Raw genomic sequence first — 72,089 nt, 5'->3', positions numbered from 1 at the left:
TTGCCGAGCTCCAATCAGAATAGTAAAAGGATACGTCTCAAGTTATTATATAGGCAGTGTGGTTACAGTTCAGTGGTTACAGTTCAGAGTACCAATATTGGCGCAGAGAGGCGCGGGTTCGATCCCAGCTCTGTGCGTCAGTTTCTGGTCAGAATCGGCGAGGAGGCCGGGCGGTTAAGCACAGCAGAATTTGAATCAGTGAGTTGTGAGTTCGAGACCGCAACAAGCTGTGGATGTTCTGCGATGTTAAGAATCGGCGACAGGCCTATGGCCTAATAAACGCTGAAACCGCTATTATTATTATTATTATTATAAATGCAGGGGTGGGCAGTAGCGCGCTATGTAGAGAGTATGGTGGGCAGTAGCGCGCAGAGGTGGGCAGTAGTATGTAGCGGCCGCTACATTTTCAGTAGCGGTAGTGGCGCTACATTTAAGCAATTGTAGCGGTAGCGGTATCGCCCGCTACATATTTAAGTAGCGATTCGAGGTTTTGCCGCTACAGCGCTACCGCTACATTTATAGATAAAGCCTTTAGAGATTTTACTTAATAATATTAAATATTATTTAAAAATCAGCATGATACATACATAATATAAATTACAGAATAAAACTACCGTTACGAACAATTTCGGTGTAATGTTTTCAACCTCAGCCTGTTAATAGTGTCAACATGTTTGTTGTTAGTCCTGAGGTGGGCAGTAGCACGTACTAGCGCGCTACATGTAGCGGCCGCTACATTTTCGGTAGCGGTAGCGGCGCTACATTTAAGCCACTATAGCGGTAGCGGTAGCGCCCGCTACATTTAGAGCATGTAGCGGTAGCGGCCGCTGCATTTCAAAGTAGCGCTGCCCAGCTCTGTATAAATGTATGACTCATGTGGTTATTATTTGCTTGCGTAATGTACCACATGTGTCCCAACATTTTTATTGCAGCTATGCAAAGCTATGATGCCACAGAGCAGCACACACCTCCTCACGTCATGGCCAATGGCGCCAAACTGAAGCAGCAACCACTGAAAGCCTTCCGTGATAAGGGAATACTGGGGAAATCTGGATACGCGGGGAATGTGTTAAACTCAAAGTTTTTTGTATGATTTTCTGGTACTAAAAATAGATTACATATCTGAACCTTCTTTTTTTTATGCAATACCGTACCTTGAAGAGGTCAAGTCCCATTAGAGTTGACAGCAACTCGAGAAGCATTGACAAAATGATTTTGTTCATTAGATGCCACTTACGTCAGATGCCTTTTTTTGCATATTTTTAAATTATAATAAGCAGGGCATATGTTATATGACTACCTATGTTTTTTAATCTTGTATTGTATGCATTTTTTATTCAGGCTCTGTTTTCTGCTATTGAACATCAGTACTTGGCACAAGTGAAGAAAATAGTTCAAGCTAGAGAGAAAGCTTCACTCATCACAGACTGGCAAAAGTTACTGGAGCCCAAGTCTCTTGACACAGTTCTGCATGCAGCCGTCCGTGTCAAACACGAATCAATACTCAAGTGAATAACAACCATATATTGTGATTGCTTTAGATGCTGATTTCTAATAAATATGATGTGAAAACTTTTAACAATATTGCTTGTTTCATTGCATTATATTGGTTGTATGGTTTTCATCCAGATTTGATTCTTCTTTACAGTTTTCTTTCATATTAGGGTTTCTTATTTACTCATATAATCATAACTATTTAAAATCACATTTATATCATCCAAGTAATTTAATTAATAAAATAATGTATATCAAGTTAAAAGAAGCTTAGTGTTAATATTAGTATTCCTAATTATTTTTTAGCACTAACAATCTTCAATTATCAACTAAAAAAATCATTTTAATTTTCTTGCCACTAATTTCTTCTTGAACTTGCAGGTATTTGCTTGAGAATTGTTCCTCATGTCTAGAGCAGAGTAACAGCAGTAGCATGAGGCCTCTGCATGTAGCAACAGTTCAGTGTCACATGTATGCAGTCAATCTCCTTCTTGCAGCAGGTACCTAGGTAAACCTCATTTTGATTAATTCATATATACTGTTTCTATAAAAAATTCCCTTTTAATTTATTCTTTTTAGTTTAGTAAAAAAAACTACTTCTATGCAAAACTTTTATTACATGATTTGTTGATTTGAATTTATATTATATGTTACTTAAATTGGTCTAGAAGGGGATGTAAAATGTGAAATTAAAGCAATATAGATGTGTATATTTGGACATCTCAGAAGCATTGGTACCTTACAGGAGCAGAGGTGGATGCTCCTAGTGAGAACCACATGACACCATTGATGCTTGCATCAGGCCAGCAAGAAAGAGATGCACTTCACATTGTGAGGATGTTGTTAAATTCAGGTGCCAATGATGCAGCATGTAATACCGTGAGTTGAGCTACTGCATAGATATCTTATTTCTTGCTGAAGTGGAGACAGGGGATTACATATGCATTTCCAAACCTAACATGTGTCAATTGTGCAGGAGATAGGTAACTTGTTTTGTTCTTTACTGCATTTCCATTGCAGGCTGTCAGGTAAAAATTTGACTAGTAATTCATGACAATTATCTAATGTCTCACCAGTTACCTTTATAAAATGGTAAGAACACTGTTAATACCGAGTACAAAAGTACCTACCTACTAATATACCGGTGAATTTGGAGTCATCCATTGTGTATGTTCAAAGCTGGGCAGCGCGACTTTGAAATGTAGCGGCCACTACCGCTCCTGCTACATGATCTAAATGTAGCGGGTGCTACCGCTACCGCTACAAGTGCTTAAATGTAGCGCCGCTACCGCTACCAAAAATGTAACTGCCGCTACATGTAGCGCGCTACTGCGCACCTCTGGTAACAACTAACATGTTGACACTAGTAACAGGCTGAGGTTGACAACATTACACCGAAATCTTTCGTATAGTTTTATTCTGTAATTTATATTATGTATGTATCATGCTGGTTTTTAAATAATATTTAATACTATTAAGTAAAATCTAAAGGCTTTATCTATAAATGTAGCGGTAGCGCTGTAGCGGCAAAACCTTGTATCGCTACGTAAATATGTAGCGGGCGCTACTGGTACCGCTACAATTGCTTAAATGTAGCTCGCTACTACCGCTACTGAAAATGTACCGTAGCGGCTGCTACATGTAGCGCACTACTGCCCACCTCTGTGTATGTTTATACTTGTGTCAGAATATTATTGGGACATGAAAATTTATTCTTAGTGAGAGAAGAAAATAAGATTGCAAAACTGGAAGGACAGGATTAGATAAAAAATAGAAACTTGATTTTAATTGATAACCATGAATGTACCTCAAAAGAGGACGAATTTTTATAAAATTTTGAAACGAGAGTCCAATGTGTGTTTTATGTTCTGTTTGAATTGGAGTGTGAAGACGGCTGCCTTTGATTAACATTGATAGCCTTGATTATTATTAACGAGATTTGGAAACAAATGGAGGGATTCTACAATTGCTGGGATTATTAATCCCTGGCAATATCATGCCAACCTGCTAGTTTAAAATAAAGCATTGAGGCCTGACAATCATGCAAACTTTCTACAGATGTAGAGGTATACCTAGATTTCGTGTTCACAATCACTTGAACCCCTAGGTACTGTTTGCTTCATATACCCACTGAGTGTAAACTTCTTCAGGATGGTTGGAATTCTTCACACATTTGCTGCAGAAGCGGCAGTAAAAAGATCCTGGAAGCTCTTGTACAAGCTGACAGCCGACCAGTGCTGGCCTTCACACATGCAGGGGAAAGTGCCCTTCATATAGCAGGTACGTGTAACGCTGTAGGTGCTTCCTCGTGTTTATAGACATTATTTTAATCTACTAGTTACATTAAAGTAATGTAAATGTGTTATGAGGACACAATAGCTTATCAAATATTTTTTGCTTTCATATTCTACACATCTGTATATTTATTGGTTTTTATAAAATGAGCTGGAATGGTTGAGTTGAACTTAAAGTTTCTTGCTTTAATGACTTTATTCCTGAGCTAGAAGCTAAAAATACCATTGACTATTTTTTATTAGTTCTTTATGGATCAGTTGACATTAATTATGTATTGTATAGAATTCTTATTGAATTTGAAATAGTCATTCAGCATCCTTCCACATCTTATTATTTGTTTGACGGCATGTTAATATTAATAACTGCATTTACATTCTTTATGAAACTACCCTCAGATGAGATATAGACTAAAGCACAAGTCCAAATTTAAGAGTGCGGGGAACCTAAAGTGCCCACGTCTCATACTGACAATTTCAAATTTAACAATGACTGAAACGACGACCACAGATTCAGGTTTTATCTTAACGTGTACGGTACTGTACCACAGCCACCTAGATAACTGCGATTAATTAAAGCTGATCAGATAATACAATCATCAAGGCGAAATAATGGTCTTATTTTGTGACAACCACTTGTCTATTTCAGTGCAAATGTGGTCAACAACATTGATGTGGATTATCATAGACATGAAATTGTTATCTTTTTACCAAAAATGAAATGTAGTAGTCGTGAAGTTAATTCAATGTCTCAATATAGATTAAATTAAGTATAACTGTGCTATGGTTGGTCAGCCATGTCCAGCTTCAGCTTGGTACAAAAACCGCACTAAGGAGCACGGCATTTAAATATATGGAGCATGAACAAGATGCATACCTATAAAATCTGTTATCAAAAAAGTAAAATTTAGGTATAAAAAATGCAAAATAATTTAACCAACCGATGCACCTTTATATCATGGCGATGATTCAAAGTGATAAAGATTCCGCTTGGACTAGCATTAAAATTATAAATTCGACGTGGAAATAAAGTGGAAAGTGGAATAATCCATAACCTCATGTGTGACAACTATAACCATTATAGTAATAATGGTTGCAAACGAAAGCAAGAAAACTTATAAAAGCAAAATAGCTCAATAAATATTATTCATGAATACCAAAAATATAAGTTGCTAAGGATAGACACACTTAACGCATTCCATTCATAGTTAACAATGACAAAGCTGAATCAACTTATTAACTTAGTAGTGCTGGATGAATGGAGTTGGTGATTTAACTCAATGTACCTTAAAATAAATTTAAAACTAAAATAAGTAATAATAAGTGAAGCCAACGAAAATTCACGGTCTTCCTCTTTGGTAGAGAGACTGTTGAGTGAATAATTATTTAGAAATTAGTTAAAATCTTGCAATTCTGAAAGCCGAACGATTGGGCTACGAAAATAACTTGACTTCCTCTGCTACATCGCCGGCAGTGTTAATCTGAGCCCCACTACTATTTGTTTTTGTGGTAGTTAGTCGTTAGTCGACAATTTTTTTAGTAATTAAAGTTTTACATTTATTATTTTTTTACTCGTTTTGTGTTGGCATGTTTTCCAGCTGGGAACGGCAGAAGCGATCTACTTCCAGTGCTGTTCAAACACGGTCACTCGAGCTGCAGCTCGGTCTGTGCAGCCCACGGCCGCAGTCCTCTGCTGCACGCTGTGGCAGGCGGCCACATACGCACTGCACACGTGTTGCTCGGTATCTGGTCGGACGCGCGAGATCAGGAACTCGACAACAGAGGACGCAATGCTTTGCAGGTGTGCCGTGACGTTTTATTACTAGTGAATAGGTCTTTATTACTGTCAAAGCCGTAAAGTCATATTCGGAAAGTCGCACTTGCACGTTAATATTATTAGAAAATGTTTGAATGTATCCACAACGATCTTGATTTTTCATATGCTTCATTAGCTGGCAGTTGAAGCAGGCGACGTGAAGGCTGTTCGTTTTGCTGCGGATGAGTTGAAGCTCGATGCTCGCCATCAGGATAACAACGGTCAGTTATTAATACCGTTACACCTTCTCGATTATGATGTACTTAATACATGAGCTTAAAAGTATGTAGCCATGTGGTCAATGATCTTCTGGCTCTAAAAGCAGAGCGTCAGTTGGGTTATTTGGCTGCTCTAAGCTACTAAAGTTATCAAGTAGGTGGTGGAAACCCTAATATAGGCAGTGACAGTTTTTTTACATTAATCTTAACAGATTGAACTGTGCAGGAGAGATCCCTAAAACTACATCCTATTGATCCTAGATTTATATTTTCAACGAGTGTCTTGAAAATTTTCTGGTATGGATGCATCAACACTCAGTTCAGGAAGATTTCACTCGATATTGGCTCAATTTTAGGTGAGACGTGCGTGCACATCGCAGCAGCGAACGGCCACTGGCAGCTACTGCCGGTGTTGGTGCGAGACTTGAAGTGTGACGTGAGCGTCATTGATAAACAGGGCCGCACAGGTATGTACGTCATTTCGACTATAATACACGAAATCTTATTATAGTATACGAAATAAAGACGATACGGCTTCGGTGCTGAAGCTGATCCTCTACCGTGAATTTCTTGTGCCACAGAAACGTGGGTTGTGCCAAATCTGCTAGCCGCTTGGTATTTCATGATCTAGTGTAGAACCAGCATTATATATTGGCAATTATTGTATCTTTTTAACATCCGTTTTCTAAATCAAAATTGTAAAATACAGCTAATTTTTTCTTTACAGCTCTGGATGTTGCCCGTATATTTCACCGAGCGGAGTGCGAAGAAATCTTATTGAATTTGAATTCTCGGCAGTAATCATCTCGTGTTATATTTTGCATATTGCCCCTTTCTTTAGAGCAGTTGAAGGACTTTTGTTGCGATATTTACTTTTTATGTATTCTGTTCAATATTGTCATGTGTCCTGTCAGGCGCCCTTTGTACTAATACTTGTAAATAATAAACTGTTTTGTCTAAAATATATTTCTTTTATCATAACGAAACAATTATTCCTCTGCGCTAAATTTTGTTCAACTTCCATGTTTGTAGACAGCTTGGCAATCAAACAGCTAATCATTTGCATGAAAATTAAAATTTTTCCGTTCCAAGAACATCCGCAAGTGCGTCAATTGCAATATCTTCAAGGTCATCAAAATGACCAAAATCTTGTTGGATTAACTGTTTGATCCCCGTCCGGAAGTGAGGCGAGTGGTGATTGAAAAAACCAAGTCCTTGCAATGAATCGCAAAGTACACTTGATAACTGCATCATCTTTACGTTTTTTAAGAAATCCAAGGTATGATTCTACGGAGAAATGAGTACCTAGTTGATGCTTTCAAGTTTCGTGAGTAGGCTGTAGGTAGACCGTAGGCCTAATGTTAATGAGTCGGAGTAAATTGTTTCATAGTTACTTTAGTTAGTATGAAAATGCATCGTCTTCCTAAATTATGCTAGAGCTGGGCCATTGCTGAAGGCCTGAGGCTGACCCAGACCCTTAGTCCAAAGTCCTAAAAATGTTCTAAGCCCGTTTGTTATTGAGCATAGCAATTTTTTATCATTTTCCATTCATCACTCATCAGACCACTCAAACTGTTAAACAGAAAAATAGGTAATCCTAATTTTGAGATTTTTGGATTCAAATTTCTAGAAAATAATTAAATAGGTACCTAAGTACTAGGAATTAGGTAAATTAGCCTAACTTGATTTCTACAGAGATGTTAGAGATTAATCAAGAACAAAATTAAAATTTTCTACATGTACATCATTACATGTACTGAAATTTAGGTATTTGCTCCAAAATGATTTTTTTGTAAATTTGAAATTTTCGCTGTTTGACCAGGCACTTTTTTTTATTGTTAAATAGGAGATTATTCATCTAGCACCAATCCAAACTCCAAAGTGGAAACTTGCAAATAAATTACCTGTAAATTGAAAAAAATGTCCAGGAATCCAGGATTGGAATTGTCCTACTTGTTTCTGAAATCTCTTGGCTCCAATATGACAAACTTTTAATACATTTGGAATCACTTAGTCCAATCATCAAACAATACAGTGAATGCATTTTTGTTAACAATTACTTGAATTAGATAGGAGGAAATTCATCTGGCAGAAATCTTGCTGTTCCAGAAATGGCGGCTGGGAAAGCTCTAGACAGACTGTCTAGAGCTTTAGTTGTGGCTAAAGGCTGCAACTAGAGCCTCTAGTTGCGGCCCTAATCATCAGGCTAATGGTTGCAGAAGTTTTCCATGCTAGCAGGACTGCAGGAATCTGATTAATTTTACTCATTCCTATAGCATTTCCCCAATTTCTACTTAAAAATTTGAAACATGAGCTATTTTTACCCACATATTTAGAAAATAACCTATGAAACAATTGTTGAATCTTGAATTGCTATGCAATAAGTATCTACCTAACCTTAGTTTGCAATTCCGGTGTTCACAATGAGTTGAACTCTTCTGCTTTGATCTGACTCCAAAAGATCTTGTTATAATAATTAGTCAGTGGCTGTCAGTCATTGAGGATACAAAACAGATTTACACTAATTATTTACTTTATTTCACTCAATTTTTCAAGCCTTCCAAAAGTTGACAACCAAGTTTATTAATGTCATTTGCAACGTTAAAATTTTGCCATCATGAAAATCAATTTTGACTGGAAATAAGAGCTACGGGCGCCAGGCGGTAAACTGGCTACAAAAATGCACTGACACCAAAATTTGGTGCAAACAGAGAAATATTGGGCTATCATATATCTAACATAATTTTGACTCCACAAACTCCAAAATACAAACAAATGAAATCTCACAACAATCACAACATTCACATATTTTTGAAATCTCCTGTCTGATGGTCAGTGCCTTACTGCCCTTGCTCAATATTCCAAATTGGATTTTGGCAATCTGTATTCTGTAATATATGCAATAGGCAGAATTTCACATATATACTCTCTTTTCACAGGCAATTTTTTAATGTTGCCAGCCAAAATGTGCTATTTTTTCTTTTTACCAATGAAAGAAAGTGGGCCAAGGTCATAAATTGATTAATTGCATGCATAGGCAAGTCATGGAAAGTCATGGACCAAAAGGCATTTTGATTTTCCTCAATAAGGTTGATGTTGGTTACATGGCCAGGACTGTGATAAAAAACAGCTTGCAGACAAGAAGGCAAGTGCAACTGTTCTCACTTTCAAGATATGAGCGCGGGACTTCCATGCAGGCTGTAGTTGAAAAACTACTGAACAAGAGCCCTATCAGGTATGGCCTTGGTAGGAACCCAAGATTGCTGGTGCCAAAAGTCTCCATTAAGAAAGACTGTATGGAAACCGACAAGACACAGTTGAAGAACTGTCTCACTTTGCTTCTTGATGCCAAGAGATTCCCTAACATAGATGTGGATGGTATTGTGCAATGAAATGTGCAACTTTAGAGATAAACCACAACATTGCAGTGAACTGAACGCACAGTTTCTAGCATTTTCAACTTCTGATTGACTGGACACTTATGGCATGCCATTCTGTCAAAGTGCATCTACAAGAAGCTCTGGAATGTGGTGCAGATGCTCATGCTCCAGTCTCATGGCCAAGCCATGGTTGAAAGAGGGTTTTTGTTCAACAAGGAAATCATGACATGCAACATGAAAGAGCAAATGGTGGTTGCCCTGCATGCTGTGGTTGATCATGTTGCACATGTTGGTTGCCTGGACAAGATGACCATCACCAAGAGTATGTTGCTTGCAGCCGGCAGTGCCAAAATAGCCTACAATAATATTTATTTGGCGGCAGATGAAGAGCAGAATGCAAGGCCCAGAAAACCCAGAAGAGGAAGGCTTTGTTGGATGAGCTATATGAACTGAAGAAGAAAAGGTGTACAGAGAAGGGCATTAAGGCACTTGAGCAAGCAGCAGATGAATATGCAGCAGCAATGGAGAGAAAGAGGGATTTGAAAATTATTGCAATTTAGTTCAATGCCATGAGGCCCTTGAGGCAATCTTTGATAAGACAAAGGTAGACACTCTTGACCTGAACATTAAAGAAAATGTTGATGAAATAGCTGCCAGTTGAATGTTGAGGTAGTGGTGTTGAAGAGTGTTCTGAACTGTATTTACATTATCATGTATAATCTTGTGTGCATTACTCAATACCGGTATTTGTTGTGATTTGACAGTAATGAATCCGTAATAATACCAGTGTGAGCTTGATTTTCAGATGTGTCATTTTTGTTCCTCTGTGTCTGCCTGCTCTATGCATTCACACATTTGCTATTTATCAACTGTATAAGATGATAGAATATGCACTATTAGTCTTTTGGTCATGCTAAACATGTCATATACAAGTCTTGAAAAGATGTATTGATGGTCATGGAGAGTCATGGAATTTTTTTTCCAAATACCAGTATGCACCTTGTTTTCTTATTATTTATGGCTTATTTGGAAAATTGGACAAAGATTTGTGTAAATGGTATGTAAAAACTGAGATTTTATAGATAATTTTTAAAAATAACGGTGAACATTTGAATTTATCGTTTTCTTACTGTGGGCAGTTTGTGCCAGTGGGCAGTTGACAGTTTGGAGAACTGCATTCAATGTGTTCAGTTTAATACTGCATATTTTCACTCCTAAAGTTTTTGAAAAAAACACAATACAATTTTTATGGATTTCATTTGCAGTTTTCAGAAAAATCTCTCCGAGATTCCTGATTCCTCAAGAAAAAACAATAAGTCTGCTTTTGTAAGATTTTTTTCAAACTGAAAATCTTGATGAAAGTTTAAGTTAGAAAATTATATGCATTATTTTTTCAATAAAACTTGAGGCTGGCGATGAACAAAGAATGGAAAAGTTTGAACAAAAGTGATTCATCTCCAAATTTGTGTACCTATTGTGGGTAAATCTAAAATGTTGCAATTGAAATTAGAAATTGGGTTGATATTATTTTCAGACTGTAAAGTAAGGCCTTCAGTTTTGAGATATAGATGTCTCAATTAGCCTTCTTTCTTGACCTTGAATGGGCAACAATCAATTGAGCAACACATTACGGTATAGATTAGTAACCACCATCTATCTTCACTGGTAATGGGTCACCCAAATCAATCATAATGCACTGTAGTCTGTATTTGTTATTTGTAATTGAAGATATTTATGCACATGTGATGAATACCGGTATACTGATTTTTACAAACCACAATTTACAAAATGCCATCTGAAATGATCACACTATGAAGACTTTGAGTTTGTAAGCATGAATCAGATTTCTCAAAGGAGGAAAGTGATCTATTTGCCTGGAAACTTTGCTTGCTTAATCTCTAGAAATATCTGCCACGTTATAAAGAAAAGGTTTAGTTGTGGCATTTTAATATGATGAGATATTCTTCCATTTTCATGTGTTGAATGATTTTCAAAAATTATATGCTGGCTGTAACTGTAGTCATGTCAGACAAGATGCATTTTGCAATTAAAAGGTTAGTACCGGTAGTATATAAAATTGCCCTTGTGAAACATACTGGAACAAAAATCCAGTGCTGGAAGGTGAATCCATAGATTTGAACTAAATTCTTATGCTGGACTACCATTGCTAAGTTTAAAAAATTTACTACTAGCACAGAAAGTAGATATTTTCCCATAAATGGTAAATTTTGATTCAAAGCTCAATAAATTAATTTGGAGCAAGAACAAAAATTTGAATATGCAAAATTATATAGGTTGGCTTGTTTAATTAAATGCTTTATTTTGAAATTTCTCTTTTTCTTTGGAAATTGAATTATGTTAAGATTTACCTTGCAAGCTCTTTCAAATGGCCATGGATAAATTTTAATAGTAGTACCTATTATGACTAATATTTTAAAAGTTGAAAAACAAAGAAAAGAACTAACTGATTACCAAAATCACTAATGTTTGTAATGCTTGAAAACATTTATCTTTTAATTTAATTTTGATGTGTGTTGAGGTGCCTGCTGGGATATAAATGAAAAATACAAACTCTGAATGCTCTTGCATCACCACATCTCACTTATAACTACCGTACTACCTAAATAGAGACTGAATTAATGTCCTGTTAATGTCGGTATTCATGTTGAAGTTTAATTACCTATGTATTAATTTAATGGCCAAAATCTTCAATCTTGGCATGCTAATGGCATATTTCATACTAAATATTTATTGATTTTGATGTTGGCAAACTCCCAAACTCCATCCTATTTTTTTATGGATCCCGCAGCTGCTGGTGTCATCCACCCTTCTTATTGGATGATGGTGGCCAGAAGAGTGCACTCTCGTGTCCCTGCTCCCCTTATCATCATCATCACTCATTTACAAGCAATTCAGCATCTCTGACAAGAGCCAAACATGAAAACATACTTACTAAAAAGTCATCAGCTATTCCCTGTTCAGCTGATGATGACATTCTGCTCAATGAGGATAAATTACTTCCACCATCATCACCTCAGCACTGTAGATGGAGACGGTCTCAACATAGAAGGTATGGCATCAATCATACAAGAATGGCAACATCATTGCTGACTGTGAGCAGCCTACCTGACCTGCAACAGTCGTGTGGATTTTTCAACTTGGCTTCTGAAGATCGTGTGAAAGAATACTCAGAAAGAAGGTTATTAGGGTAAGTGCATGCAGGACTCAAAGATTACATACGTATTAATAAAAACCAATACTGCTTCATTCTCTTGTTCAGCTAATTACAAATTATTTTGGACTTATTCTTAATTTTTGTCTCAAGTGCAGTGAAAGTCTCTTTGTTTTCATCTCGTTTACAATTTTCTTCATAAGCTATTTTTATGGAATCAACCATTGTTTTCATCTCGTTTACAATTTTCTTCATAAGCTATTTTTATGGAATCAACCATTATATATAACTTACAGTATTTTCCTAAATACCATATTATATAATGGTTTATGAAGTAGATGCAGTAATGCAACCACTGTAAGCATGTTTAAGTAACTGGCTTTCATCTCAAAACAGGTACAGTATGCAGCAGATGTATGATGTTGTTGCAGGTGTGGAGCGCTATAAAGACTTCGTGCCATACTGCAAAAAATCTAATGTAGTGCAGCGCCGCAAAGGCTTCCTCAAGGTAAAAAATTTACAAGTTGAAGTTATTCCTTCTCTTTTACATTGATATGAATGAGTGTAATGCCAAATTTAATCACAGCATCAAGCATTATAACAATTGAAAAACAGCTGGTGCTTTAGGGCAAATTTTTTCAACAAATTTTGACCATTTTATATCAAAAAGAAAATGAAGAAAATGTATTTTTATAGCATCTACTCTACTCGGAAGCTTTTTTAGGTGCAGGGTCCCTCAATTTTATTTTTTATGTTGGAAAGAACATTTGACTGCTATTCACTGTAGGAAAAAATGGCAATTGTTGAAAATTTAATTTCTGTATATCGAATTTTATTAATTTTTTAATAACATCTACTGAAACCCTATACCCTAATTGACAATATCCTCATTTACAGGCAGAGCTCGAGGTCGGGTTCCCTCCTATTTCTGAGGCGTACGTGAGCAGCGTTAGCCTGGCAGCACCGCACATGGTGCGCGCCGTGTGCACGCAGGGCAAGCTCTTCAACCACCTCCTCACGGTCTGGCGCTTCTCACCTGGCCTCCATAATAAGGTGGGGCATCAGACTCATTCTAATCGTTGATTAACTATCAGAATAAAGTGCATCTCTAATGGGAAATATATTGCTTAATAACTAGCATTGTATGCTTTCACTTATGGTACTCCTGTTTAATGAGTTACTTGAAAACCAATACAAGCATTGAGTAAAGTATTAGATGTGCAAAGTTAAACTATATTCTGTGACAAGTTAATCTATCCCCTGAGAAAAGAACCCAAATTCTCTTCTGTTCCACCACTTACCTATATTTCGTTCACATAAATTGAAACTCACGAAATGACCAATATTGTTTGTGTGGAATGAACAAACAAACTAAAATTGAATTATTTGAACTTATTTGCAAATGATGTCTCTAATGATCTTTTTTCCATTTATTTATCATGAGTGAGAGACAGTTTACTTACAAAATTTCTTGTTCATGACAATGACTTCAAATTGTAACAATGGCTCACTGAACAAACTTGCTGATAAACCGCAACCAATCCTACATTCAACAATTTTCCATATGAAGAATCTCGCTTCCTTATCGCATTCAATTTGTGTATGGATCACTTGGTTTGTGAAACTATCCATTACATCATGATGTTTCTCATAAACTTATGTTTATTATATCGAGACTTTTACATTCAGTAGCTTATGTTATGTGTTCATTTCAGGCGAACACGTGCACCCTGGATTTTTCTATCAGTTTTGAGTTCAGGTCATCGCTGCACTCGCGCCTGGCGCACATGTTCTTTGATGAGCTCGTGCGTCAGAACGTCACGAGCTTCTTGACGGAAGCCAAGCGACGTTATGGATCGGGCTCCATCCGCTCTCAACAGCCAACCCTCGTCCATGTCACCAGTTGATACGCTCATTATTTAGACGCTACTTCACAAAGAATCATGTAACACTAAGCAACAAACACTTGTTAATGTAAAGTCACTCTGACAGGTGTCATTATATTCTATTATTGAACATATAAATGTATTTACATGGAGATATTGTGCGTCGTTTTAGTTGATAGCTTCTCATTTGCGACGTTTGTCGGTGTTGAATTCACAATCTAATTACAAACTGCCGATAAATCACCGTGATAAATAGATATTTTTTGTGCGCTTTGTTGCTGCATTTTTGAAATGACATCACGTTTTGCATGTACAAGTTTTAAAGGATATATTTCTCATTAGGTTATTGATTAAACTCCATTTATGAAATAAATGATAAATTTACAACGATTTTGTTCGCGAATGCTTTAACAAGAATTTGGATAATTATTATATGATAAAGCCCATTCATCGGAGTTTAAGTAACTGTTGTATTCGTATTTATTTTGATTAAAGTTTATTATATTTATTATTTATAGATGCTAGTCATGTGTTTGTGCTCGTGCCTTGAGCTGAAATGCAAAATGTTTATTGTGAGCGTACCTATAAAATCTCGGTTACAGAGGAGGGCGAACCACCATGCTAAACTTATTAAGTAAAATTACTTTTGGATCCCATATACCGCAGATGACCGTAAGCGTCTTTGTTTATTTCAACATGGGCCTCGTATGTGCCGAAAACACTACGAGGCAGGTGGTCATAGATCAAATATCGTCGGTCATACTTCTATTGCTACTCACTAATGTTTAACAATGTCTAGTTTCTTCTCTTGACTTGGTACTGACAGGCGGTTACAATTCTTGATCCGACGTTCATTGTGTCTCATTTTAAGCAATCGTTTCGGTGTGAGATTCTTCTCGACAAAAAAACTGAGAGTACTCTTCAATAGTTCCAAATATTCTTGTTTTGATGTAGCCTATCGATCGATTTTGGCGATTCCTCTTCTTATGTCTTCACTGTAGGATTAGAATTTCCGAATATCTAACATGGCCAACCAACTGCATCTTTTAACTCATGAACATATTTATCGTTTAAATGCCGCTTCATAAATTTATCTCCCTAATAGAAGATGCGTTGTTGTTCTCTTTAGATCATGACTGGCAGATGAATTTTTGCTTCACTGCAGCTACAATCATTGTACTAATTTCTAATTGTGAACAGTCTACAATATTATTGAGGTACATGTGGAAATTCATACGGGTTCATTTTAGTCATTTGACGCAGGCCACTTTGGCTTCACCCGGACGACTCCGAGTGGAACGATTTTTGAGCCAATAATAACCTCCTGTAATGATTATCTGGTGGCGTTTCGACTTCCACCTAAACATTTGATCACTCTTATATTTATTCTGAATAAATACTCTAGTAGTCGTAGAGGCTGGCGTTTGGTTTACCGGTTACCTTTTACTATTGTTGCTGTTGATTGTTTGCAATCTTCGGCTATATAAATCCCCATTATCTATGTTTTTTTTGCCTTGCTCTCTGGCTTGAGAAGCGGGGTGATGCCCGTCTTCTGAAGCATTTCTTATGCAGAAAATTTTTATCGTGAGCTCGCAATCTTTCCGGTAAAACTCGTTTAAATTTTGAAATACATATGGTTTCACAAGTTCAATCATCTCAGTTCTATTTTCTGAAAATTTTGATATATTCGTTTTTTTTCTTTTGATGATGAAAATCTATGGCTTCTTGATGATTTGTCGCGAGTTTGAGATTACTTATTGATGTGACAGCAATTGTTTCTTGACTCGGTGGAATATGATATTCTGATAAGAAGTCCTGTTCACTTGAACGACCCTGAGAGTTATCGTGGAAAACATGCATATCGTTTCGTGGAAAACATGCAGCTCAATTCTCGTTTATCTATAATTGCATACATCAAAAGCTATAATATTGGTATTATTTGCCAAACAAAATAACTTCTTAATACTTTCATATCCTCTGAAATCATAGTAAGCATGGAAGCACGTTTCTTCTCATTGACAATAATAGCGGTTTTAGCATTCATTAGGCCACAGGCCTGTTGCAAATTCTTAATACCACAGAACATTCACAGCTTTTTGCGGTCTCGAACACGCAACTCGCTGCTCCAATTCTGCTGTGTTTAACCGCCCGGCCTTCTCGCCGATTCTGACCAGAAACTGACGCACAGAGCTGGGATCGAACCCGCACCTCTGCGACAATCTTGTACCCTGAACTGTAACCGCTGGGCCACCCTATGAAAAATAAAGTCCAAGTGAACGCTATTATTATTATTATTTAAGTGAACACCGTTCCTCGGGAGCTCATCACAGGCACCTTCAACGATAATTCTACGTAGCTTTGACGCGAGAAAAATTTCTCCTAATATGTCGAAGGTACGAACAAGCATTTTTGAACTTTTTTAAGAAGAAATTATAAGTTCTCCAAAATGTGCCATGAATCTGTGAACAACTGTGTTGAAGGAACATATAATCAGCTGCAAATCCGTGTCATCCAGCCTCGCTTAAAACAAAATAACGCAGTATCACCTGCTGATAGAGAATGCCCACCTGACCGAGAATAAACCCAGTTTCACTTTCTGAAGTACAGGAAAATTTGGCCATGTACTCAGTTTTGTCAAATATTTTTTAAGCTTAACTTTGCTTGTACCTTTGGTGGCGACACGCAAGAAAAAGGGCTGCGCATGCGCGTCGGCAGGCGAGGCGCCAGGAATAGAAAGAAGTGCTCACCCTCTGCCAGTTGAGATTTGTCTGCAACAGAGTGAACATTGCTTCTTCTCTTCCTCTCTAGTACTTACTGCCGAACACAATGAAGAACAGGTAATTATTATTGTTAGCTGATTTTTGATCTCATACTAAATACACCTTGATGACAATTCCACCACAATCGCATGCAAACGTTGCCATCACTAAAGGAAACGTTAATAAATAACCCATCAACATGTTAAATAAAGTATAAAAGGACTAGAAGAGAACTGAAATAATTCATTTATGAGTTACGTTGAAAAGTAAGTTGGTATACACCGCCGCCATTTCGAGAAATCCAGTAGTGCGTCCCTCACTCTGTCGTGAGAATAATACAAACCTGCATGACAGAGGAAGATGTTCAAATATATGTCAAGAAAAACTTCTTTGATGAATAAATATGGCGATATTTAGTGATTTACTCATGACTTTAACGAAAGATTGGATACCTATATTCACACTTTCATTGTTTGGTGACATGAAATGGAACCAAATTTGGCCATTTTTACCAGAAATCGAGAAGTCATTTAAAAGAAAAGAATCCGCAAAACACTTAAAGTTGATCGGGAAAATTTAGTTTTTTTCACATTTTGAACGAGGCTTTGAATGCGTCGTTTAAATTTTAAGCCTTCGAAGATTGCTGGCGTCTGATAAATGTTTTGCTCTTTATTCTTGTGGGTTCAAAGTCTTTCTCTGTCGCTCAATCATGTGTGAGAAAGACACGTAAATATTGACACTGGGTGCTGTGAAACCGCATCACCTAAATCATTAAACCGATTAAATCATAATAAAAGTGTGATGAATATATGCGGCCATGAATATATTGCACGATTATAAACCAAAAGAAGCAATTTAAGGTAGCAAAAAAAGTTAGCTCTCCTGCTACACGATCTATATCTGACCGAAATGCATCACTTGAACTCAAATTGAATCGGTAAAATTAGTAACAAGTCTTTAAGGTCTTCTAGAGATTCGCCTCGATAGTTGACATCTGGAGCAAAATCGATTTAATTTAGTATTAATTTAATTTTAGGGAATATTTTTGTTTAAATCAGGATAAAATTCAACATAAAGTTGAATACTGCGATGCGAAAGGAAGATATATCGCAATGAAGTTCCTCTCTACAGAAGTTCTTCACCTGAACGCACTACCTTGCCAACACTGCGCTCGTGCCAGCAGCTAAAATACCTCAAAGTGGCTTGAATTGTAACGCATGTTTTTTACAATGCATATCGCTCCAATTACGATGGGTAGCCCGCTAGCTAGAGAGTAAAGTCTTTGTGCCACCTCAAGGTTAGTGTGGCTCAAGTTTTTAAAGAATATCTATTGGATACGTCCACATAAATTTCACTGCATCCTCTTGCTATATCGTCATTGAAACTTGTTATTAGTTGCACTTTCTTTGTTGGGATAGATTTATTTGCAATTAATCGCGAATTGCAAATAATATCAGAGCAAATATTTTAAATAAGTGGCGTTTTTATATCCGAGTGTTAGGTGGCAACATGCATCGACTCTAAGAAGACGAGTTCACAACTTAATTTGTCTAGCATACACGGCGATCAGTTTTTCAGTTTTTGAAGTACGCTTCCGGCATAAAGAGAAGCAGTGCTATTTTCCATTTTTTGTTATGATGCGAATTTGTTGGAATTGTTTATGCACGAATGGAAGAAGTAGCATTTTTGAGTCGTTTTTCCACAACACCAGTAAAAACAATATTATTATTAATCCATTGGCCACGATACGAATTGCAGCAATGGTGTTATGTGGCATTGTTAATAATGCTGAATTCAAAGTTTTCGAGACACACAAAGGCTAGGTACACCTAAACTAAAACGGAAAAAATTTATCTAACCAGGTTGCCAAAAAATGAGCTATTTCTTTAGTGCCTTAATTTAAGAAATTAGGATATGTTACCAGTTAGGTTGCTATAGCATTTATTACGGTACTACCATCTAAGCAGCTGTGGAGACACTATAGCGTTGCTCACGAACGTCTTGGCGCATTCCAAGCGAGCGCCGCGTCATGCCCGTCATGTGGTGGCAGGGCAATGCATATGGCTGAAGATTTTAATTGCATCTTCATAAGCTGCAGGGTATTTGGCATACAAATCGGCTAATAATATTAGCATCTTGTGTAGTTGTAAGCATAAAATATTTGAGGTTAAGTTGAAATGTATTGAAGGTTACTCAATTATGTTTCTGTTGACAATATTTTGCTTCTTTACTTGAGAGCGTTTTGGAATCAACCTTCTTCAAAACAGAGCACTACTTCTTACCGGCAGAAGAAATTCCGCTAAACTGCAAAGTTTTTAAAGAAATATAAATGTTTGCAATAGTTTCAAATTTTAGCATCTTATTACATTTTTGTTCATTCAAAGGACCTTTAAAAAACGTTGGATCTACTAGAGATTTTAACAATGGGAAAAACGTTCATGGTTCCTGTTACTGCAACTTTTCTTATGTTCAGGAAAATTTGATTATTGCACAGTTTATATTTTGCATCTTAATTTTTTGGGTCAAAACAATAGTTAAACTTTCTCACTTTATTATTACTCAAAATTACTCAAATGTATGCAATTATTAGTCGATTTCATCTGGGTAATTACTTGGAAGTAAAGTTCGTAACTGCTGCTGCCCTGTGTAAATGACTTGCAATTTTCTGGTTTGGTTAAAACTCACAGTCGTGCTAATTTCTCGTGTTTAGCTCTGAAACCGTCAAATTTGGTCGAGTTCAGAAAGCATGTAATGCTTCAAAATTGTCACGAATTTGCCATGTGATTTTTTTGTTTTTCGTCTGTTCTTGAAACTCGTTTTTATAGCAAGTTAAACATAAGAATGGAGAGCAATCGCGTTTTTTCGTTTTGCAAATATAGAACATGATAAATCCATTCAAGTTACACAAATTGTCACAAAAACATAATAAATATTGTTTTATGTCTTAAAACGGACTATCAAGGCTGCCAAGAATTACAAAATGACGTTAATCAGGCCTTAAATCTGTCCAAACAAAGGTCCTTTACCCGTGTGACAAGAGCCTAGCCAAGACGGTGTCTCGGCCAGCGCAGTTTAGACCTGAATATTGGCAAAATTTCAGAGCTCGCAGCGGTAAACTACCGGCCTAATCATAAGAAACTTTTTGCATAACCAACTGTAATTAATAGAGGGCAATAAATCTCAGGAGACAAATTTTTTGCTCCGACATCATATTTCCTTTCGACATTAAAGTTGGCTTAAAATATATATTCTACGATGCATTTTATGCAAATATATAAAATTAGATTCAGTACTTCAACTTTTGTAAGTTTTTTGTCAATTATTAAAGCATTGTTTGAGTTTTATTGAATTATTCGTAAAAATTTTTCTAAATAAAAGAAAGCGAAGCCGAGATACTTAAATACTGGTTTCAAAGTCCGTAGAGTTTAGTCCGTCTGCATATTGCGCTTTTTTTTTACTTTGTAATTGACTTTGAAAAAGGTTTATCGTTAATAATAAATACTTAATAATTTTTCCCTTCAACTGATAAGAAGCCAAATTTTTGAACTTTTGAAAATGTAAACAATCGTATCTAAAAGAAAACATCATTTACTTGAAACTTGTATCGAAAAAGTAGCGGTGGTTTCGTTTACCTGAAAATTCGAGTCCAACTCGAATCCAACTTTTGATGTAAATTCTGATTTTTAATTAACCTGTACGAGACTTTTGAGAAGATATTCATGCGTATAGGCTCAAAGTAATGATTCATACAAATTCAAATTAAAAAGAATTTCGTAAAAAGGTAGCAGGGTTAAGGAAAGAAGTTTTCAAGCTTGTCTGCTACATGCAATAAGGAAAATTCCAGTACAAGTAAATTCAAAGAGTCTCGCGTAGTGACAACCTGACTGTCGCCTTCTGGCGTACATGGCGTGTGCGTGCGTGCATGTGTGTGTATGGTGTGTGTGTGCGTGCACGGTGTGTGTGTGTGGCGTTTGTAAGGGAATATGGTGTGTGTAGGATGTTACATGCTGTGTGAAGGTTACAGGGTGTGTGCAAGTACATGTATGTGTATATGAGGCGTGCGTGTACATGGAATGTATGTACGTGTACACGGGATGAGTAGGGCACGAGAAGTTGTAAGTGCATGCGGTGTATGTTGTATATTTTTGTTGAGCGTGCGTGAATACATGGTGTGTACAAAGGATGAATTCAATATTTTTGTATGGTGTCAGTGTGCGCATAGCTGTGTGCGAACGTGAATAGTTTGTATTGCTGCTGTTCATGTATTGGTTGTGTGCGCGCACCTATTGTGTGATCCCCTATAGTATGTGCGTAACTATTGTATGTATTGTACACGTACATATTGTGTGCTTACCCATTGTTTTAGCGTACCTATTGTATGGGCGTAATTATCGTTCCTACATACCTATTGTATGGCAATGTCTATTGAGCATACGCACCTATTGTGTGTGCGTTATAGCTATTATATGCGTGCGTACCTATTGTATTTGTACCTGTTGTGTAGGTAGAGAGACAGAGCATCTGATAGAAACATTGTAGCAGCACAACTGCTAATCTAAGCGTCGCTGCCAAGTGCAGAGTTGCAAGAAGCACGCGTCGCTCTGTGCCAGGTTATTCTCAGCAATGCAGCTTGTGTTTTACCTCGATACAATTCACGTGATTTCATCATGATCAAACTGACAAACACACCTTGGCTTCATATTCATATTTACTCAGCGAGTTTGCTCTATGAAAATGTTTTGACTCAACCTTGTTTTTAAATCGACGAATATAGAATGGAACACGAAATAAATGTTGAAGAATCATTGTAGGTGACGTTGATCCAAATATAAAAGAGTTAAAAAATTAAAGAACAGTTTCAGGCAAAAATTGAGGAAGCTTTATAGATCCGTAACAATTAGAGTACACTAGAAATGATAAACAGGTATTAATTTCTAAAAAAAATATTGAAACGCATCCCTCATCAAACTCATTCTTTTGTGCATTTTTCGTTAAATGTCTGTAAATCCTCACGATAATGTGTTGGCATGGGAACTATCAAGATAATGTTATAAATGGCCTTTATAACAAACGTCATACTGAGCTCTCCCCGGTAAACACAATGAGGAAAATTGAAGCGAATGGCTAGAGATAAGAAAATAATTGGCAGTTATTATAATTATCATTCACTTTAGACTGACCCCTGGAGCGTGGTTCTAACGTTCAAATGATAGTCCATTTAATATTTGTTCTATTATAGCTTTTGCTTCATCAGGTCATTCTAGCAGCTATGTGAATCAGTGGGTAGTTCGGTAGTTATTTTTAACGCGTTGTTAACTGCAGATGGATTCATCATGCTGCAAACACATTAAAAAACTAGAGACTTCCTACCAGGAAAAAATCTAATTAAAAAATGTTGGGAAATATCACATTCAATTTTTAAATCTTACCCTTACTCCCATATTTCAATTTCTCCACAACGGAAAAAATGTGTGTCCTGGAAATATCCCGACACGATAGCCATCGTGGATACGCGCCCCAACAGCCCCTGTTTATTTACGGTGCCAGACTTCAAACATGCGACAGAAATTCTTTACAAATTGCATCTATTTTTTCGCTTCCCAAAGCGCAATAATGAGACAATTCTGATCATTTATCATCAAAAATTACACATATAATTTTAAAATTAAAAAATCCACTCATCGAATTGTGATGTAAGCATTCACAATTCTCGTTTTGTAATAAATTTAAATCCTTAAATTCGTCATTATAGTTGAGCATGCCAATCTGTCTTAGCCTAATTGCAATTATGTATCTATTACCAACAACCTTTGTAATGGAAACGGATTAGGTGCATCTGTCACCATCATTCTGAATAAAATGTTCTTATTATTATTGTATAAATATTCTGAAGTTTATACTAATCCACTAGCTGATGACATTGATTTAAGGAAGAACAATTCTGAGACGTTGTGATGTTGCAGAACGTTGCTAGCGCTGCTCCTGGGCCTGATGGTGCTGTTCGCACGCACCTCGGCATGGGACATGTTCGAGGGTGATGAAGATGAAGATGATGACGACGATGATGATGATGATGATAACCAAGATGATGATAACCAGGATGAGTGAGTAAAAACTTTTATGTTTCTTCAGTTTCCAGAATTATTGTCCTAGCCGTACATTGTGAGTAGTATATACCCTTATACAGTTGCCCATGTCGTGAAAAAATTTTCTAAGGAAAATTACTCGAAAATCACTTTTTGAACAACACTCGGCGATTTTTTGCAATTGAAGTTGCGTGTCACGATAAACTTTTTCACGCAATCCAACCTGTAAGCCATAAGCTACCGTAGACATTCGGCAGAGATTAAAGCTGCATTTGGAGTTACTATTTACCTCTACACGTTCAAATAGTGCAGCTAAATGCCTTAATTTAAACTAGTGTTTACTCCAACTCAATTGCAAGGATGAGGAAATAAAATAGTTTAATGTACTATAGTGTTTGTTCCCAATTCATTTAATGTATGAGAAAATCAGGAGGTCTAATATACATCTGAGTCTTAATATACACTCTTCTTCACTCCGACCTCCATTATTAAATCATGGTTTAATCTAGGGATCTATAGTTTATTATTATTGGACTTATAGGCATTAAAGAATTAACCGAACAATTTTTGGATTTTAATGCAAAACCAATAATTTATTGCTTTTTTTTGGCCTCTTTGGAGAACTTTAACTCTCTGTCAGGCGGCTCTGAATTGTGGCGTAAACTTAAAATGTAGCATAATTTCTGCCGCAATAGCGGAACAAACTAATATTTTTTTCAAAACTTAATAAAACTTTTCAAAACTTTAGTAAATAGACTAATATAGACACACTCAAAAGGGTTTTGCTAGATTTATGTGAACCTTTCGTGTCTGACTGCGGTGCGAGCCCACAAATTGTTATTTCTATGGTTTTGAAGATATATAAATCGTTCAACTTATTTACAGGGATTAAATTTAGTTGAGAGAATTAAGAAAGGACGAAATGTGCCGTTCCAGGATGAATTGCGTATGAAGATGAATGTATTATTGATCCTTTGGCGGATTTTGAGCCATAATTATATATCGAGAGTTTGGCAGTGAATTTAAATTGATATGAATACTTAATTGTTGTCTTGATAACTTGTTGATATCACTTCATTTTTCAGTGATAATGATGAAGATGATGATGGTGAAGATGATGAGGATGACGACGATGATGATGGAGATGGCGGGGAGGATGGTGAAGATGATGGGGATGATGAAGATGATGACAATGCTGATGACGATGAAGACGATGAAGATGATGGTGGTGATGATAACGCTGATGATGACGATGATGAGGATGATGAAGATGCTGATAATGATGGAGATGACGAGGATGATGAAGATGGCGATGATGATGAGGATAATACTGACGATGAAGATGACGAGGATGGTGGTGATGATGATGAAGATAATGCTGACGATGATGATGATGATGAAGATAATGCCGACGATGATGATGAAGATAACGCGGATGATGAGGACGACGAAGATAACGAAGACGACGAAGATGATGACGATGGCGAGGAATAATTCAAATCTTTATACATCCGCTTATTATTTTAGTTTTAAGTAACGCCCGTCCCACTTGTTCTATGTATGAATTGTATAACTTGTTGTCCTTGTATTGTAGTTCGTCCCTGAATATCGGCCGTGTGTTGATGCTGTTGAACTGCTGTATTTTGAATTGACTGTTGTTCTAGGTTGTGCTGTTTGCTGGTGTGTTGAAACTCAGCGCAATCAGCATTACTGTTACAGAATGTCAGAATACTGTCGATTTGATATAATACAGTCGATACAGTACAGCATTTAACTGCAATCTGTACAACTCTTCCCGCAATGTTAAAAGAAGTAATGGTCTCCATTCAACTTTAATTTTTCATTGAGGGTGGTAGTTCCTGTTAGTTCTTTGGCGACCCTTTATGTAAGCGCGCTTTGTGTCTCATTTTTTATTTCCTATTAAAGACCAAATGAAGTTTGTGGAAAGGAACGATCGTGTTAAAGATATTAATTAATTCAGTACCATCACTTCTCCAAGTGCACTGGAGTTGAGAAGAAATTCTTATATCATTCAAAATTTAAGATCTTATCATCGATAATCTTGATAATATACAATTAATTTCCAACTGAGTTTTATTTCTACGAGCGTTACTCTTCTTGCTGAGCGTACATGTGGTTCACGTTTGATGCGCTGCATTCTGGGGTGCAAGCATAAAACAACACTCTAAAAAATAATATTAATTAAAAAATCATTGGTACAAAAATCTATAGTTAATAATAAATGTGATTTACATAGTCTTGTCTGTAGTCTGTTACAGACAAGAGTTTGCAATCTTTCCACAGGTTTCTCAAAGTTACTTAAAGATTGCAAACTCTTTACTCGTTACTTTCTCAAAGTTACTTAAAAAACTCATGAGATAAACCGACATGTATGCAAACAATCTGAGGAAGAGTATGCATTTTCTACGTCAACAGAACAGATGAATAGCTGTTGGCTATAATATTAAATGAACGATTTAATGACATTGGTTCATCCGGTTTCCGAACTTTCGGGAAAATCAGACACTTTTTCACAAACTTTTCACTTAAAATTTTGTTAACAGATAGGACATGCCACGTCCTAGATAAAATATGCATCCTTTCGGCTGAACTCTACAGGCATAGGATAAAAAATCACTGAAGTATGAGATGGTGAATCGAAACACAAACATATATTTGTCAGGTTGTGATGTCATTACTGACTATTACGTCACCTTCTGTGACGTCACTACTCGTGGGTCACCGCGTATATAAGCTGAGAAAGGGTTGTGATGTCATTACTGACTATTACGTCACCTTCTGTGACGTCACTACTCGTGGGTCACCGCGTATATAAGCTGAGAAAGCGCACTGTTAGTCAGTCCCAGCAGAGTCTCAGTCTTAGGCAGACAGCCTTCAGCTGCAGTCATGCAGACTCCGGCACTCAGACCAATATGTAGTGTCGTTAACTCTATCTCCCAATTTTTTGTTATACGCAACGTTAACTTTATGCAATTGAAATGCCAGTCTTTGACGGCTGAATCTACTCATGACTGTACAATAATTGTTACAGTTTAATCAACTTCATTAAATCTACCGTATGAAACCACATGGATGTCTTATAACATCAACTCATTACTTTTACAGATAATGCAATAGTAGATAACATGGTAGAGAGAGTACAGAGTGCGGCATAGCTCGCCAGTCTCCATTACCAGCGAGCGGTGCACAGGTGTCGGTGCGTTGGAGAGTGTTCCTCGACTGTTGGTGTCGAGTGATCGTTGTGCAACATTGAAATTCGCTCGAAATAGGAAAAAAATTTAAAATTATGCAAAATTTCACATTTTGAACGACTGAACAACAGGCATAATTGTGTAAATAAGAATATTGTATTAATGAACATACCGTATGAGTTTAGAATTACTCGCTTAACTGTTGGCGTCGAGTGATTGTTGTGAAACAAGCAAGTGTTTCTAAGAATAAAATTCATAATCCACAATATACAAAGTTACACCATTGGAACGGGTGAACAACAGGATAAATTTGGTAACAGAAAATTAACTGGGATTTGACATTCTTCATTTCAACTCCATACGTCATGGAACACCACGAGCTTCTCGATCAGCAGGTCTGTTATCAACTCAGTAACCATTAGTGAAAACTTATAATTAATGAAAACTTCTAATAATTAATGCAATTTTCATAAGGAGTTCAAAAAAGGAGATTGGACTGGAAATTTTAAAATCGCCAAGAAATTTAGAGTCCTTCTTATTGAAAGGGCAAGTTATTTGAAAAGCTTTCAAGTTGTATGAGTTTTGCCGACTGACAGAGCTATAACCTATTAGATAGTTAGGGATTATCTTATTGACCTGCACGTTTTCATATGTGATTTTAATGTAAAATGTCGTAGATTGCTACCGCTCGAAATGTCGTAGACTGCTGCAGCTCGAAATGACGTAAACTGCTACGGCTCTAACTGTAGTAGACTTCAACGCTCGAAATGTCGTAGACTGCTACAGCTCGAAATGACATGGACTGCTAAAACTCAAAATAACATAGAATGCTACACATTAAATAACGTTAACTGCCACAACTCGAAATAACGTAGACTGCTACGACCCTACATAAAGTAGAATGCTCAAAGCGTCGTTTTTTTTCAAAAACCATCAATTATTCGTGTTGCGTACAGAATTACTAAATCTTAAGTCTATCGATGAATTTGCTTAAATAATTTCTCATATTAGATCTCGCGCTGGTACATTGTAAGGGATATCGCTTTATTTGTATATAATCTTTAGCAATAAAGTTAAACGGGCCGAAATTTCATTCTGAAGCTTCGAGAAGATCAAGGTTACCAACTTCTCTTTTAGGAGCAACATTATAATGGAGTCGCAGATTTTCAACTTCAAAGCAAAACATAATGAACGCACTCTTTGAAAATTTGGCCTTTACATAAAACCTCAAAAATCTTTAATTTTATTTTCATTTCCTGTTCACTTATGACTTCATGCCTCATAAACTTGGCTCTTTTCACTAATGTGCTACAAATAAAAATTTCGAGAAATAAAAAATGCATCAAATTTAGCGTTTCATGCATTTCTTATAATAACCATAGTACAGCATTGAACTTCCGTTTTCACTAGAGTGTTTGTTCTGATGCTTGCAAAAATTCCTTAGGAATGCACGGTTACATCGGCACCAGCTCAGCCTTTCCACCTGCAGCAGTACCTGGCCACAGCCTCGGCGGCAGTAGGCAGCTTGGCCCTGGGCGCTACCCTCAGTTTCTCCTCCCCTGCCCTCGCTACTCTCCGAGGGCAGAGGGCTCACGACTGGCACTGCGTTGTACCAGGCCATCCTGAGCTCAGTGACATGCAGCTGGCGACGTTCAGTTCGTCCGTGAACATCGGAGCTCTAATAGGGTCTTTAAGTGGAGGATATCTCATGAACAAATGGGGGCGACGAGGCACCATGTTGTTCTCAGCGGTGCCTTTCGTTCTGGGTTGGGGACTCATAGGTGAATATTTGACATAACTAGTTGGCTTGAAAGGAAGAATCTTATATCAGCTGACTTATTACATAAACAATTGTGGATCGTCCATTAATGATTGCTGCTTACGACTTTGGCTGACGTGGTAATCTGCTAAGCCAATCTGATAGCTAATCTGATTAATTCCCGGAAATTGTTCGTACGTATTTAGACATAATACAAATATCACTTAAAACGTAATAAGCTCTAAAGATATAAGTGGGTTACTTTTTTACTGCAGGTTTCGGGCCGGTGTTTCTTCTGCTATTATGCGGACGAATATTGACTGGCGTTGGCTGCGGACTGGTGTCGATCGCCGTGCCGACTTACGTGGGGGAAATTGCTTCACCTGAGATCAAGGGATTTCTGGGTGAGGACTCTTAACTAAATTTTATTTCGGTTTCTCATCAGGTGGTATTAAGATAACCGAAATAAATAGATAACACCCCCCATGGTTTGGCATCGGGTGGCATTAAGATAACCAAACTAAATATATAACACCATCCGTGGTTCCGCATCAGGTGGTATCAAGATAACCGAAATAAATAGTTAACACCACCCGTGGTTTTTCATCTGGTCGTATTAAAATATAAGCTCCATGTTTTCGTCAGCCTCTAGTTTGTCCAGCTGGATAAACACGAGCCAGGTTTTTTCTTCATGATACTTCGATGTTCATGTGTCCACATGTGAGACATCCTTGCCTCGTGTGGACACGGCCCACAGCTGTACAGCTAGAGAGTTGCGCTGATAATAAATCTATTAGTCACTCGATACTTGTCAGTAGCAGGTTTGATACATTAGCAAGTTATATCGTGCACCAATGAAAATGATAAAATTAATAGTTTCAACGTCCAACATGATGAAAGTAAAGAACATTTGCATCACAGGTGAATACGCTAGTCCACAGACGTAACGAGCTTACGTTGGTCGTCAAAGACAAACAGGGCTGCTATTGATTGGCTTCTGAAAAATTCATATTAAGGGTATGTTGAACTTGATCTAAATTTAAAGTTTTACGGTGCGTTTGTAGAATTTATTAATGAAATGATTCACGACCTTGTCTCTCTGAATCATTGCTAGCTAGGTTGTCGTTTCCTTTCGTGATAATTTAAGTGAAAATATAATTACTTATTTCAGAGGTAATTTTGATTTACACGGTTATCGTTCCACTTTCTACTCGCTCTCTTCCCGAATGTGGCTGATGGTAAGTATAGTATATTATAGCATAGAATAGCGCAGTCAGCATTGAATAGGTCATTAGACCTGTCGCCGATTCTGAACATCGCAGAATATTCACACCCTACTGCGGGTCTCGAACACGCAACTCACTTCTTTAATTATGTTGTATTTGATCGCCCGGCTAACAGGCTGATTTGACCAGAAGAGTCGCAGGTAGCTAAGATCGAACCTTTCAACTCACGGCTCTAATTTTAAAAATCAGCTGAACTGTAACCACTGGGTCACCCTGGCCTTGTTGCTCGGCAGGCTCCTGGTTTGAAGTAACGTTGGTGGCTGGAGGTCTGTACGTACTTTCCTTGGGGTCGGTGATGTGCTGGAACTCGCTAGCATTTGTTTCACTCGTCCCAGCACTTGTCTTCGTCGCCCTCATGCTGCTGCAGAAGGAGTCACCCACATTCCTCTTACTTAAAGGACGCCGGCAGGATGCCAAGAAGTCCCTTCAGCATTTTAGAGGTATTTTCAAACATCCCAAAGAGAATTATTGCGAGAGATGTTTCTTATAAAATATCCAAGAAAACATTTGAGACAACATTTTTTCGACTCTAATGCAGTGAAATTTGACTGAATTGCATATGTGATCACTCAGATGAGATTTTTAGTTGGAATTCAGCTTTATGTCTTGAGACAGAATCAACCATGGTTACAATCTACAATCCAGAGTGCATTGCATGTAAGCTTCAAGGGAGTGTCTTTATTGACGCAGGTGATAAGTACGATATCACGGATGAGTTGGTAGCCCTGCGTCGATCAGCGGAGGAGGCCAAAGTAAGTCACGTGACGTGGACAGACATGACTGCTCGGCCTGTCCTCACACCCCTCATCATAACCCTTGGACTCATGTTTTTCCAGCAGTACTCAGGCATCAGTGCAGTTTTCTTCAACCTCTTTACGATATTGGAGGTCAGAATATCACTGATGTACACAAATCTCAAGCATTCGTTTAGAATAGTGCATGATGTTATACATACACAGAATTCTATTATAATCTATATTTCATTACCCGCTAAGAGATAATTTGAAATTTAGCAAAAGTTTTTCATATCGAATTAGCCCCGTGCCAATCTTGAAAGTAGCTGTATCTCTTAAAAAATATTTTTTACTTCGCAGAGCGCTCAAGTGGAAATGTCGGAAGATGCGTCGATCATGTTTATCTCCGGCATGCAGGCAAGACACATAAGCATTTTTCAATAAAGCGAAGACGTTTTGAGTTCATTTACCGTCAAATTATTTGTCTGACGGAAACATCTTGCCCGAGCAGTAATTTTTTGCAATTTACTCAGTTTAATTTAGCAAAAAATAACTGAACATCAGCAGAAGACTCTTCGAAATAGAGAAGAAAAGTTACACATTGGTTTACCAAAATATGAGCCTTGATTCCAATCACTCGGAATTCATGATGAAATTTTTACAACCATTAGTGGCATTACCAAAACTGGAGGAGGTTATCATACCAGACATTAGAGTGAAAAGCTGAGAGACTGGCCCGTATGCTAAATAGGGCACTAGCACTTCGAAGTAGCACTACGCACTACAAGCCGTAGTGCCTACTATAGTGCGACATGGAACACTACGGTTGGCATGCTAAATAGGGCACTAGCACTATGAAGTAGCACCACGCACTACAAGCCATAGTGCGGCATGGAACACTACGGTTGGTATGCTAAATAGGGCCAAAAGCATAACGCGCATTACAAAAATCTGAAGTGTCCTACACACCTCACTTCACGACGACACTACGGTATATTTAACCTTGTTTACTTCGTCAGCTATGGATCTGTTTGGCTTACAGCAAAGGCATCATCGCGCAAAAACCTCAGGAACTACATGCCATGAATATAAAAAAGTGTACCGCTTCAGTGAAAAACATGTTATTCTTATGTTATTCTTATGGCTGACATTTTCCTTGGCGAAACAGATGAACAGCGTAGAAGTAGAAAATACTTTTCTTGTTTTTGATACCATGTTTTGAATTTTTTTTTCTAGAGCCATTTTGAATTCTTCTGCAAGAACTTTCCATGCTTCTCTCTTTTGTTCGATGTCTTTGGGAAGCGTGGCCTTTGAATATATGATGGGAAAGGTGCGCAGACGCATTGCGAATTTCAGCTCACCATTACAATTTTCAATAGTACCATTATATACCATCACAATTAGACATTTTACATCAATCTTCTGCAAAGAATGAGAATTAATTAGGGAATAATTAACTATTTGAACACTTAACTACCATTCTTCAATAGACTCATAGCGTAGTGCGGCACTATGAAGTACTCTAATAGCGAAGTAGCATTTCAAAGTCTTTCTGCATACGAATCAGTAGTGCGACACTAAGCGACACTAAACATTGTAGAGCTACTTCGAAGTGCTTAGTGTCTGTGACGCATTTAGCATACCAACAGGACACTTCGTAGTGCATAGTGCTACTTCGTAGTGCTAGTGCCCTATTTAGCATACGGGCCAATGTCGTGCAAGTTGAACCGGAGGATATAAGATTTCCCAATGTTCGAATGATCGGAGCAACTACTAATTGTGGAGCGTAATATGTATTTAATCCATATGAAAGAGAAAGATATAATGAAGATGATGAGTGTAGGAGACTTCTGGATAGTGAGGTACAAGAGAGAATTGGGCATGAATATATCACTCTGATTGGGAAATCGTAAGTACGCGTAATTTTTATGGGATTGCGAGTGCTTGAATATTTAAAACGTATTCATTTGAGAACACCAATGTCTTCCCTGTTCACTGTACTCGTGTGCGACTCGTCTAGGTGTTGGCCACTGCAGCAGGAGGGCTACTCATGGACAGGCTGGGGCGCAAGACCTTATTGCTGGCATCATCTGTTGTCATGGCAACCGCCCTCTGTGAGTCATGATACCACGCGTAGAATCTTTTGTGGGACAATACTATACTAAATTATCGATCGTAATTGAATACTTGATGATGAACAACTTCAGAGTAATAAAAGGTGTATGTAAATAACAACTCGAGTAACTATTATTAATATTGTCAAAGACTTTTTAATTGAGAATGCAACTATAATAGGCTTTTGATCAAGTTCTACATTGAGTGATGTTTCTCGTGAAATTTCAATAACATACTAATCGCACCTAATGCCAAGCGATCGACGGCAAGCTGTCCGTTAATTATTATCCCGCGTGTATGTGCGAAATTAAGCAATACCTTTGCACTATACCTTACTCATGCATATGTATATTTAAGAAACCCATAATATTATGATCGAATGATTGGTTGGCGTTTCTCTCCGCCACGTGGCGCTTGCAGTCGGCATTGGCACATACTTCCAGCGATTGGAACAGGCTCGGGATGTGACTTTCCTGTGGTGGCTGCCGCTAGCGTCCCTTGTCGTCTATGTCATCTTCTTCAGTATCGGCTTTGGTCCAGTCCCTTGTGTGATGCTCGGTGAGAGCCTGAATTTACCAGATACAGTAATCCCTCACCTATTGTGGGTGTTGCGTTCCAGCAAACCTCGGTAGGATAGGTGAAATCCGCACTGGGGAATTGATCGACTAATAGTACTGTTATTCAATTATTTATAGTGTAATTAATTTACGCAACAATTATTAGTTGCGTATATTGGTTGCGTCTACTAGGCCAGGCTACAAAAATGTGTGATGCCTGACGTGTTCAGAGGCAACTAGCTGGTTCATTGCAGGCAAGACAAGACAACTAGAGTTGTTTTGAAGCAGTCTATTCTATTGCGCTCAGTAGCCGCCCGGCCGTCATACCGAGCATAGTTGCGTCGCTCTCTCACGCCCACTGTAGCACGCACTGCTGTCTTGCTCTCGCATGACTCCACAGTGCACACCCTCACTCGACAACTCCCAACGTCGCACTGACGCGAGCGCAGTCCGCCGCAGTGTACCGACAACACTACGTATACTCGTGTATAGGGCTATAGGCTCTCAGCCTGCAAAACTGTAGTAGACGCAACCAATATTCGCAACTACTAGCCCCGTGTATAAGCACCTTTAGCTTTACTAATTGCATTGACATTGTAAACTCTTACCCTATTTAATAAATAGATAAGATATAGTATCTTAGTTTACATCACGTAAGTTTAGATAGGGAACGTAGTGCAACTTTTTTGCATTTTCTTACTAAATACTCGAGTCTCATTTACAATCTTCACCAACAGAGGATGGTAACCTGTAAAATGATACGCAGGTTACACTCTTAAATGTGTGGCGTAGAGTATCCAATCACAGGTATAAAATCCAAACCTACCTTAAATTTATTTGAATAAAATTTCATGATAATTTTGAAGCCAAGGGAATCATTGTCACTCAGGCGAGGTTTTCCCGTTGGAGGTTCGGGAAGCAGCAGCCAGTGTAGCCACGGTGTCGCTGTGGCTGCATAGCTTCACAACCACTCTCATCTTCAGGCCACTCAGGGTTAGTACTGCGATCTCGCATGAAATGTCCAGGTGGCTTCACCAAGCTCACGGACTACAAACTCTTAAGTCTGGTGCGTCTGGGTTTGAGGTCACAAGTGCCCAGTGGTTACAGGGCAGGGTGGCCCAGTGGTTACAGTTCAGAGTACCAAGATTGGAGCAGAGAGGCGCGGGTTCGATCCCAGCTCTGTGCGCCAGTTTCTGGTCAGAATCGTACAGGAGGCCGGGCGGTTAAGCACAGCAGAATTTGAATCAGTGAGTTGTGAGTTCGAGATCGCAACAAGCTGTGGATGTTCGGCGATGTTAAGAATCGGCGACAGGCCTATGGCCTAATAAACGCTGAAATCGCTATTATTATTACGAATTTTGCCCATCAACGAATGACACATCGGGTGAATTTTAAGACCAAGGTCTAATATGTATAACATTTTCTAAAACTCGGAGTTTCAAGTATAAATTTTTGAGAAGTGTCATACGAAAAAGATTTCACAACAGCTCATCAAAAATTAGGATGTTGACACTGAACTGTTTTTTTTTTCGTTGCAGAACAGCATCGGTGACAGCGGCGTGTACTTCGGTTGTGGAGGAGTCTGCTTAGTGGGATTTCTCTTTTCGCTCTTCGTCGTCAGAGAAACCAAGGGCAAACCGATGCAAGAAATAACCGACATGTTCAGCGAAAAAAAGCCACCGATGCTCAAGATGAGGAAACCGCAAATAAAACGGCAGGTTATTTGAAAAGATAGACAAAAGAACAATTTTACTCTGAAATGCCCTCATAATATCGAGTGTATGGTACGAGCATAATTAGCAAGAGAATAAAATGAATTTTTCGATGTTAATGGAGAATAAAAACACAGTTGACCTACATTTCACATTCCTTTACATAGATAAACGCATTCAAACTGAAGTAAAAACCAATTTTTAGCTTTTTAGCTGCGATCATATCCACTAACTTCTTTGAATTTTGATAAATACGTTTATAAGAAGAGAGCTTCATATCAGCCTGGCACATTTCCGTACTAGTTCATTGATTTGGAAAATCAGATCCACAAACTTCAATATAAAACAACGTTGATGATCACATAGAAATGTTTACGAATTTTTGAACGAATCAGGAACGAATTCATATGAATTAAAACTGTTTCAACAAAGCAGAAAGTGCTGCTGACACAATACAGCACAATAACGCGTACAGATAATGATAGAACTTTAACACAAAAATTTAATAAAATAATTTCTAGTTACAAAAAAAGCTGTTAGCTTCTTAGGTCCCCACCCGTAGTGCTTCATAACAAATGGTCGATGCGGGCCCAAAATGGAGCACAAACGCATTAACCCAGATGTGAGCAATAAATTGAAAATTAGTCAGATGAAAATAGAATATATTGTACTTCAGAGACAAGATGTGGGCACTAAAATAGTTCTACAAGCGCTTAAAAGGAGTCTACGCAGTGAAATATTCATAGGCAAATCGAGGCGTTGTGGCAGAAGAGCTAAAACTCCTCCATCGCTGCAACGTCCAAGTCTTGAGCGGCATTGCGAGCTGTAGAGATAAACAAAGTCAACTATACGACAAAAATTAAAAATGGAAACAGGGTGAAGAGTTAAAACTTATATACTACTAAAATATTCATTGACTGTGGCACACTTACCAGAGAAGTAGAAAGTGTCGAGGGCATTTTCTACTTGGGGCACAAAGGGCGCGGGTTGCTCGTGGAGGTTGTGCCACGAGATGTGGCTGAAGAGGGACATCTTCTTGAGGTCCTCGAGCGTGGCGCGCTGCTGAGGCTCATATGCCAGCAGGCGGTCTATGGCGTGCATGGCTTCTGGTGACAAGCTCTCGTGGTCACTCGGCCACATGATGTCTGTAGCAAATCAACATTAAAATTTGCTGTTACTATTGTTACGTTGAGAAGATATAAACTAGTTAGTTAATCATACAAATTACAACGTCGTCGTAAACATTAACAATTCAATGTCGCAAAAAAGTATTCAATAGTTATGAATTTTAAGTAAAGTGTACATACCGTAGCGCTGACATAGACATAAGCACAAAGTGACAATACTTTTACGCTAGGATGAGGTTATGTAGATACACTATCTACGTTGTCACAGCAAATTCCCGTTAGGAAGTTGTTATTGATTTGAATCAACGTTGTCCTGAAATTACATCAAATATTTCACTACGAGTCCACTTGAGGAAGGAATATGGGACAGTCAATACATGGTCAATGATTGACCGATGTTAACACCAACTTCTCACGATGAAGGTTTGGGAGGAAGCTCTACAGCAATTCATAGCTAATGTGATTGCAAATCTTTAATGGTTTGAGTTTAAAAGTATATACGAGGAAAAAAATGTACCTATGCAAGTATTAACAGGTAGATTATACAAGATACGTCGAGTACAGAAACGAATATCGCTAAATTAGAAAGGTCAAAAAACCCTGACCTCTGTTGAGGATGTTGTGGAAGATTAGCTTTGGGTTTTCGTCGTTGAAGGGCGGTAAACCCGTCAGGAATTCAAACAGGCAAACTCCAACAGCCCACCAGTCCACTTTGGGGCCTGTGTAAACAGTTATCAATGTCAAATCCAGCGTCTAGATTTGAATAACCGAAACCAAGTATTCAGGTTACGCTTTCGTTGTTATGAGGCGAGATTATCACTTTTTTAAAATATTAGAGAAATACTTGAAACATTAACAACAAAGCAACGAGTAGTCATGACGATCGTAATTTGTTCTGCAAGCGATTTCAAGAAATACGTAACTGGACAAAAATAATCTATGAATTTTGTGGTGATTCCAGGCGAACAAAAACTTTATTAAAATAAAAGCACTAGTGACAGCTTTTGTACTACAGTGCAAACTTCGATCGCGTAAACTGCACGTGTAACATTAATATTGAAGCTTTCAAGTGCAGGTTCGCAGCTCTTGTCCAACTAAACATTAAATGATTTTACACTGAGAAATCTAACTGAACAATTCACTGCAGCTGGTCAGCAATAGGCATGGAATGTATGGATGATTCGTCGCGAGTCGAATGCTTGTATAATGTGAATAACGTGTAACGAAAGAATAGCAAATCCACTTTTCAGGGATTTATTTTGATATTAATTGAATTTCGGCAAATTGAACATCGAAATTAATTTTTCGAAATTACTAACTTTGTGTGCCGATTAATTGATTAGTTTTGTCACAAATTTAAGCACCATGTGCCAGCCTGAGGAGGATCTCAGGAGCGAGGTAGTCAGGAGTGCCTAAGATGCGGTCTTCAGGTTTGATCTCCCCAGGAGGGATGTCTTGAGGAGCCCTGCCTCTCCTGACGCTCTTGGGGGGCCGGCGGGGCGTGGGGCCTCCAGCAAGGCATGGCGGCGTTCGATGCAGGTCCGTACAGCTCACCTGAAGACATCGTAATACACATCAACGTCGGCGAGATTGCAAATTTTAATATTTATTACAACTGAGTTCATAATCTGTAACAAAATGAATAATGCATTAGTGCGAAATATCGCTGAACCCAGAAATGTAAACTTCACAGTACATTTGAACGAGTGTCTGATCAAATTTGTGCAACACTGCTTGAAGAGCTTTAGGGCTCGAGTGGCATACAATACTACAAATGGCTTGATGGCAGACATTAAAATGAAGACAAAAGTTATTAAAATTAAATGAGATCTTCCAGAAACATACGTATGTCTCACCAACTCAATTGCAAGAATCATGAATAATAACAGGAACTAAGAACCCATTTCCAAAATAAAGACGCTGCACGTATGTAAGAAAATAGACAAACTCAGGAACGAGACCACATTTGCGCTTAATTTTAATTTTTCAGGAGTTAAGGCTAAGGAAAGGAAGGCTAGCACTTGCATTGGGAGCATAGAAGCCGTGGAATAAACTGTGAAAGCAGCGTGTGGAACGCACGAAGTAACCGAGTCTCGCTCAATAGACAATTTAAGGCCGTAATTACTGAAGATGATAGCAAGACTGTGAAGAATTCTGGCAGGAACATGGAAACTGGAAGACACGGACTAAGTGGTGATAGAAAGCTTACTCGGGAGCGAAGAAATATGGACAAAAACTTTATTTCTGATTGTTTCTGATCTGATTATATTTCAGGTTGTATGATAGCAGCGGAAGGTGCTCGGAAGGAAGGAATTGGAACTGAGATGCTTTTTTTTGGTGGTGGTAGATATCATTCACTAGCAGTGAATGTGCATGTAAACAATATTATCAGGGGAGTTATTTTAGGAGTTTAACAAAACTTAGGGCGACCCTAACATTTCTGGCAGGAGTGTGGAAGCTGTGGAAGGGCTGTGAGATGACGGAGGTGGCGGCGGTGCTGGTGTTGACGGCGGTGACATCACACGTCGTTCCAGAGACGTGCACGTGGGAGCTGTTCACGCAAGTCACGTCCAGAGGCAGATCGCTCTCACTGTACCAGCGCACCACCTGTACACAATTACTCTCAGTAGGAATAAACCAATGATTACAAGCAATAAATTCAAGCAAACAAGCTCAGCTAAACTGAAAGGAAATGACTTTTTGTCTATGCATTTCTGATACATTTAGGCTTGATTTGTATATCTCGTAGTGCAATTAACAAAAATTTTATATTCGTGTGATTAAAAACTATTTAAATACACAGCAGATCGCATCCATTTTCAGGACCGAACATTCAAGGGAATAGTGTTCAGAATTATAACTGAAAGTTACGATTTCGTTTCGGTATTAGTAACTTATTAAAGCCTATTGATATGCACATTCCAAGATAGTTTGAGAAATAAAACTGGAGATCAACAGTATGAAAAATTATGTGATCCGAAATAGAAGCGATACTTATAAAAGCACACGACATGCAATTAATACACTTAGAAAACTATTTCAACATCTATGATTATTACACTTAGAGAAAACTATGTTAAATTGATAAAATGTAGTCACATTGGTAGGCAACGAACTTCTTTGTCTGCAAGAGCAGCGATGGACTTGCGGGACACCCGCGTCACATTTGCGGCCTCTGTATCGGCAAAGAATACTTCGTCGTCGGACGCGGTCGCGGGGACGGCAGTGGTGCACTCCCCATCAACAATAGATCCCGTATTAAATCTCTGCCCAACGGGCACATCCTCTACATTTTCTGATGCAGCGGCTTGTGTAGATCCTCCGGTACCTGAAGAAGGCACGTTTGGATTTGAGGCAAATGCCGCCCCGGCAGAGTTGCTCGTAATAGCTAGCGAAGGATAAAGCTCCGCCTCCCGAAGGCGGAATGCCGCAGTTGGCTTCGTGGTTTTTGGCTCGCTGAAGCAATGCTTGATCTTTGGCTCGTCTTCTTCTTGACTGAGAAGTTTGCTCCTGAAATAGAGTGACAGTTTAGACTTGAACAACTACCTTAGATTATAAATTCACCTCGTGATTTGACAGCCGAAGTAAATCTAAGCTCAAAATAAAATAGAGAAATTGCAAGATAAAGCTTGACATTTGCGAGATTATTATGAAAGATCAATACCTGCATATTGGGTTCAAAATAAAATTTTAAACAATATCACTATTGTGCACATGAACACCAATTTCCTTAATCTAAGATGATCTATTTAAAAAAATGTATTACTATTTTCATTATTACTATTTTCAAGTCACAATTAAACTATGATCTCACCATGACCTGACTCTCCCAAAACGAAGCGGTCTCGCCACAGGACTCGTGGCATCGCAAGACTCTAAACTCGCTGAACATTTCAGCGCGCCCGAACCATCATCGAGACTGTGAGTCCGTTCTTCGGCACGCCCCTGTGGCGTAAGTGAATGTAGTAACGCGTTCAGATCATCACATTGCATTTGATCATCTTCCTTGCCGCTTCCTTCCATGGGCGTCACATTCATTGGCATCATTTTGCTTTGGTTCACGGGAGTCTGAGAAGTATTTCCAGTTTCAACAGCAGGAGTTGATAGAGAATTGATAGTCTCAGTAGCCTTCATCAAGTCAGAGGAAATATTATTAGACGAAGAGTCTAGTGTTTGTTGCTCTATGCTAACGCAGCCTGAGATCGTAGGTTCACAGTCAAGCTTCACATTTCTTGACGAGTTGGACGATGTATCAAGGTTTGCCGCACTAAATACGCCCGTTAGGCCAGTTTGAGCGGGCGAAATATGCGAGGGCTGAATTTTACTTTCTTTCAAACCCTCCATCATAGGATCACATTTGAGCAAGTTGGTTGAATTTTCTTCCGAGCGCGGTGTTAACTTCGAAGAACTGTTTGGAAAGTTTTGGGCATGAGATGCGTCACTAAGAACTTGTGTCTGAGCATCAAAAAGTACACAATTCGCTTTTTTAGCCGGAGGAAAGCACTTACTTTGATTATTATTGGTTGAAATGCAGCGCTTACGCCCTCGGATAACAATACATGGGGTTTTAAAAACATCCTTAGAGGCTTCGGCTTCAACTGCCTTTTCAGGCGAAATTCCAGAATTCTGACCGTCGCACTGGTTCTCCAAAAATTCTTTGGTCCTATCTGGGTGATTCTGTCTATTATCTTGCTCCAAGGAAAGACATTCACTACCAATGCATTGGGCGACCGCAGGATGATTTTCTTGCTCCATCATCAAACTGACGTTAGATTCTTCTCTCTTCTCGATGGTCGAGATGTCCTTGAATAGGTTTGAGTTGAAATTATGATTGCCTTCAATTGCAGACACAACAATACCGCTATCACCAGTCTTGTGAGAGGCTACCGAGCAAGACAGCGGAGTGCTGCTTTCTGCAAGAGTCTGACTGGGTATCGGAGAGCTTGTTTTTAAGCCACCATCACGAAGCTTCTGCAAAAACTTGTTCTGCAAGATCGGCGAGCTCGTCGTAATACCTGAACTAATATCAACATTTGCATGGAAGGCTCGGCCCACCGGTGATACGTTGTCGGTCAGTCGCGATAGAACTCGCAAACGTGGATGTATTTTTGAGGGCACAAAACCTGGGCATGGTTCGGCATCATCAACGGCTGTGGAATTAGTTGCAGGACACTCAAAATCGTCCGACTTATCGGGAGAACTACCGGTTTTTGAAGCGTCCTCTGATGGCGGTTTTGGTGCGTCTGCAGCAGAGGTTTCGGTGGATTCATCATTTTGTACTGGAGAATTACGAATGTCAACGCACATCACATTGTTTGGCTCTGTAAAATCAAACACATTTCTTGTTGGATCCCAAACATTTACGACTGTCGAGGGCTCAGATGAATGTTCATTGGAAAAGTCATTTTGTCGGCTCATAATTGAAGATTCGTTGCAAGGGTCAACATTTTCTTTGGCTTCACAGGAAACTTTTCTGTCCTCTTTGGTTATATCAACTATTTCTAAGTGTTTCTTGCCGTCACTGAGCACTTGCGCGTCCTCAGTAGCGACACACGACACTTCTGACTCCATGAGAGTGTCACAGAGCGTGCTGCTGGCGTCTCCACAGATGAGGTCTCGGACGTTGCTTGCTGCTGTGTGGCAGGACGCGTTAAGGAGCGAGCCCTGGTGCTGAGGGCGAGTTTCTTGGGCTGCTGCCGTCACGGGACTCTCGCCGAGGTCCAGAGCTGCACGGCGCTGAGTCATCGCCAAGGACTGCGACGCACGCAGCACTGAGCCTTCGAACGATGTGGGTGTTTCTAGGTGAAGGGCATGAATTCCATGATAAATAGAAGGAAAAATTAATTAAATGATTTTCATACTAACAAAAAAAACAATAAATCTCAAAGCTATTTGTGGTACCAGAAGTAATAAATTAATTACAATAGAGAAACAAGAATTCAAAATCTTTAAAAGCAGCAATTAAAAGCAAGCACACAAAAAAACAGAGATTTGAGTATGAAAATGAATTGCAGAAGAGATATTTCTCCCAATTGCTACCTCGAGAAGAAATGGCGTCAACAGACTCAGAAACCGCTGAAAAGACGTGACGCTTCACAAGAGTTTTATCTGCAACAATAGAAGACAGCTGAGCATTCATGGTAAAGGAAAATAGAATATACATCCATGACAGATCTGTGTTCAAAGTTATTAGACTAGAACTTTTTCAGACTTTCTAGTATTTCTCCTATAATAGCTGGCAAAAAAATACATGTTTTTTTTAGTTTACATTGGTTCAATGAGGTTAGGTTAGTGGATTTTGCTAACTCCAGCTGACGTCATTACTGGCGTCACAGGATATTATAAATTTTTGTCCATGCGGGCTTAGAGGAAATATTGTAGAATCCTCAGATGTCAATGCCACAATATCAAAATTAAAAAAATTCTAAAAAATTTGGCACTGAATTGAATGATCTGGCAGATAAATTTTCAGATGGAAACTGAGTGATATAATAACTCTATGCCCAATAAACTGAAGATGAACTGATCAGATAAAATTTGAAAGCTTATCATCTTTTTCAGGTAAACTTTGACATCTGGTGACGCGGATGCGCTTTTGAGGTAAAATTATATATACGTTTAATTTGCGGCAAAATATAGTTAGAGAAGAGCACACCTTTGTCGTGTATCGCTGTGAGCGGTGTCGCCGTGAGGTTGTCTGCTGAAGTTGCGTCTGCAGAGCCAGCCTGGCGAGCGGCGAGGACGGTCGTGTGACGCTCCGAGCCCGGCGTCGTCAACGCTGGACTGGTGACGGTCGAGTTCTGCACAAATAAATTCTTATGGCCCGAGAACTGCTAACTTTGCTATAATGAAATAAGAGTATGGCAGTTAATCATTTAGTGCGCCAGCTGGCAGCAACATTAGATTGCGGCATATATGCAACATGAAGTAAATTAATCAATTACTATTTGTATGAGATCAACCACTTTAATTTACTAATAAATCAGATCCTTTAAATTTCGGTAGTTTATATTCCTTGTTATGAAAATGTTTAAATTTCATAATTTGATAATAACTGAGTCTTTCTTAGTGTTGCTTTAATATAATGAGGAGTACTGACGAAGGAGAGATGGGAGGTGAGGGAGAGGATCTGGCCGGGGGTTCTAGCGTAGCGGGCAGCGTTGGCGCCCCGAGATGCGGGGTTTGGGGTGAAGTTTGTCAACTTTTCCAGCTGCTCCTCTGTACAATGTCATGATTAAGCATTAGAACAAACAAAAATTGCTGGTATACCACACAAACAATAAGGTATAGACGAAGTTAATGGCTTCTGCTGCTTAGCATTTTAATAAAATCAGGAATCCTGAGGAATTAAATTACAGGCAGCGATGATGAGAAATCACAGTAAGAAAGTGAAAACTTTGATGATTTTTGTAAAAAATAAAAAAGTTTCTTTTTGATTCATAAAGCATAAATTCCTAAATTAATTCATACATCATAAATTATCAAAATTTAAAAACTCTTTTTGAAAAATTATCAACAGCCTTTACGATGATTTGGAAAGAATCAATTTATTCCAAGAATTAATGTTCAGAAGCACATACCACTGGCAAGGATAATTTTGCTCAAGCCAAAATCTGTGAGCTTCAAATGTCCTTTGTTGTCCAGGAGGAGGTTGTCAGGCTTGACATCACGATGCACAATACCGTGTCTGGGAAACAAGGCTTGGGTTCAAGAGATTGAAGTCGCGATTTAACTTCGTAACAAGATTATCTAAGAATTTACCAATTTTAAACGATCTTATTTTGGGTTATGGAATGGGTTATGCTTAACAACAACATAATTATACAATTAATAGAACATACAAATTTATCTGAAAGGAAGAACATAATTCTTTGGCATTGGATATCATTATTATAGAAAGTAATTCTTTTCAATTAAAAATCCAAAACTAACAAGTCTTTTCAATATGCTGCAATATTTGCCAACTTTGCTGACAAGTGTTCAAGATAATAATTGCATGTAGAATTGGTGATGCACTTGAGTCATGCAAGATCTGCCCGGCCTAATATTGGCAAATTTTTAACTATCGTGGTGGTTTGATTTCCCTAATTTATGAACTATTATTAAGCATTGAGAATGTTGATTTACACTACTGGCCTCAATATTGATGATTAAAGAATGGCAACAAAATGATACTTTGGCCACTTCAGAAAAGGTTCAGTTGGTAATGGTCAAGTCAAAAGCCTCACATATGCGGTTAGTCAAGAGCAAATGCTAGTGGTAGAGCCGAGGCCCCACCTGTGCAGGTAATCAAGAGCAAGTGCTAGTGGTAGAGCCGTGGTTCCACCTGTGCAGGTAATCAAGAGCAAGTGCTAGTGGTAGAGCCGTGGTTCCACCTGCGCAGGTAATCAAGAGCAAGTGCNAGGTGATTTTTTTCATTGAAGAACTTTCAAAGTAGTATGTTTTTACCACGTGGTAATTAACATGACCAGGTGATTTTTTTTTCATTGAAGAACTTTCAAAGTAGTATCTTTTTACCACGTGGTAATTAACATGACCAGGTGATTTTTTTCATTGAAGAACTTTTATTCTTTTTTTTTTTTTTGTACCAAATCAAGTCAAGGAATATTTGAAAAAACTTGTTCAAAATGACAACAATAATTGAATCAGAGAAAAATGAGGAAAAAAGGTCAATTGTAGTTATATAAATAGAATTTACGACTATTGGCTAATATTGTTTTATTTTTACTCATTACCCAACTGAAAATATTTAATTGTAAAAGGGCAGCAATTAGCCAAGTAGACAAAAATTTAACTTAATGAAAATATGATTTTCTTCATAATTAATCACAGACAGTTGAGATAACAATGGGAAATCAATTTGAGGCAATTTTGAGATGAACACTCACAAGGAAGACTCTGGTTGCGTCTTGAAGAGAATAGTAGAGCTGCACACAGAATGGACTTCTGATGTGTGCCAATGCATCTCTTTCTGTGATCACTGCACAGAAAATAGAAGTTTATATATATGATTTCCGCAAGAAATTATGGGTAAAGAAGTATAATTAAAAAGAAGCTATGCATTCAAAGGTGTGGGAAGAGTTGATGGGAGCAGCAAATTTGTCCAACATAATAAGTTATTTCTAGCAACTAATAAGGATGATGCTCTTGTAGTTCTTCTGGTAACTTATAAGTATAAGTAATGGTCCAGTAAGTCTAGTTACTTAGATGCTTTGTTCATTAAGCAACATTATGAAGAAATGATAAAAACCATTGCTTTCAAACTCAGGGATAAGGGGGGTTCATCAAACAAGATCTTTCCTTCAAGGCTTCAACTTCAAGCTGCAAATATCATAATTGAAAAGGAATATTTATTATCTTGAAGATTGAACTACCTATATCATAAAATAATGATTCAACCTACAATTACAAAAAAAAACCAGGTCAATCAATCAATTTGCAAAACTTCATAATGAAAGAGATTGTTCCATCACTTTCAAAATATACATTCATCAGAATTCCATTAATTATTCTTCCTTCTAAATTAAACTTACTCTGATGAACCATGTTTTTGTGGATGATATCAGACTTCTTGACCACTTTGATTGCATACAGGCGATCTGGATTGTCTCTCCTGTGGCCAATGTACACAGTCCTTTGGGGAGGCAAATAATATGACAATGAATTTCCATACAACAAAGTAGCTTAACTAGGCATTAATAACGAATAAATGATATAAAAATATTAACACTGGCTATCATAAATCTAATCAATAGTTGAATATTTGATCAGTTTTTGTTTTTGTTTGTGACTTGTGAGGCCAGTTTCAGATCTAACTAGCTTAGAAGTTAGAATAGGCCTATTGTTTTGATGATTTTCAATATTTTATACCACAAGGTTCTATCAACACATGTGAATTGAGATCTTAATAAACAATCCTGGTTATATATTTATAAAAAATATATTATTTCTATCAGAAGCTGCCTGGCTGGCAAGTGGCAACACTCTATTTCTGTGATCTTTCAAGTTCCATTGATGGTACTTTTGTTACGGCCTTGTGAGTTACGATTCATGTGTGGCGACTGCGGTGCAATTGAATTTTCAAAATAACAATAAAACAAGGCGGCCTAGGCCTATTCAAATTTTGTTTAAATAGGTACTTAATAGCTACCTATTCTGTAACGAAATGCATTTTTTCCATTCTAAAACAAAATATATTTCTTCTGCAATAAAATTCCTTACCCAAAAGCACCTCGACTGATAGGTTTGAGAACTTTGAAATCGCCAACAACAGGCATCTGCAAGACACACAAAAGTATGTTAGAATATATAGGTATGAGCTTATTATCCGAGGCTGAACATTACATCATTTGATTTAACCTAAATTACTATATTAGTATCCATCACTGTCATCATGTCATGCAATCAGATTACCTCTGATTTTAAAGATTTACAAATCCATCAAACATATTGATTTCTTCTTAGTTACATTTTCAATGCTCCTATTCTAACGACCGTTATGACTTATATAACATAAAACTTACTTTTCGTTTGACAGGACGTTCTGAATCGATTTTGGAATCTTTTTCATTGCTGGATTTTCCTCCGTGACAAGGTGAATCCATAATCTTTTATTTACGGTTCACGTAATATTCACAGTAGGAAAGGTTGTTATGGTTGCTATCTGGTTAAAAATGAAAATTCCAAGTCAATGATGTCTAGTATTATTCAAAAATCATTCGAAAATTTGCGCGCACTGAAACGTGTTGCAACAGGGTTCAAATGATAAAAGCTCGAACGAAAATGGCATAGGCTGGAGGTATATTTTAAGCAGTTAATCTGTTGTTCTTAGTACAAATATTATGTCAAAAATGAATAATTTATGCAGTTAATGGGAAATAATAGTTGATAAAATAATGTTATATGGGTTTTTAGTTTTCTAAATGGATTGAAATTAAATTAGCGAAGAGAATGACTGATATATTTACAAGTTGATTGTTATTTTTCAAACACAAATGCGAAAAATTAGGCATATAAGTCATTAGCTTCCATGGACAAATACATTAACGGTACGGAAAATGCACATATTCTGAACAAAAATACTCTTGCTCATGCAATTGACTCATTTTTATGCATCGTTGAAGATAAGTACATCGTTCACTGCTACCATAATGTTTCCATCACTAACTTGATTTTGTGGCGGGGTGGACCGTGGAGCTGTAAATAGGTAGGTAGTTGGCGAAATGCTCGAGTAGGATTCCTTGAATTCTTGGAATAGCTGTTAAAATACTGTTGATGACGAGAATGCATTATAGCAGTATTTCTCGCATTTAGATTGTAATTTTTATCTTTGTTCTTAACTTATTAATCTATTTTCAGAGGAGTAAAAAATGGCGTTGATTAACCAACACGATGAAGAAGAGATGTTTGGGCTCAGAGAAGCAGAAGTTTTTTCAGCGCCCAACTCAGGGTCTGAAGAAGATTATGATGATGATGTTCCAGAAGGAGAGAGAGCTTCAAAGCCAACAAATCCTGATGATGCAGCTGACGCTAGTAAGTGTTTTAATTATCAATTGTTCTTTTTTTTTCAAATTCTGGAAGTAGAAGCCTAAATTTCAGAGATCAGGTTTTCAATGTGGCTGCTAGGTATTTCAATGTCAACATGCTGTAGATAATTCTAAATTTCGAGAACTTATCAAAGTAGTAAATGAATAGATGTAGATGTGTAGTTCTGTGTATGTTGTAGTGTCTTTTTCAGAAAAGCCCTAAATTTGTCAATGAGATTACCGTAGTAGCTATATCATTTGGTCAATGGTCATTGTGAATGTGTCTTAACTTAAGACAATGAATATGTAGAGAGTAATCTTTTTTGTTATATCTGTAAACTGATATGTTCTTGAATGTATAGGTTTATATAGGCTGAAAATGATATTCAACATGATTTAAAGTTTTGTAGGATACTTGGCATGCTGTGCCAAATATACATTTTATTCTTTCATTTCTGCTAGTTAAAAGTAACAAACTGTCCAAGCCTGAAAATTCATGAGGAAATGTTATAATGATAGGCTCACAATTGGTAAACACTTCAAACGGGTTTGTCAATTTTTCTCATAATTTATCAGTTTATAAATGCTTGCGAATGCTATTATATATTCTCATTGTCCTGGCAGAAATTTGAAACCAAGAAAGTGATTTAGATTAATTTAATTAATTAGAATAAATGAATCACAATTGTGATGTTCCTCAATATTGATGTGAACAAGGATGATATTCATATATTAGGTATGTCAATTATATACATGTAATTGTTAATGAAATACTATATAAATTTTCAGATGCTGCCAAAGTAATCAAACCTAAGCGGATTGTCAAGAACCCCCAGCCAAAGTTTGATGCTGCCAGGTATATGATTTCTGTATTAAGTATTTTGAACACAAGCAAATATTTTTTAATAAGCTGTTGACCAAATAAAGAGTTCTTACTGGTTCATTTCATAGGCATATAAAAAATATAATTTGCAAATTTATTAATTCATCAACTAATATATACTTGCTTGGACAGGGTGCGATTGTTTTTGGACTGCTTATACTGATTTCTGAGTTTTTGTTGTGGTATATATATAATCACCAAGGGTCTCGACAAGGCATCTTTCAATGATAATATATTACTGGTTAGAAAACAATGATCATACTTGTTATATTGTTATTTAAAAAATGATATCTTGTACGAGTGTTCATTTAATTTGGACAAATTTTTTTTTGCTGAACTCTATTGTAATTGATTAGCTCTGTTTTCTCTATTGATAACCCTTATGAACTCCAGTCTAGAGTGTTCCAAAAATTGGCAGAGGAAGCATTCTTGTCAACATAAATGGTTAATATTAAGTATAGTTTTAATTTTTGATAATATGAATACCTTATAGATGGTAAATTTTTCAAAATTTAGTCCTTCAAAAATGTTCAATTTTGTTATTAAGAAAATTATTATCTTGTGCCAAACCACATTAAATATCTTGCAATATATAACTAAGCAGTGCTAAGTTTTAGTAAATTAATTAAAGTGATATGTAATTTATTGGATAGCCACATTCAATGTTTCCAAATGTTCTGTTATTGAAAATAAAAGGGTGCTAAGCATGGTGTATCTAAATGCAAGAACATCATCAGTTGTTACATTCCTTCATTAAATTTACTAGTGATTAGCTTCATTTCAATAATAATCGGTATAATGATTCCATAATTTTCTGAATCCTAAATGCCAAAGTTCTTAGCATTTTGATTTTTATAAGAAGATGAGAGATTTTAGCTAAGTTACTTTTAGAATTTGCTTTTTAATATGACTTTCCTCACAGATTATGTGGACCTCGGGGTATTGGTGTGGTGCAGAAGTTCCTCTCCAACGCTCCTTACCGTGGCAAAGGCTATGAAACTGAAGACCTTGGTATTCTCCTGCAGAAGCTCAAGCACTGGGCTCATAGATTGTACCCTAAATTGCCTTTCGCTGACACTATTGCACAAATTGAAAAACTTGGTAATAAAAAACCAGTGCAAGTGAGTTTCGATCTAATGGCAGCATTACTAATGTCTCAACAATTTTTATTTTACTCATGGCCAAAATTAATTAATCTTACCAATCCCCAAGTACTTGCTTATTAGTTTTCTCTTTGTCATACCAATTTTTAGAAGATTCAACTGATTATACATTTTCTTTCTGAACCATACTATTAATCATGATTCATTAGTTAAACATTGTGTCCAGCCGAGCAGTGCATATTTGATCAGTATGATACTATTATTTTGTGTGCCATTTACTTTTCCTTATCATATCCAGGTTAATGTGAAGCGATTGCGCATGGACATGTACGAAACTCCAAAAGAGGATGCTGAGGCAGGTGAAGTTGTAGACGACGTTGAACGCGTCGGTGATAATTTGGTAACTGCTGAGGATGACGAGCCCGACGTGTTTGACGAGCTACTGCGCCAGTCTGGTGCCTCTCTGTCTCTCCAAGAGAGAGTCGCCCAAAACAGTTCAAGTTCTCAGCCTTCTGTGCCGATCTCTCAGCCCGTGGTGAGCTCAAGTCCTAAATATAATTTTACTACATGGGTTTAGCATTATTTTTTATAAAAAAGCTACATTGGAAGTAGAGATTTGTATTAAATTTATGTATGCATTGATTTAATGTCGGTGCATTTTTGCCCAAAATATTTCATGATGTTGCAAGCAGCAATATTTATCATGATTAAATTACATCTCATAAGTGGTATTTTGATGTATATTTTCGTTTGCAGACCCTGAGTGCTGAAGTCAGAGAGCGAATTGAACGGAACAGACTACTTGCATTAGAACGACAGCGTGCCAAAATAGCCTCGGCTGATACAAGTTCATCAAGTTTTCTCGCCAAGACCACTTCAAATGCTGGATTGTCATCTCCAAGTACCGTGTCTCTTGGCTCAGGAAAAAGAAAGCGAAATATCCATGATGATTCTGATGATGAGGCAGTCCAGCCTACCCAGGAAGAGGTGAGGCGTCTTCGTAACAACCTCCTGAATGCTGTTACAGCGTCTCAGAATTGTTCAACAACTAACGTTGAGACATCGCCATCAGGCGACGGTTTTGATGACGAATTTGATGCCATGGAAATAGATGCTGCCCTGGATGCCCTTGAAGATGCTGAGCCAAAAGACAATGGCATGTCGATTAAAACCTCAAATGAGAATGTGTCTTCCAATGAAAGAAATTCATTAGCCAACGAGAATAACCCTATCACTGATGTCAACTTGACTCCTTGTGCTCATGGAAATGGTGCTTCATTTGACGATGATGTTGCCTTATTGGGTACTAACAATGCTTCTGTGGACTTGCATTCATCTAGCTGTTTGGATTCAAATATTGATATAAATCGTTCACAAGAACGCTCCGAGTCAGCAGCTGCTGATTTAAATTCCGAGAGTAGTGACTTGATCTCTTCAGTAAGAAGTCATGACACTGTGCTTGATAATTGTGAGCCATCTGCTGCTGAAAAGCAGCTTTATAATACTCAGTCATCTGATGTAATTTTAGGGGATTCTGCTGCATTTGTTGATACCGACGATGCCGACACAAACTTTTCATCAGAAGTCAATGACTTGGAATCCTCATTCAGCACACAGTCCAATACACTTAAGCCACATGCGACTACAAATTCCCAAGCAAATCCTCTGAATGATTCTCAGAAGTTGGATGATCCTGAGTCTACGAGCAACTCTTTACCATCTACGGTTCTTCTTTCTGAGGCATCTCTACCTGGAAGTAATGTCGGTGAAGAAAATCTTTCCTCCAATGCATCGGTTGCAGACAATGAATCTCAGCCAACGTCTGAAGACATTCCCGAGTTGATAGCGAGGGTACATGACAGTGCAATGGCTGAAAATGTTATTTCTGACGACTGTGACGTTTCTAGGTAATTAAACATATGATTACAAAATGATACGATTGTTTTGGGAACAATATTGAGTGTTGAGAGAGCTGATGGAATGCATCATTTACTCATGTTTCTCATGTTCAAGATCCTTGGCGTTGATGAGCTTATTTGGTTTCGTTTTATATTGATTTGTGCGGAATTTGAACTCTAATATCATTGCAATTATTGTGTGGATAACTGCGGGTAGTGGAAATTAATACATCTGTAAGTTACCTGCTGGAATAAAAATCCTGTCTCATCACAGGTTTTCTTGAGGTATAATTATTAGTGTCTATCCGTGTTTTTCCTTTGTATATCTACCTACTCCTACAGGCTGGTCAATTATTGTCCGATCTAATCACTGTGTGGTCAACTTGTAGGAGCTTTTCTTAAGTGTCCGAGTTTCTCACATGTCGCAGGGCGATGCTTCCTTGTCTTGGCAGCAAAGCATCTAGGGAGACCTGGAGTTCTAACTATTGCGTTGAATCGAGTTGGTTGTCTAAAAAACTTGCTACATTATACTCGCTTGTGTCTAGAAACTCGCGGGTACGATTTTTTAATTTTTATTCATGTAAATGGAGGTCGTTATTATAACTGCTCAGTGCTGTTACACGAGTTTCATTCTTAACATTACAGGAATCTCCAAATGTAATCTTTCACGAGACTGCCGTGCTAACTAAACATTATTTGTATCAGGCATCGATTTGACCCTGTTTTTGGCTAGAGTTACCGTTTTCGCTGCATAAATGATCCCCTTATCACGTATTAATATGTTGCAATTGCATGGTCGCACTCTGCTTCACGGTTTCATTAAATTGTATACGTTATTTTAATTATTTTTGTTCGTGTTTGGTTATTGCAATTTAGAAACTAATTTGACGCGTTTTCCGCCACTTTCCAAGTCTAGACTGCAGTTCTTGCGACCGTCAGTGTAGTGCAGTTCTCATGATGGTCAGTGTAGCGCAGCATCTAATCAACTTGGGCGAGAGTAGGTCTCCTTCTTGAGTCATTTTGTTGGAATGAAATCTGGTCGGCGCGAGAGAACGTCCATGGACTTGATGGGCAAAAGACGGTCGTGCAAGTCCAGGCTCGAGTCTTTATTCCAGTCCCAGACAGTTTCCCCGTCCAGACACGAGACTTCATTCCAGCTGGGCGCCACTATTGCCTGGGCATAGTTCCAGTCTCTGATGAATTGCCTTTCCAGCCTTGAAAGTTGCACTCGGGCCAGGCCGCGACTCTTAAGCATGTCGTCCGGAAAAATAAAGCAAATTTACATAGCGAGGAAGGCAATTGCTGCACTAAAAGATGGACATTCAGTTGAGCCATTTGGCTACAGTCGGAGCGGAGCTACTCTCCTTGCGGAACATCACGACGGCGTTCTATTATTTGCAGCGCTTGCAAAACTTTCCACGCGTTTTATTAGCAGCGTGGATAAAGTTTCAAGGGGTCTACAGTGTTCATCCAAATGCTAGTGGCATAACCGATTTAGTGAATCGGCCAATTGGAAGCATCAATTTATTCGGCCTTAAATAAAATAATTTGATTGGTGCCAAATGTTAGTTATAATTTAATAGCACGGAAACTTGCTCCTTACTGCGGACGTATTACAAATATTTTTGTAAAAAAATTGCTGAAAAATATCGCATAAGTGCATCTAAAACAACCAAAATCATTATTTTCTTATCGTTGCAAGCGAATTCATCCAAAGAACAAGTCAGTCGCACTAAACAAAGAATACGTCGGACGCTCAAGAGCCTCCGGCCAATTTGCTGAAAACTTGCCGGAAAATAATTCTGTGCTCGGCTCCCTAGACAGTCGTCCTCATTGGTCGGAGCGAGCTTATTAGTGAATGCTGGCCACTTTGTAGCCTTGGTATCAACATGGACAGATGGAACATCGCAGGCCTAATGAAAACAGGCGACCTAAACGGCTGATATTTTTTTGTGTCGAGGCCAGACTGGGCTGTATCTTGGCCAGGGCTTTTATGGCCAAAGAGGCCCAGAAGCCCTAATGGGCAGACTCATCAGCCTCTGCCGGGAGAGGCATTGGCCTTCTATTTATTGCCTCTTCAAAACTTATATTCTTCTAATGTGACCTGAAGATGATAACGTGATGAGAGTAGTTTTGATGATTTGATGTAATTTAACTTCATCATTTTTATTATATTTCATATACTGCTCGGCATATTAACGTGCCAATTAGTCCTTATTAGATTCTAATTCAAAATTTCCCCTCAGATCATAAATATGAAAGAGGAGAAACTTAAAAACGAATTAATTCTCTACAGTTTATTTGGGAGATTCCGTATGGAAACATCAACGAGAATAATACATATACCAAAGAAATTTGTGAGAAATAGCTAATTATGAAGACCTATTAAAAACAGATTGAGGAAAGCTAAAATAGCTAAGAAATTTATATTCAAATAGATGATGAATTTGAATACAAATCCAGCGACGCGCATGCAGAGAGAATTGCAGTTCCATAGAAAATCCCGTGATTTTTTTCCCGTAATATATCGGACATTGCTAGCCACCTGCTCCAGCTCCAATACTGAATTATTGGTGCTAAAGAAAGCTCGGGAGGAGGCGATATTGAGGCGCCTGCAGCGCACCCTATAATTGTTCCACATAAATTCTTCATGACGCTCACGTGACCAATAAGATGCACCACACGCATACCAAGTCGTAAATATTGAGCCAAAAATGCATATGAAGGTACCCGGGACTCCGGCCGCCATTTTGGTTTGCTCCCTATCTTCCCTCCACGACCTTCCATCGGCTGTTGGTCTAGAAGAGGATCTATTTTAGTCTGTTAGATCAAATAATATAACCTGCAACGCGGTGTTAAAAAATTCAAACAAGAAGTTTTTGTTCAATAAGGCGAATCCAGCCGAGTTTTTAGGTTTTTGGTTCGTTTCAATAAAGGAAGGCAGGCAAAGGCTCTCGGAGCTGAGGAGAAGATGGTTTTGCTCTCTCATGCGATCGCAAAAAGACGAGCCTTCGTTAGAATTCAGCTCGGGAAACCAGGCTCAATCAAGTGTCTTGGTGCAGAGGTTCCCATCCCGAGGGATTCCCTGAAATGTTCATCTCCTCGTACTAGAGGGATTCTCTAAACGAACGCTCGTTTCTTCAGGTAAAAGAGCTCAGAACGAGCTGGATGCTAGTGTGGTTGGGACTACGCAATGACTTCGCGAAAAATTCTCGACGAATAAATAAATCAGCGTGTATTGGAAATGAAGTAGAAATAATGTTTAAATAAAAATTGTCAACCATAATTTGTCATATAATCAGCTAAAAAATATATTTTTTCTTGCAATTTTTTGTAATTTTGATGAGTCTCCGAACTTCATGTCTCTGCTTGAAATCTTTTGGTCTTGTACGAACAAGCATGTACTGAAATTAATATATGTGAATTATGAGATAACAGAGCGGAAATTAAAAGGCTTCGTACTTCCTTAAGTTTCCTAGCCCTTATAATGGTGATGGACAAAAGGGCGAAGGCAGTTCGAGTTAAACGCAAAAATATTGCTTGAATGAAGTAATCATTAATTTACCTTTAATTAAATCCAATAAATGTAACTCGACATTCAGAACGAAGACAACCAAACGTTCTCTAGGGTTCCGAGTTGTCCTTTTTTAGGAGACAAATCAATAGTCATTGTTCGCTCAGAACCACATAATTTAATTTAATGCCTACAACAGAGCAGCACATCGAGAAATTCGCTACATATCGGTAGGAGGGCCTAGTAGTTTTATTCCTAGGCTTTAAAAGTGTAATTTTGCATGCATGGCGTCACAAGAAATTCAATTTAGGGCCCACAATTCGTTAACATAGATGAAACGAAGCACCTGCATGCTTGAACACAATTTTAATTTTTTTCAAGATATTTTTACTTCAATGGTTGTTAATGGATAAGGATGCCCGAGAAATTTTCTTCCCACTTCTCGGAGTTTCTGGAGCGAATAAAGTAATTTGTGAGATTTTCAGGGTAAGTCTAATGGCAGTTCCTTGGCAGTTGCTTGAACGAAATGTTGTCCTTGCGTTGTCGAGAACAGTGCCAAGAGCTAAGCTTGTTCTTTAGAATGGACCTCAGCAGCGGTCAGTCCAAGTCTCAGTGCCTTGTTTTATATCATTTAATGGACTGTAAAGACTTGCTTTAATTTGCCCCGGCTAAAAGTCTGTCTTGTTGCATCAGCTCTAATTAGAAGAGCTTTAGGACCGACGTTCACGCTCGTCCCTCGGAAATTGCGTTAGTTTTTACTTCTTTAGCGAGGGGAGTGGAACATTTAATAACTGCTGCCGAACAGCTTCCTTTGTTTGCGACTATAATAAATGTTGCCCTGTAACCCAAGCAATTGTTGGTGATTTCCGATGAGCAACTTTTTCCAAGAGCGCATTGACGTTCAAAGTACGAAGTTGTTGAGGTAATAGGAAATTCTTGAAGTTTGTGTCAGTAGATGAAATTTGGGTTACAAATTAGCTAATAATAATAACAATAATAATAATCCAACTTGCATTCACGTCCCAGTGAGCGCTTCACAACGGTTTTCCCAAACCCAAGGAAATGTGATAGTCACGTGCGACGATGAAGGGATAATGGTAAATCCCCTGACACTGAGGATCCAGAAATCGGAATCTCGCTCAAAATTCAGCAAATTTACCCATTGCGAGCTCGAAATGAGAACTGGGTTTGTTTCCTGCACTGACGTAGGGCACTGAATACTGGCAAATTAGGCAGTTAGACAAACAAAAACTGGGAGAATTACAGCGCCTGTGGACCGCAAAAAGAAAGCCTGCACAGTCAGGGCAATGATGACACGCCTGTCTGATTATGGGGCTTCATAAAAGCTGTTTAGCTACAAAATATTCTCCCTCTGTGTAATACAAGCACGATGAAATTTTCCTCCATTGTTGGTTGCTGGCATATTTGCATCATTGGATCCTTGAGATTTTCCTCTCGAGAGCGCAGGCAGCCTTCGCCTGGCCAGTTTGTTAGGCCTAAGTGGCAATAACCGTCCGGGGATGTAATTTAAAAATAGCCTGTAATTACAATGTGCTCATTTGTCTATCGATAATGCGTGCTTGAAGCTACCCTGTGTTCAGTATTCGGCATCTCGCAAACTCAAAATTAAAAATATTGCAAGATTAAATTTCTTCGTCAATAGCGCGAGAGTCCAAGTAAAATGTCATACATTTTAATCAATAACGAAGGGTATTAGATTACGAGAATAATTTCTTAATTTGAGTTTGTCTAGATTCGTTCTTACGATACAAAATTAAATGAGCAGAAAACACGGTGCCTGTGTAAGTGAGTATTTCTCAAGTTGAGGTTTCTACTGCGAATTATGTTATAAAGCCTTAAATAGCAAACACTGATAAATTGGTATTGTATTAAGCCATGTATAATTCTGGCAGACGTAAAATATGTTGGTGTTGAAAAAACAACCAATAATATTGCTTACTGATGCATACTGATCGGCTCAATTACGGTTTCATGAAAATTTCATATCTATCCGGGAGCCTGGAACATTCATTTTTCCACATTTTTTATTTGGATGAGTTGTTTTCATTTTAAATGATCCATTTCATACAAGTAAAAATAAAACATTCTCAGGATGTACCATTTGTTGCAATTGCGGTGATTAGAAGAAAAGAAAGAAGGTCTCATTTTCAACATGTTAATATTAGGTTATACATGAACTACAGCGCATTATAAATGATTATCTCATGGAATTAAATTTTGCACCTAAAACTTGGTTAGTGGCAATATATAAACCGCGGCAGTAGCCACTGGAAGTCTGTCTGATTAGCCTTTAGGAAGTCATGAGTCATGTTAGAAGACTTAATTGGAAAGGATAAAGTTAGGATGTAACGTCCGGACAGCGTGCAGCTCGCGGGACCAGCCCCGCAATATAAGGGTCTGTTTACCCTAACACCGAACAATAACTCTTGATTTGCATGCTCGTAACTTCCAATTAGGCACTTGCCGCAACCCTCCTGAAAACTCGCAAAATGGCCCGCCATAAATTGCCCAAAAATTCATCCGAAACAAAGCACGTCGTTGTGTAGTAGCCGGCGCTCATGTTCAGCGATCGCTAGAAGAATGGAAGGATCATTTTGGGGTAGAAATGTTTAGTAAAGCCTTTCTAGGGTAAAAAAATGATGACGCAAACCCAGTTTGCGCTCAAATTGACTAAACATATTCATTTTATATTCGATTCTCTTGTTGCTTGTTACGTATAGAGCGGAACTCGACACAACCCCTCCTTGGCGAAACCGGCTAATATTTGTCGTTTATTCCCTGCGTAGAAAAAGTTTACCCAACCCCTGTCATGAACAATTTAATTATGAAACAATTACGCGGCAATGTATTCTCTTCTGATATTGGTTGTCTCTGTCTGAGGAATTTCTGTTCGAATACATAACAATTAAGATTTAATTTCCAGAACTACTGATTGATTAAAAATGGAATAACAAGAAGCGACGGGGAAATATCAGACATTGTGACGAATTGACCAACAATCAGCCGATAGTTCCATAAAATAAGTTGATCGGAGACAGCTTAGATACGTTCTCACAGACAGCTCAAAGTAACTTTATATTTACTGTCTCAAATTAACAAATAAGTTGTACACAATGAGAAAATGTATTGGATGTCGTTGAGGTGATTCACGTGGACCAAGTATCGACCGGCGATCAAACTCTCAGAAAAACCTGTCCATTATGTGGGCAAACTGACATCTGTTTTACTAATGAATTTCGGTCTTGACTTGAGTTCATTCTCACTGATGTATTTTCGAGTATCTAACGCCGTACTCATTCTCTGTTAAACGCCAAGCTACTGTTTAATCCGAGCCAAACAAGAAGGCCCAATCGAGTCCGCTCAGTGTTTCTTATCCAATTCACTCGTCCTCATTCTCTAAATTATGAAATGATAGAAGTCCATCCTATAAGAAGAAAAAGTTCGATATATATTATAACGCACATTAAGCAGATTCCCTTGGCAACTCATCCTTTAAAGAAAAGACAGCCTTAGAAATTAGAATTCGAGGAGCTTAGTGCAGTCCTTGTCTCGGGTTCAGGAAGTACTGAAGTAAAGTTGGAGCGTTGGCAACTGTCTTGAGCTTGGGCTGCGTGGGCTTGGTGACGACTTTGACGGCGTTCGCCTGCCAACCTGCAGTTCGAAGTTTCGAGCTCGTGCCTTGACTCAAATCAGGATCGAGACATAGTGTTTGGATTCTACTACCTGATTCTGGAGCATTTGTCAAAGTAGGATAGACTAATTTTTTCTTAACTTCGTTTGTATAACCTCTTTTATGCAAACTTTTTACGCAGGATTTGAAAGCCACTAATCCTCTGCGTTTGTTGAGAACAGGGGATAATTTTTTTGTCGGAGAGGAAGGTTGTGAGCGCTTTGTACGAGGCCTCTGCTTTTGATGACGTGACCTCGACGTGCTTTTGCGACGTTTCCTTCTCCTTTTTATTCTCTGAATCTTGGTCATTTTTCTCCAGTCAAAATATGAGAATGAAAATCTCTCTGTCAAGCCTGTCGACGTAGTCAACACCACGCCAGGTTTGCGTTTTGCTTGAGCTTCAGCTGTTCTAGAATCGCGAGCCAACTTTGGCTTAGCTCCTCGCAAGACGCTCAAAACTCCACCGGATTCGTTCCCCGCCATAACTTCATCAGGGAACAAGTATATATGATGCGGGACTTTCTTCTTCACGTGGTCCAAGTAATTGATGCGCCCATTCTTCGTCTTTCGTGAGGCAGAGTTAGTATTATCAGAATGAGATCTGGAATAAGATTTCTTCCTCGTCGTTTTGGTCTCTTCGCTTTGGCCAGGTTCTATCAGTACAGCAATGTTACTTCCGTCGCTGTAGTATTTACCATCCATATCACTGCCATCACTATTAGAGCTACTTGGGCTTGTTGTTCCACTACTAGTGCTTCTTCTACTCCTTGGGCTGCAGGAGGAAGAACTTGAGGAACCTCGTTCTCGAGAACTTCTCGTGCTGCTGCCACCACCAGACTCACTCCCGCCACAACTTGCGCTGTCAGAGCTCGTGAGTTCGCTCCCTCGAGAACGACGCGTTCGCTGGCACCTAACTTGCTGTCGTGGAGTGTCATCTGCCACACCTTGAGGCTCCTCGTTGTCTTCGTCACGAGAGTTACGGAGAAATTCTGAAATAATCTCCGTCCGTTCCGATGACGTCGATTTTTTCCGAGCAGTACGACGTCGGCACCTCGCCTGCAGAACGGAAAAGCTTAATCGAGATAGATGGAAGCCTTCAGCTTTCCATAGCTCACACTCCTCACAGCATTGCTACGCTCTTATGAATTTGTTTAACTTCACGTTACTCGTGATAGCAATTTAGCTGTTTAACTATTTGAAAAAGAAAAATCACCCAGTAATAACCCTTCAATTGATATGAGTAATTAGTGATATTCGGCATCTCACTCGACGTTTGACAGTTTTTCTTCTGTAGTGTCTGACAGGAGCGTTAGGGGGGCGCGTGGGGAGGTCGTGTAGAGGGAGAGCGTGAGGCACCTCGTGCGGAATGATGCCCAGGAATTGGTAGTAGTCGAGCACCGCGCGCACCAAGTTGCGGCCAACCCTTACGTCTGCGTCAGGGGTTCGGCGGTCAGGGTTAAGGAATTAAAGTTTAAAATGCTATTGCTTAGCAGGGTTAAGGAGTGTGGCGATGTTGGAGCATTGAGAGTCAGGATTAAAGAGAATTGATGTATGAGGAGTTTCAGGGTCAAGTATCTTAGCTACATATGGAGATGAAGACAGGAGATGAAATTAACGCTGCAGAGCTGACCGACGCATCCAATAATTTTTATTGCTCTCAGAAAATAGACACAAATCATCGAAACTATCCACTTATATTTACATCCAAAATTGGATGGTCCGGCCTGAGTTATAGATTTTCCTTCGATATCCGATTCTATTCAATACACTGAATTGCAATTAATTTCTCCGATATGAATGTCCTCATTAAAAATGTCCAAGTGTATTTGAACGGCTGACATTTTGTGCGCAGAACGCGGCGGCATTGCGCCGTTAAATGCATTAATTATCACGGCAATCTGGCCGGTGTTGTGTTCTCTGTAAACACGGCCTGCGCTTCCAACTTTTAAATGCGCTCACTGAACAAATTTTTAGCTCCAACAACGGCTGGTAAGTTAGTGTTATTGGGGCGCCAGTGCAAGCTATGGCCAACCCGGCGTACGTGCTTAAGCCCCCGACCTGAAACTAATATTCATGTTGTCTTTAGCGAGAAATTTGACTTTAAAGCAGCATTAAACACAATATTGCACCTGAATCCGCCATTGTCTTTGAATTAGTTTAGAACATAAGCTCTCCTTGCGACGTTTTTTTAATATCTTCGGAGCTCTGGAGGATTAAATTGCAAAGCTAGTAATATTAAACAGCAACCTGAAATTCACTTAACGCTAATATTCCTGCTTAGTCGGACTTTACCAGAATTTATCGCTGTTCTTTTCTAAAATAAATTGCCGATTAAAATGATGACAGACGGAAAATTAATAGAACCCATTCGATAATCTGCAGCAGAGTTTTTAACTTTTATTTCAGTTGGAACATTCTAACGACTGGTTGATATCGGAGTGGGCCCCGTACTGGTCCAATGAATGCCCAGCAACCGTATCAAATAGGTCCGTACTATTAATAATATGCGTTTAAATATTACTTTATAGAGACAACACTTCTAAAGAATCCAGTGTTTCCGATGTTACACTTGCATAATGAATTTTAAATTGTATTTTCAAATATTGGAAATAATAATTGTAAAATTATTGTTTTCATATAAAAAAGTATTCTATCAATTTATTCATGCATTGTGTCTGACGTTACGAAAGTGTGCAAAATTTCAGGTCGATTGAACAGGTAGAAGTGTGTTAAATATCGATTGTAAGATTTTTAGCAGACAAAATAATTTTTGTAATTTTCTAAATTATTTATTTTGTTAACTGATTCATGCATTGTCTCCAGCTTTACGCAAGTGTGAAAAATTTCAGATCGATAGGAAAAGTAGCAGTGTATTAAATTTCGATTATAAGATTTGTAGCAGACGAACAAACAAACAACAAGAAATGAAGTTAAAGAGAAGTGTTGTAAAATAGTTACGAATCTGTAAGTACATCGGCCAATTACTGATGAGAAATTGGCCACGATGTGCACTTAGGCGAGTTTTGATAGTACGACTTCCGAACTCAGTAACCCTGGGTTGTAATTAATCGTAATTTTTTCCCAGTATATTTTCGCCATTACTGGAATTAACGGGCAGCGTATTCAGCATCTTGATTCTTAAACAAGAGCAGAATAATTGCTGGCCGAGCGTCGGCCACTCAACAGCTTGAGGTCTGAGACACTTCATCGCGGCCTGGGACTGCTATGTCCGAAACACATAGCATGAACGAAGGATACTAAGGAATCAGAAGTGGAAACATTCTTAGCAGATATAAGCTGGAAAGGATACAAGCATCTTCAGTGTACGGCACGATCTCGCCTGCTCGGTCAGTGTAGGCGTACATGGACGTGTGTACACTGTAGCAGTTCACACTGCTGCTCAGGTTGCTCGCCAGCCATCTGTTCAAGTCCACGTATAATTTGATAAAGTTGAGTAAATACATTTATTATTACTTTGTTATATGAATATCAGCCGTTGACATAGAAATTAGTTGAGCAGTTGTGTCTTCAATGTTTCTGAGTGGGCTTATTTTTAATATATGGACAAATAGGTTATAATTGCTCACAAGGATTTTGTCTGTAGCAAATATTGGAAGTTAAGGGGATCGGCTACCCTCCGGAAAAACTTCTACAGTTATTATCCGATTATCATGAAACTTCACATACATACGTAAAAGGTAAAAAAAAAACATTTTGCTCCTATGCATTTTTCGAAAAAATTGATAGAAAACGTGAAATTCATAGAAAACGGCTAAAAAGGGGTACTTCAGAAAATCTATCTCCTCCCACAAATATCATCCTACAACATCGAGTAAGAACTCTCTCACCCGCTTCCCTTTAAAGAGACGTCATGAACGTAAATATTGGCGTACAGCGATGGCAGTGGTACCATTGGAAAGAGCAGAATTCCAGCTTTCAGATGAGCACAAAAACCGAAAAACTCCAAAATTGAAAATTTTAGGGTAGCCGATCCCCTTAACTCCAAATAAATAAGAGTAAATATAATCAGAATAACATCAAAAGTTAATAACCCTTGATGTTATTCTCAAAAGCATATATATTAATATAATAATATATAATATTTCATTTTCTTCAGCTTCTTGATATATTTGACATCATCAGATATGCAAATCAAGAGGAAGGGTCGCCGGCGTTTCATAATATAATTCGAGAGAACGGAACTGCTCCGCGCACACTTTATTAAATTCTCAGAATAGTTGTGTTATTTTAACTTGAAATCAGTCGAGAACAAATGTTTATCATAACTGATTAAAGTATTGAATTTTTCTGTTATTTTCCCAACAGTTGATTCGACTGTTAATTGATTGATCAACGTGAGTAGAAAACGTATGAAGTTGATTTCAAGGAATCCTGTCGATTCTTGTAATATGGAAGCGTAAAAACCGTAACAACGTTTCCCTATTTGGGGGTATATTAAACCTGCAATGAATATATATTTATAGTATGCATATGAACCTTCTGGCAGTGTGCGCCAAGGCTGGGTCCTTGTTGTAGATGGTGTTCTCAGGCGCGTAGTCTTCGGTGGCGAAACTGAGGATTTTAGGGAAGACAATGTGTCGCTCGTGCCTGTAATGGAGAGGAAATTTTAGTTAGGGAAGACGATGTGTCGCTCGTGCCTGTAATGGAGGGGAAATTTAAGGGAAGACGATGTGTCGCTCGTGCCTGTAATGGAGAGGAAATTTTAGGGAAAACTACGTTCTGCTCATGTCAGAAATAAAAATCTAGGAGAACATCGTCGAAATGTTTCATTTAATTTTCAGATGTTTTCATATATTTCTTTAAAGTGACAGAATAATTTTACCCATAAAGATCGATTTCTAGAATAATACGGAAATTATTGATTTGAATGCAATTTTTTCCAAGGAAGGAATTGGTGATGAATGAATGTGTTTTTAAGTTAAATGATTTTAGCGATCCTAGTCATGACGAGTGCTTTTGATGCCGCATTGAAATAATATCAAGATTTTTATTTTACTAGCGTTTTTCCCATTAGTGTCGTCTCGGGTTCCATCATGACAGAGCTCAAATCACGCAAAAATAAAACAACATAAACCTTAAATAAAGCTACTGGAAATAAATCTACCACCTGGATAGAGCCTTCAGAAGAATTTGTAATGAGTTTCCTTCGTCTATCCCGACCTGTACGTTTTCAGACATCTGCATTATTCATTCTAATTAAAGCGCCAAACTTGAAGTAAATTCCACCTGTTTCTTCCTACCTAAATTGTGGCATAAAATTAGTTTTCATTAGGGTGTGTCATTATTTACTATTTAGCATGTATAACAATTTATAATTAACTCAGAACATGAATTTTTTGAGAAAACATCTGAAAAATGTAATGATTTCTCAAGAAAAATTGATAAGTAATGAATGCAATACTCCTAAGAACAGACAATTATTGAATTTCAATTTATTATTATTTCTCTTGCAATAATAAAATTTGAGTTTCCTGGTATGAGTTACTACCAATAAATATAAATTATAATTTATAATTTCACAGTATGATGTAGCTCAACTGTTACTTGGCAATAAGAAATGAATTTCAAATGCTGCTGGAAGTTTTATTTCGATTCACAATAATAAATAAAAAAATGGTATACAAAAATGAAAAATAACCCTGAGCACAAATAAATTTCTGTGCACGAATGAGCAAATAACTAATTCACGAATAAATTTAAGTTATTTACAGAGAAACCATGTACACTTCCTCAATTAAATTTTAATTAATCTTGAAGGTTTTTGACAAAAAAAAATCCAGTACAATGAGATGAACGAAGTCTACGTAACCTGTATACGTCTTCATAAGCCGTGCCGTAGCAGAATGTGCCGAGCAGCGTCATGTGGCTGTGCAGGTCCAGCACTAGGTCCAGCTCGCACCACTGCCACCACCAGCAGACACATGTGAGAAGTGTACGACATATGTTATATACAGTAAAATTTTGAGAAGAGGAATACCAAAAGATATGTATCAAAAAGGCATTTTTGTGATGAAGATATCTGACGGCAGGTAGTATGCACTGTAACGAATATTATTGTCAATGCCAGCGTATATTTCGCTGCTGCATGACGTTAGCGTAGGTCCGCAGGGAAGAAGAAATGGAAATAACATAGAATTAGGCAAAATGAAACAACAAATGGAATTAATTAATATGCAGCAACTCGCAAAAAAAGGAATTGAGTGGCTTGGTGAAGAAAGTTTAAAATTTAAGGTAGTTGAAATTAAGCAACAAAATCCATGAATCCATTGGAAATTAGTGGAATTGAATTCTTTGGTGACGACCTCGTCTTATTTGCGATAGTTTTCCGCAAACACCATTTAATTCACGCATGTAAAGGGCCCATATCAATTGGTTAATGCATGAATTTTCACCTCTTGGTCAGCTGGGCCGGCACATTATGGCCTTACTAACAACTTTCTTGAGGTTGGGTCGACCTCAACGTATAAACCTGATCTTGATTTAAATGGTCACTAAAAGTTCCACTTCTGAACACTGCCTAAGGCAATATTTTAGGTGCGTATTTATAAAGTTTATCGTTAAATACCTTTGATGATTTTCTTCGCATATTGGTCAGAAATTCAGTTGTCAGACTCTGAAGTTAATCCTAATAGTCTTATTACTTATCCCTTACATTATAATTACGCTTCGTGTACAAACTGTACATCTTATATTCTGGATATACTCGCGACAAACCCGGTCTATTCGTCATCTCGTCTGCTCCTGTTTTGTCATTTGTAAGCTCCTGCTTTGTTAGTTTTGCAGGCACGACTTGGGATATTGCCGTGTTCGTTTCTATAGCCGTTCAAAGTTTGAAATATTGAATATAATTGTTTACATAAGAAAATTCTCTGCTCATTGCGTTACTCTCCAACTATACCGTCAATTTTACATTTCAGCTCTGCATTTGAACTTCGCCTTTGAGATTTTTGGCGCATTCGAAGAACTTCACCTGAATTCACTAATTATAAACACTTATTTATGCGTTATTTCCTTACTAAGTTTTGTAGAAATAACTTTTTATATATTGCTTCTTACCTACTGATATATTATTCAAATAAAGGACCTTGTCTGAGTTGATATATGCTGCCAATTGATGCAATATTTATTAACTCGAGAGAATATTTTTTTACGTTTAACAATATCAACCGAAAATATGCTCCAAATCATATTTATTAATAATAAGAGATAAATAATTATAATCATTTTTAATTTTAGGAATTCAAAATTGTATAACCTCCAGTTTGATATAATTGAATTGCTCTTTACGCAATATAAGTGTTCACTGTTCACGCTTGGGCGGAAAGAACTAGCGACTTTTACGAAGTTAGAATGGCAATGTTCTTTTGGTGGCAACAGCGTTGGACGCCGCCATTGAGTGTTGCCATAAGGCTGGTCATGCGTTGTCTTTAACGGCCTCTGCCTCCGCCGGGTCTTTGCAAGAGAAGTATGAAAATTAAAGCACGCTTCTAAGTGCCGTAGTCTCAGTTGCAGAAGATTTAGGAGAACACTTTTAATTACAAAGCCAAATAAATGGAAGCACTTGCAGCCTGCCAAACAAATGGCCATGGTAATTTTTGTTCCTCAAGACACAGAAAAGAAAATTTAGGACACGACTGGGACTTTTTGAAGTCGTAAGTGAGAGTGAAATGTTGGTAAAATCTCGTGTGATTTTCTTAGAACAAATTTCAAAGACTGGGCGCTCATGAGCAATGAAAGCTGTGCTTTCGTGGCATTCCTATGTGACGTTGAGTCTTATTATTAATGCAAAATATGTTGATTGGTTTATTTATTATCCGAATTTGTTTTTGATAGATTAAAGGATTCGATTCTCGCACACTGGAGAAAATTGCGTAGACGCACTAAATACATATTTAAAAATTTGTCATCGTTTAATTTAAATAACATTAAAAATCTCATTTTTTTAACTTTGGATTATTGGGACGGGATGAAACCAGTTTTATTACAATATAATCTTTTTCAATAATTGAAGATATAAAAAATGAATAAATATAACATCGCGGTCGTATTTTTCTAACTCATTTCTGCAATTAGACAAAGATGTTTTAATTAATTTTGCTTCGCTCGATTAGACTCGAGGCTCCATGGTGGAGATAAAGTATATTAAGAAAACCGCCGGACAGATTTTCCCAGTAGAAAAAACACTATGTACTAAGAAGAATTTGTATACTGGGACTGTGATGCAAGATGAAAAATAAAATTGAATAAGCGCTCGTTTGGAGCCTGAATTTGACAGGGTGAGACGCAAGGCAACAAGTGACAGCTAAGAACTGCTCCTAGGAACAGGTCTGACTTCTTCGCTGTAGTTTTTATCTCAGTTTCCGGGCGTCAGACTGTAAATCAGTCGGGCAGTCCGCAGAGAGTTCGCTCGCTTGAACACGCAGTTTTTCTGGACGTCGCTGCTATAGATATATTTAGTCGCTGCTCGGAGCTATACATTGAGACACTGGCACAGCCTATATATTTGGGTGTCAGGCCATGTAATTGCAACGACCCAGGCACAAAATTGCCTTGATTTATACCCTGTCAAGGAAAGAGAAGTCGTAAGTCGCCCGCGCCTCTAATCTCCGAGGGAACTTCCACCTTTACACGCAGCGCCTGCCACGGAGCTTGATGGATCGACATACACAAGTCTGCTTGAAAGCTGCATTTTCACCGCAACCGGTTGGGCTAACCTGGTACTGGCAAATGCATTTGGAAACGAATTTGGTCTCTTTCATCTAAAATCATACAAATGAATGTAGCTTCCAGTTGCATGGACCTTGGGGTTTCTTGTTTGATACTCACTTTTCGACCAAGTCGGGATAATTCTATTGATAATTGTTGCTGAATAATTCTAATGGAATTCTGTATGCAGGTTCGTATCATATTCAAAGTCGTGCCCCTTGTGTTAGACTTATTGCATCTTATCCTCATAATTTAACGTTAAACGTTAACTTATCCTCATACATAACGTTTATCTATTTAATTATCCCAAGGTATCGCTTAACACAAACCTCACTCCCACATGACTCTTCTTCTGCGTCTGGAATATTGTTCAATGCATTATCATGTGACCACAGCATTCCTCGATATAAATAATATCTCGGATTTAAGATTGCCTGCGCCAAATCAACTTTTCCTTCATATATCTTAAACTAAAACAATGATTAGTAGAGAAATACCCCTTCACACCATAATTTAACTAAAATATTCATAATTCATATTTATAATGGAATCGGAACTCAGATTTTTGATGAATTTTCACATTTCGTAAATTGAAAAGGGTATTTTAAATTTGTAAAACATTTAAAAACATATATATGATACATATGGTGCTATACTCTTGACTGATGCTCTTGGCAAGAGATCGTTGCAGCTGCCACTTATGGCTGCTACTCCTGAAACTTATGGCAGCATTCTTGCCACTTATGACGGCCACTCTTGCCACTTATGGCTGCAGCTCTTGAAACTTATGGCTAACATTCTTGCCACTTATGACTGCCACTCTTGCCACTTATGAATGCTACTCTTGCCACTTACGATTACCACTTATACCTGTATTGTCTGCCCCTCTTGCCACCACTTATGAATGCCACTCTTGTCGCTTACGACCACCACTTATGCCTGTATTGTCTGTCACTCTTGCCACCACTTATGAATGCCACTCTTGCCGCTTACGACTGCCACTCTTGCCACTTATGACTACCACTCATGCCACTTATGGCTGCCACTCATGTCACTTATGACTGCCACTCATGCCACTTATGGCTGCCACTCTTGTCACTTATGGCTGCCACTCTTGTCACTTATGGCTGCCACTCTTGTCACTTATGGCTGCCACTCTTGTCACTTCGCTCATGACAGCAAAGAGGCGACAGGTCTGCAGCTGCAATGCTTGTAAAACACAGACAGAAGCGACAGAGCAGCGGCCATAACATTTACTCTCGAAAATTACAAACAGCCTGGCACATTACCACCAGCGTTACACAGTACCACCAGCGTTACACATTACCACCAGCGTTACACATCACCACCAGCGTTACACATTACCACCAGCGTTATACATTACCACCAGCGTTATACATTACCACCAGCGTTACACATTACCACCAGCGTTACACATTACCACCAGCGTTATACATTACCACCAGCGTTACACATGGTACCTAGCGTTACAGTGAACTTCCATCGTACAAATTTTCGCCTGCACCAGAAATTGCTACTAGCGACTATCAAAGGGATTACTCACGTTAAAATTAGAAATCATCACTCCAAGCACCTTCATTAAATTTTCACACGACTCTTGTGTGCTTATAATTAAATTTTTTCACAAATTATAAGCAGTTTTAGAAATCATCATAAGCATAAAAAATTATAACAGTTCGACAAATGAACCTATCGCCACAATCGATAAGCCCATGCAGCTGCCTGCAACAGATCATTGAGATTGACTTCAGCTCCTCAGATTGTAATAAGTTGTCAACTGAGTCACGAATTGCCACTGATGTCACAAATGGCCAAAAATAAGTAATCTTAAAATTCATAAACTGCCGCCGCATCAAACATTAACATAAAAACGAAAAAATGCCGGAGATTTGCGTGTAACGAAACGTCTTCCTTGAGTTTAAAAAATTTCATTGTCGAAAAAAAATTCTATGAACGTCACAAATTGCCACCAGCGTCACAAATTGCCATCAGGGCCACCAATTTCCACCAGTGTCACAAATTGCCATCAGGGCCACAAATTGCCACCAGCGTCACAAATGGCCATCAGGGCCACCAATTGCCATCAGTGTCGCAAATTGCCATCAGGGCCACCAATTGCCATCAGTGTCGCAAATTGCCATCAGGGACACCAATTTCCATCAGTGTCACGAATTGCCATCGGGGCCACAAATTGCCACTAGCGTCACAAATGGCCATCAGGGCCACCAATTGCCATCAGTGTCGCAAATTGCCATCAGGGCCACCAATTGCCATCAGTGTCGCAAATTGCCATCAGGGACACAAATTGCCATCAGCGTCCGAGCAAACTCCAGTACGAGGCCGGTTGACCTCGGCTCTGCGTTCAGGTTTTGCATTCAGTGAGTTTTCATTTTACAATCTCTCCAGAATTGTTTCTATTTTATAAATAGAGGGTAAATCTACTCCTTATTGTATGCACACTGAGGGAGTGATTGTTTTTGATCGTCTTAGAAGAAATTCAGTACCGCAAAGAACTCAAAATAATCTATAATTTATCTATTTTTAACTTCGGACAAATTTAAACTCAAATAAGTTTATTTTAGGAACTAAGTTGCAAGGAAGTCTAGACTTAATACTGTGAACTTCACGCTCATCTTCGTCATTTGCAGTCTTCGCCATCAGTATATCATCTTCAACGCACCACCAATATCATCACTGATATTTTCCTTACCCTTTTCCTTCACCACCACCACCACCAGCATCTTCACCATCACCACTGCAAGGGTGCTCTTGAGCGCACTTGGTATGGCAGGGAGCGAGGTGCTTTAAGCGTTCACGTCTCTTATCTAAATTTGGGAAATTCTGCGAGATCGGAATTACAGAAGCCGCTTTAGGTCGTAACCAAAGTCCAGAAAAGCTCTCAAAAGTGAAGTGAAAGAAGCGGCCGCGGATGGGAGGGCTTCCATGACCGCTCCGGTAATTCAGGGTAAAACGGACCGGCCGCAGAAGCAGAAACGCGCGTAGTTTGGCTACCGGGACTTTGCTTGCGATATCGGCTTAAGTTAAATTACATGCAATTTTAATAATGCGGCTCTGTATTATTTTTCTGCTGGACGTGACTCCACGTTATATTGAAAAATTTTGAAGGAATCGAATCGGTAGGTGGTCGTTATTAGGGAATATATTTCAGTTTCTAACTCTGATTACTCTAACTTAGAGAGAGCAAGTAACCTTTGGAGTATTATTTATTTCTGGGCATTTGTAATTGCAACACATTTAACGAACTGTATTTGGCATGAACGACCGTTTGCTAATAAAGGCGATGGAAGCACTCATGCTTATTAAATTCAAAGTATCATGCACCCAAAGCTGCGTCTAACAAATATCATTGATCAAGTAAAGTATTTCCATAGAGTAATATTTAAAATTCACAATGACAGTTAAAATTCAGTTATGAATTTTTTTTAAACCCGAATCACTCCTGCGCAGAACTCAAAATCAGTCGGCGCCTCGAACGGTCTGTCAAAAAATGTCTAGAGAAATGAAGATTTGTGGGGGAAATAAGGATTTATGAGAGAAATAGAGATTTTCATTCTCAGTTGGCAACTCTCAAGTCAGAGCGGGCGCTCTAATTGGTGCCATCAATCATCTGGCAACACTGCGCTGTGTCGGCCTTTTTGCCAGACTTTCTTTCGTGGCTTCAGAAGACTCGAGATAAAAAGATCGTAGTTTTAGGAATGGTTCTCTGTTCGAACGAGCATTAGATAAGGGGAACTTTTTCAGTGCAGCTATGTGTCGGAAGCCTCCCAGAATTGTTACTTTGCATTGCCAACTTCCAAGCGTTTGTTGCTGCGCCAAAAAAGTTCATTTATGACAACAACGAAGCGCTCGAGATGAGAAGAGCATTCAACTTTTTATTAATTTTAGGATTTGGCTTTTGGAGCAGAATCCAAGCTCAAGTTGTGAGTCGGAATAAAAGGAAATGTTTGCTGGCGAAAAAATATTTCTTTCTCGATTTTTATAACGATCTTGGAGGGGGGGGGCATTGGAAATTTTTTTGTAGCATTTATAAATCCCCCAATAACTTCACGTAATTTTTTTGTTTAAATTCACCAGGTTTATTATTATTATAAATTATTATAAATATGCGGTCCAGCAGCAGGATGGGGATAATTTAGGATGACAGGATACCTTGGCTCGGTCCAGCAGCAGGATGAGGGATAATTTAGGATGACAGGATACCTTGGCTCGGTCCAGCAGCAGGATGAGGGATTATTTCGGATGGCAGGATACCTTGGCTCGGTCCAGCAGCAGGATGAAGGATAATTTAGGATGACAGGATACCTTAGCTCGGTCCAGCAGCAGGATGAGGGCCCGGGCTGCGTGCAGGCTGGGGTGTCCCCAGGGGCTCGCTGCCCCCCACTGGCGGTTCAGCGTCGCCCCCAGCAGCGTGCTCCTGGGGGGGGGGGTGAATTTAACGTAATATAATCTAAACGAAAAAACTTTGTAAAAACTAACCAAAAATAGCGTTTTCAATAAAATATTTAGGCATTCTATTACCGTTAAAAATAATAATGAATAATTTTAAAATAAATTAGTAATAATAATTGTTAATCATTATTCAATTATCATTAATCATTATTCAATAATCACGATATAACCTGTAGTTGCCCAGGAAGACACCGTCGGGGTTCATCATGGGGATGAGCTTGAATATAACGTGCTGCCTCAACACCCTCCCCACCCCGCCATCACTCAGCAGCTGCTCCAACATCCCTGCCGCCAATATCATTTATATCATCATAGCCATCATCATAATCGGCATTATCATCACCCTTAACATCATCACTCTTAACATGATCAACCTTATAACATCATCACTCTTAACATCATCACTCTAAACATCATAAACCTTAACATCATCACTCTTAACATCATCAACCTTAGCATCATCACTCTTAACATCATCACTCTAAACATCATCAATCTTAACATCATCACTCCTAACGTCATCACTGTCAACATCACCACTTACCACATAATCACTCTCAACATGGTCGCCAATAACAGTAATATCTTTATTAACATTTAGTTCCACATAACACTTTCACTCTCAACATTATCACCATCACCGTTATAACAAT

General features: G+C 38.3%; 5 protein-coding genes across 6 annotated transcripts; 4 read left to right on the top strand and 1 right to left on the bottom strand.

Moving 5' to 3' along the window:
- Positions 1–1,341: 1,341 nt before the first annotated feature.
- Positions 1,342–6,781, top strand: LOC108669832 (ankyrin repeat domain-containing protein 16; the record flags this gene model as incomplete). Its single annotated transcript, XM_018157248.2, is given in 8 exon segments — positions 1,342–1,508; positions 1,876–1,994; positions 2,240–2,373; positions 3,645–3,774; positions 5,384–5,586; positions 5,738–5,822; positions 6,176–6,286; positions 6,547–6,781. Coding segments are annotated over 8 exon segments (1,023 nt in total), but the record flags the coding sequence as incomplete, so codon positions are not given.
- A 144-nt stretch (positions 6,782–6,925) lies between these two features.
- On the top strand, positions 6,926–15,672 carry LOC108669827 (coenzyme Q-binding protein COQ10 homolog B, mitochondrial-like). Of its 2 annotated transcripts, none has more exons than XM_018157244.2 (5): positions 6,926–7,098; positions 12,009–12,407; positions 12,768–12,879; positions 13,269–13,424; positions 14,087–15,672. In XM_018157244.2, the coding sequence occupies exons 1-5, from the start codon at positions 7,040–7,042 to the stop codon at positions 14,276–14,278; spliced, it is 918 nt and encodes a 305-aa protein (XP_018012733.1). In that variant the 5' UTR covers positions 6,926–7,039; the 3' UTR covers positions 14,279–15,672. The 2 variants fall into 2 exon arrangements, with proteins under 2 accessions (XP_018012733.1, XP_047740926.1); XM_047884970.1 differs by lacking the exon at positions 6,926–7,098 and adding an exon at positions 11,151–11,253.
- Positions 15,673–23,116: 7,444 nt separating this feature from the next.
- On the top strand, positions 23,117–34,650 carry LOC108669829 (facilitated trehalose transporter Tret1-2 homolog). The gene is made up of 11 exons (XM_018157246.2): positions 23,117–23,124; positions 24,188–24,456; positions 27,784–28,095; positions 28,349–28,477; positions 29,593–29,799; positions 30,050–30,246; positions 30,454–30,510; positions 32,114–32,207; positions 32,629–32,766; positions 33,655–33,758; positions 34,304–34,650. The coding sequence occupies exons 1-11, from the start codon at positions 23,117–23,119 to the stop codon at positions 34,490–34,492; spliced, it is 1,704 nt and encodes a 567-aa protein (XP_018012735.2). The 3' UTR covers positions 34,493–34,650.
- Positions 34,500–46,360, bottom strand: LOC108669828 (uncharacterized threonine-rich GPI-anchored glycoprotein PJ4664.02-like). The gene is made up of 16 exons (XM_047884966.1): positions 46,128–46,360; positions 45,826–45,881; positions 45,138–45,238; positions 44,489–44,584; positions 43,931–43,979; positions 43,185–43,291; positions 42,704–42,822; positions 42,260–42,404; positions 41,644–41,712; positions 39,419–41,402; positions 38,721–39,114; positions 38,041–38,211; positions 36,969–37,158; positions 36,210–36,323; positions 35,410–35,622; positions 34,500–35,300 (listed from the first exon to the last, which is right to left on the bottom strand). Exons 1-16 carry the CDS (start codon positions 46,206–46,208, stop codon positions 35,251–35,253), a joined length of 3,939 nt encoding a protein of 1,312 aa, XP_047740922.1. The 5' UTR covers positions 46,209–46,360; the 3' UTR covers positions 34,500–35,250.
- Positions 46,361–46,761: 401 nt separating this feature from the next.
- Positions 46,762–51,630, top strand: LOC108669834. The gene is made up of 6 exons (XM_018157259.2): positions 46,762–46,810; positions 46,963–47,136; positions 47,919–47,985; positions 48,935–49,133; positions 49,414–49,650; positions 49,872–51,630. Exons 2-6 carry the CDS (start codon positions 46,974–46,976, stop codon positions 51,024–51,026), a joined length of 1,821 nt encoding a protein of 606 aa, XP_018012748.1. The 5' UTR covers positions 46,762–46,810; positions 46,963–46,973; the 3' UTR covers positions 51,027–51,630.
- The last annotated feature ends 20,459 nt before the right edge of the window (positions 51,631–72,089 follow it).

This window comes from Hyalella azteca, unplaced genomic scaffold, assembly GCF_000764305.2.
Source record: "Hyalella azteca isolate HAZT.00-mixed unplaced genomic scaffold, Hazt_2.0.2 contig16640, whole genome shotgun sequence".
NCBI classification, from domain to species: domain Eukaryota; kingdom Metazoa; phylum Arthropoda; class Malacostraca; order Amphipoda; family Hyalellidae; genus Hyalella; species Hyalella azteca.
This window is presented reverse-complemented; position numbering and strand designations above follow the sequence as displayed.

Bases quoted from the DNA above. Each gene is read 5' to 3' on its own strand.
- LOC108669827 (XM_047884970.1), top strand. From the start codon at position 11,183: ATGATTTTCAAAAATTATATGCTGGCTGTAACTGTAGTCATGTCAGAC. The intron at 11,254-12,008 runs GTTAGTACCGGT...TGGATCCCGCAG, and splicing joins ATGCATTTTGCAATTAAAAG to CTGCTGGTGTCATCCACCCT. The intron at 13,425-14,086 runs GTGGGGCATCAG...TGTTCATTTCAG, and splicing joins CACCTGGCCTCCATAATAAG to GCGAACACGTGCACCCTGGA.
- LOC108669829 (XM_018157246.2), top strand. The intron at 24,457-27,783 runs GTGGTGATGATG...CATCGGCACCAG, and splicing joins CGATGAAGATGACGAGGATG to CTCAGCCTTTCCACCTGCAG. The intron at 28,096-28,348 runs GTGAATATTTGA...TTTTTACTGCAG, and splicing joins TCTGGGTTGGGGACTCATAG to GTTTCGGGCCGGTGTTTCTT.
- LOC108669828 (XM_047884966.1), bottom strand. From the start codon at position 46,208: ATGGATTCACCTTGTCACGGAGGAAAATCCAGCAATGAAAAAGATTCC. The intron at 41,403-41,643 runs GTAGCAATTGGG...CCCTTCACCTAG, and splicing joins TGACGCCATTTCTTCTCGAG to AAACACCCACATCGTTCGAA. The intron at 35,301-35,409 runs GTAAGTGTGCCA...TTATCTCTACAG, and splicing joins CGACACTTTCTACTTCTCTG to CTCGCAATGCCGCTCAAGAC.
- LOC108669834 (XM_018157259.2), top strand. From the start codon at position 46,974: ATGGCGTTGATTAACCAACACGATGAAGAAGAGATGTTTGGGCTCAGA. The intron at 47,137-47,918 runs GTAAGTGTTTTA...ATAAATTTTCAG, and splicing joins TGATGATGCAGCTGACGCTA to ATGCTGCCAAAGTAATCAAA. The intron at 49,651-49,871 runs GTGAGCTCAAGT...TTTCGTTTGCAG, and splicing joins TGCCGATCTCTCAGCCCGTG to ACCCTGAGTGCTGAAGTCAG.